Raw genomic sequence first — 72089 nt, 5'->3', positions numbered from 1 at the left:
TCAGAGCTAATACTGTTATTTTCTCCAATACCACCAACAGTATTCATTTGTATGCTTTGAAAACAGAGCAGAACTATTTTGGTAGCAACCTCTTGTCCTATTTTCATTCATGTTTTGAATTGTGAGTCTATTATTTGTTTAATTGTCTTCTTTCATTTTATTAATGGAAGTGTTTAGAATAGTGAATTTTTATTTGACAGTTTTAAATAACTACCAATGATTCTGGTGTATAGTATTTTATTGTAATTATTAATTTTTAATTCTGTAATTTCAGTTTGCCTTTCCCTTTTCATCCCAAAGTTTTTAATAGCCAGTTTGTTAAATTTCTAGTTGCAAGAAACTTTCTATTTGTTGTTAGTTATTTTTTTTTTTGGTAAACTCTAGTTTTCTTGTATTGTGACCAGAGGATTTGACACATAATATTTCTATTTTATACAAGTTACTGATATTTTATTTATTTATTTTTAAATATTTATTTTTTAGTTGTAGTTGGACACAATACCTTTATTTCACCTATTTATATGTGGTGCTGAGGATTGAACCAGGGCCTTGCACATGCTAGATGAGTACTTTACCACTGAGCCACAATCCCAGCCCCTTGATGTTTTATTCCTTAATATTTGATTGATTTTTGTGGGTGTGTCATAAGAACTTGAGGAAACTGTATGTTCTCTATTATTGTAGTGTAGATTTGATATACATCCAGAAGATATACTCAATTGATTATGCTGTTTGGATCTTGTCATTGGTTATTATTATTTATATTATTGAGATAGAAAAAGGATAGACAATCAAGAGTAGGAAAGGGACAATAAAGGTCAGCAAGAGGGCAACCACAAGAACAGTTACTTTTAAGTGCTCAGACATGTTGTAAAATAGTTACTGATTTTCAAGAAAGGCTGTGAGTTCCATTTCTCAGGGAGCAACTGTGTGATCCAGCCAAGCCTGCATCAGGGACAACTGAAATGTCAGACACTCCTCTGCCAGCACACCTCTGGAAAATGGTAAGAAACTAATAAAAAAGAAACAGACATTTCCCTTTCAGAGTCCTTAAAGGACGACCCCAACTAAGCTCAGCGGCACTCTCTCCCTTCCCAAGTGTGAGATTGGGAGTCTGAAGTCTTCCGTCTTTCAACTTCTTTACTTTTCTTTTTCTTTTTTTTTAATTTGTTTTAATTAGTTACACATGACAGTACAATGACCTTGACATATCATACATTTCAATCAAATGGAATATAATTTGTCATTTTTCTGAGTATACAGGTTGCAGAATCACATTGGCCATGCGTTCGCATATATACACCCAGTAATAATAATGTCTGTTTCATTCTACTATCCTTCCTATTTCTCCAACCCCTCCCCTCCCCTCCCATCACTTCTCTCTACTTAATCTAGGGTAACGCTATTCTTTTTTTTTCTCCATCTTCATACATGTATTTTGTATAACAATGAGGGTCTCCTTCCACCATCCATGCAATTCCCTTTCTCCCTCCCTTGCCCTCCCACCTTCTCTATGTAGAGGTAATCTTCTTCCCATGCTCTTCCTCTCTTCCCCATTGAGTCACCCCCCCCCCCTTATATCAGAGAAGACATTCAGGATTTGTTTTTTTGGGATTGGCTAACTTCACTTAGCATAATCTGCTCTAATGCCATCCATTTCCCTGAAAATGCCATGATCTTATTATTTTTTAGTGTTAAGTAATATTCCATTGTGTATATATGCCACATTTTTTTTATCCATTAATCCATTGAAGGGTATCTAGGTTGGCTCCACAGTCTAGCTATTGTGAATTGTGCTGCTATAAACATTGATGTGGCTGAGTCTCTGTAGTATGCTGTTTTTAGGTCCTTTGGGTATAGTCCGAGAAGAGGAATAGCTGGGTCAAATGGTGGTTCCATTCCCAGATTTCCAAGGAATCTCCATACTGCTTTCCAAATTGGCTGCACCAATTTGTAGTCTCACCAACAGTGTATGAGTGTACTTTTTCCCTGCATCCTCACCAGCACTTGTTGTTGTTTGTCTTCATCATGGCTGCCATTCTTACTGGAGTGAGATGGTATCTTAGAGTAATTTTTATTTGCATTTCTCTGATTGCTAGAGATGATGCAAAAGAGGTGAAAGATCTATACAATGAGAACTATAGAGCCCTAAAGAGAGAAATAGAAGAAGATCTTAGAAGATGGAAAGATCTACCTTGCTCATGGATAGGCAGAATTAATATTATTAAAATGACCATATTACTAAGAGCACTATACAGATTCAATGCAATTCAATGCAATTGATTATGTTGTTTGAATCTTGTCATTTGTTATTATTATTTATATTATTGAGATAGAAAAAGGATAGACAATCAAGAGTAGGAAAGGGATAATAAAGGTCAACAAGAAATTCCTCACAGAAACAGAAAAAGCAATTATGAAATTCATCTGGAAAAATAAGAGATCCAGAATAGCTAAAGTAATTCTAAACAGGAGGAGTGAAACAGGTGGTATCGCTATACGAGACCTTAAACTAGACTACAGAGCAATAGTAACAAAAACAGCATGGTACTGGCACCAAAACAGGCTGGTGGACCAATGATATAGGATAGAGGACACAGAGACTAACTCACAAAACTACAACTACCTTATATTAGACAAAGTTGCTAAAAGCATGAACTGGAGAAAGGATAGCATCTTCAACAAATGGTGCTGGGAAAACTGGAAATCCATATGCAACAAAATGAAATTGAATCCCTATCTCTCACCATGCACAAAAGTTAACTCAAAATGGATCAAGGATCTAGGAATCAAACCAGAGACTCTGAGTCTTACAGAAGAAAAAGTTGGCCCTAATCTCCATCATGTGGTGTTAGGCCCCAATTTCCTTAATAAGACTCCTATAGCACAAGAATTAAAACCAAGAATCAACAAATAGGATGAATTCAAACTAAAAACTTTTTTCTCAGCAAGAGAAATAATATGTGAGGTGAATAGGGAGCCTACATCCTGGGAACAAATTTTTACCCCTCACACATCAGATAGAGCTCTAATCTCTAGAGTATACAAAGAACTCAAAAAGCTATACACCAAAAAAAAAAAAAAAAACAAATAACCCAACAACAAATGGGCCAAGGACCTGAACAGACTCTTCTCAGAAGAGAATATACGATCAGTTAACAAATATACGAAAAAATGCTCAACTTCTTTACTTTTCTAATAAAATTCCTACTCGCTTGCTAACCTTGGCCATCCTGGTGTTCATTCATGGACTCGGTGGAACAGGGACCGGATCCGACTTCTGCCAGCAACATTATTATTATTTTCTGCTACTAGATCTATCTTATATAAGAGATATATTAAGGTCTCCTGCTACTGGTGTGTCTAACCATGTCTTGCAGGTGTGCTTCATGAGTCATTGTTGTTCTATCTGAGCATAAATATTCATGGTGTTATCTCTTCACTGTGGACTTCAGCCTTTATCACACAAACATCCGTCTCTGCCATGTCTAAAGCGTGGGGCTTGAGTTCTTCATCTGCCATTAGAATTACTCAACTGCTCTCTTTGGGTGGCCATTTGCTTGATATAAGTCTATCCATCACTTTATTTTTAACTTTTCTGAGTCACTTGGTTTTATGTGTGTCTCCTGAGCCCAGCACAAAGTTGGGTAATATACTGTGAATTAACTGAACAGTTTGTTCTTTTAATAGTAAAGTTGTTCTATTATGATCAATATATTTCATCTCAATTCTATCATTACATTTTATGATTATGTGCATTTTCTTTCTAATGCTTCATTCTCAATGAGATGGGTATTCCTTACATATATGTAGATTTAGATAATAGAGATACAAAGATACGGTTATGTAATTTTTTAAAAAATGATACATATATATGTACATTATAGATATCTATTTACTTTTTTGACAGTTAGGAACATTCGTTTTTGTTTGGATAATCGCTTTTGCATTTGTACCTTTTTAAATGTCATAAGTTCCCCTTTATAAATTTTATCTTTGATTATTTGTTGTGTCCCAGTGATTTGATTTTTTTGTATCTGTTAATACCACCTATTAGCATATAACCATGAGTTTTATCTATTTTCCTCTTTCTTTCTCTTTTCCCCCCAATATTTTTACTGTCATAATATGTAACATTCATATATTATTCTTTAGCCTTTATCCCCAACTTTGTGTTGTAAGATATACATTCATACATTTTAGAATGCTCATTTTAGTACTTTTGCTGAATTTTCCCTAGCTTTCAGTCTGTAGAATGAAACTCATCTGCTGGTAGTTCCTTAGAAATGGCTGATGAGCTCAGTATTGCCTAAGTTTCTGAATATTAAAAACTATATGCTTGGCTGGGTGCAGTGGAACACGCCTGTAATCCCAGTGGCTCCAGAGGCTGAGGCAGGAGGATGGCAAGTTCAAAGTCAGCCTCAGCAACTTAGCAAGGCTGTAAACAACTTACATTAAATCCTGTCTCAAAATTTAAAAAAGAAAAAGGGCTAGGGATGTGGCTCAGGGGTTAAGTGCCCCTGGGTTCAATCGCTGGTACCAAAATACAAACAAAACAACTACAGTAACATAAACTGTGTCTGCTGATGTTTGGAGGACAGCTCCGCTGCACATAAAATTCTGGTTCAGTTTTCTTTCAAAATTTTCAGGAAGATGGCGGCGAGGGGAGTGCATTACCCCCGTGTGCTGCTTCACTGTGTGGGAGTGTGACAAGTCAGGACGGCTGAAGGATATCTTGTTGGGAATTTCCAGCAATAGTGGGGTGCGCCGGAACCTGGAGGAAGGATTTCCATCGCATGAGGATCGGCTACGGGGACTCAAACGCGAGAGGTTTGTCGCACGGAGGGTAAAACTGCTTATTCAGCGAATCGCCCCGCGGCTGGAGTCTGCAAGGCGCGCTGGGATAGAGACGCAGGGTTACAGCGCTGCAGTTTCTGCCAGACGCGCAAGCACCGCACTCAGGGCTGAATTCTGGGTTCGAGACGGGGAAGGAAGCGGTCCATCTCGGTTCTCCACACCGGTCAGACCACAGAGGAGGCCAGCAGCCACCATGTTGGTAAACTGACGTCACCACACCTGTTTTTGACTGACCGCAGCTCATTCAGCCATAGAACAGGTAATTTCAGGCTGCAATTCGCCTGCGGCTTGCAGACAGATTGCTAGGGTTCAGCGCCTGGGGGCTTCTTAAAATCTGATCTTATCGGAGTGAACACGGAGCGCGGGGCGGCCGAGTCCCGGCTCCCGGAGCCGTCCCGGAACCGCCCTGGCTCCGGGCTGCGGAGCCTGCGGAGGCTGCTTCTTGGACCCTGCTAATATCAGAGCAAACACGAAACACCAAGAGGCCGAGTTCCGGCTCCCGGAACTGAGCCCGCGGGGACTGCTTCTTGGAGCTTACACTTGTAGGAGCTTACACCGAGCACAGAGCAGCCGAGTTCCGGCTCCCGGAACCGTCCCGGAACCGCCCTGGCTCCGGGCTGCGGAGCCTGCGGAGGCTGCTTCTTGGACCCTGCTAATATCAGAGCAAACACGAAACACCAAGAGGCCGAGTTCCGGCTCCCGGAACTGAGCCCGCGGGGACTGCTTCTTGGAGCTTACACTTGTAGGAGCTTACACCGAGCACAGAGCGGCCGAGTTCCGGCTCCCGGAACCGTCCCGGAACCGCCCTGGCTCAGGGCTGCGGAGCCCGCGGAGGCTGCTTCTTGGACCCTGCTACTATCAGAGCATACACCAAACACTAGGCGGCCGAATTCCGGCTCCCGGAACTGAGCCCGCGGGGGCTGCTTCTTGGAGCCTACACTTATAGGAGCTTACACCGAGCACGGAGCGGCCGAGTTCCGGCTCCCGGAACTTCCCTGGACCGGGGCTGGGAGCCCGCGGAAACTGTGTCTCGGTCCGGGTCCTGCTGAGGGCAGGTCAGGACTCACCCATTGCTTGGGTTGCCTGGCAAGGGGAACGAAATGCTGCCATTCGCATAGGATACCAACATGGCAGAGATCTGATGTCAGCAGAAAGCGGTGGAGGAGAGATCTTCATCAATACCAGCGGTGACATAAGCAGTTGGTCTCCTGGTAAGGGGGGTGAGGCTCAGTCACCCGAGTCTCCTCAATTTGTCCTCGAGCCAGAGGGAAGGAGCCGGGCCGCCGCCAGCCCCCGGAGCAGGCCCAGCGGCTCGCCAGCGTGGTGACCGCGTGACCCCAATTGGAGAGGGGGCGGAGCGGAGCCGCCACCCACACCCGCCAGGTGGGCAGACCCACGACCCAGTAGTACATGGGCGTGGTAGGAGGGGCAGGGCAGAGCCGCCCTTCGCGCTTGCAAGGTAAACAGACCTGTGACAGCCTGGCGGGTCAGGCCCAGTGGCCTGCCAGTGTGGTACACACGTCACCCCAACTCGAGTAGGGGCAGAGCAGATCCTTATCCCACGCCCGGATCAGGCCCTGCCGGTGTGGTGGTCACGTGACCCCAATTGGAGTGGGGGTGGAGCGGAACCGCCACCCGTGCCCGCAGGGTGAGCAGACCAGTGATCAACCTGCAGATCAGGCCCAGGGGTCCGCAGGCGTGGTAGGAGGGGCAGGGCAGATCCGCCGCCCGCGCCTTCAAGGTAGGCAGACCTACAACAGACCTGCGGATCAGGCCCAGGAGCCTGCCGGCGGGGTACAAATACCACCCTAATTGGAGTAGTGACAGAGCAGAGTCGCCTCCCTTGCCAGGAACAGACCCAGCATCCTGCAGGCGGGGTAGTCACGACACCCCAGTTGGAGTAGGGGCAAAGCAGAGCCTCCACTCGTGCCCGAAAGGTGGGCAGATCTGCGACCGACCAGCAGGACAGGCCCAGTGGCCTGCTGGTACGACAGACACGTCACCCCAATTGGAGTAGGGGCAGAACAGAGCCGCCACCAGCTCCCAGAACAGGCCCAGTGACCTGCCGGCGTGGTAGCCACGACACCCCAATTGGAATAAGGAGAGAGCAGAGCCGCCGCCCGCACCTGCAGGAAAGATACGCAAGCAGTATGAAAAGACAAGGAAAGAAAGGACCACAAGCAATGCAGGTCAACGCAACTTTAGAAGAGGTAACAGCTGCAGCAGATGGAATGTCAGATAAAGAATTCAGGATATACATGCTTCAGATGATCTGGAGTATCAAGGAAGACATTAAACAGCAAAATCAGACAATGAAAGATCACTTCGACAACGAATTACGCAAACAAATCCAGGAAGCAAAGGATCAACTATACAGGGAGATAGAGGTTATAAAAAACAAGCAATCAGAAATCCTAGAAATGCAGGAAGCAATAAACCAACTTAAAAACTCAATGGAGAATACTACCAACAGAGTAGAACACTTAGAAGATAGAACATCAGACAATGAAGACAAAGTATTTCAACTGGAAAAGAACATAGACAGCTCAGCAAGACTGTTAAGAAACCATGAGCAGAACATCCAAGAAATATGGGATAACATTAAGAGACCAAACTTAAGAGTCATTGGGATACAGGAAGGTACAGAGCTCCAAACCAAAGGAATGAGCAGTCTATTCCATGAAATAATACAAGAAAACTTCCCAGACTTGAAGAATGAGACAGAATCCCAAATCCTAGAAGCCTACAGGACGCCGAATGTGCAAAATCATAAGAGATCCACACCTAGACACATTATAATGAAGATGCCCAACATACAGAATAAGGAGAGAATTTTAAAAGCTACAAGAGAAAGGAAGCAGATTACATTTAGGGGCAAGCCAATCAGGATAACAGCTGATCTTTCAACACAGACTCTGAAAGCTAGAAGATCCTGGAATAACATATTTCAAACACTGAAAGATAATGGGTTCCAACCAAGAATTGTGTATCCAGCGAAATTAAGCTTCAGGATGGAGAATGAAATTAAAACCTTCCACGATAAACAAAAGTTTAAAGAATTCGCAGCTAGAAAACCATCTCTTCAAAACATCCTAGCCAAAGTATTACAGGAAGAGGAAATGGAAAATAACAATGAAAACCAACAGTGGGAGGTAGGACAGTAAAGGGGGGGGGGAAACAATCAAAGAGGAAAACAAACAATGTTTAGTAACAGAAATAAACAAATATGGCTGGAAGAACAACCCATATCTCAATAATAACCCTAAATGTTAATGGCTTAAACTCACCAATTAAGAGACACAGGCTAGTAGAATGGATCACAAAACAAGACCCAACAATATGCTGCCTACAGGAGACGCATTTGATAGGAAAAGACATACATAGGCTGAAGGTGAAAGGTTGGGAAAAATCATATCACTCATATGGACTTCGGAAACAAGCAGGCGTGTCCATACTCATATCAAATAAAATAGATTTCAAGCCAAAGTTAATCAAAAGAGATAAAGAGGGACACTACATACTGCTTAAGGGAACCATACACCAACAAGACATAACAATCATAAATATTTATGCCCCAAACAATGGTGCAGCTATGTTCGTCAAACAAACTCTTCTCAAGTTCAAGAGTCTAATAGACCACCACACCATAATCATGGGAGACTTCAACACACCTCTCTCGCCACTGGACAGATCTTCCAAACAAAAGTTGAATAAGGAAACTATAGAACTCAATAACACTATTAATAACCTAGACCTAATTGACATATATAGAGTATACCACCCAACATCAAGCAGTTACACTTTTTTCTCAGCAGCACATGGATCCTTCTCAAAAATAGATCATATATTATGTCACAGGGCAACTCTTAGACAATATAAAGGAGTAGAGATATTACCATGCATCTTATCTGATCATAATGGAATGAAACTGAAAATCAACGATAAAAGAAGGAAGGAAAAAGCATACATCAATTGGAGAATGAACAATAGGTTACTGAATGATCAATGGGTTATAGAAGACATCAAGGAGGAAATTAAAAAATTCTTAGAGATAAATGAAAACACAGACACAACATATCGGAATCTATGGGACACATTAAAAGCAGTTCTAAGAGGAAAATTCATTGCTTGGAGTTCATTCCTTAAAAAAAGAAAAAACCAACAAATAAATGATCTCATACTTCATCTCAAAATCCTTGAAAAAGAAGAGCAAAACAACAGCAAAAGAAGTAGAAGGCAAGAAATAATTAAAATCAGAGCTGAAATTAATGAAATCGAAACAAAAGAAACAATTGAAAAAATTGACAAAACTAAAAGTTGGTTCTTTGAAAAAATAAACAAAATCGACAGACCCTTAGCGATGCTAGTGAAGAGAAGAAGAGAGAGAACTCAAATTACTAGCATACGGGATGAAAAAGGCAATATCACAACAGACACTTCAGAAATACAGAAGATAATCAAAAACTATTTTGAATCCTTATACTCCAATAAATTAGAAGATAGTGAAGGCATAGATAAATTTCTTAAGTCATATGATCTGCCCAGATTGAGTCAGGAGGATATAGAAAACCTAAACAGACCAATATCAATTGAGGAGATAGAAGAAACCATCAAAAGACTACCAACTAAGAAAAGCCCAGGTCCCGATGGGTATACAGCAGAATTTTACAAAACCTTTAAAGAAGAACTAATACCAATACTTTTCAAGCTACTTCAGGAAATAGAAAAGGAGGGAGAACTTCCAAATTCATTCTATGAGGCCAACATCACCCTGATACCTAAACCAGACAAAGACACTTCAAAGAAAGAAAACTACAGACCAATATCTCTAATGAACCTAGATGCAAAAATCCTCAATAAAATTCTGGCGAATCGGATACAAAAACATATAAAAAAAATTGTACACCATGATCAAGTAGGATTCATCCCTGGGATGCAAGGCTGGTTCAATATACGGAAATCAATAAATGTTATTCACCACATCAATAGACTTAAAAATAAGAACCATATGATCATCTCGATAGATGCGGAAAAAGCATTTGACAAAGTACAGCATCCCTTTATGTTCAAAACTCTAGAAAAACTAGGGATAACAGGAACATACCTCAATATTGTAAAAGCAATCTATGCTAAGCCTCAGGCTAGCATTATTCTGAATGGAGAAAAACTGAAGGCATTCCCTCTAAAATCTGGAACAAGACAGGGATGCCCTCTCTCTCCACTTCTCTTCAACATAGTTCTCGAAACACTGGCCAGAGCAATTAGACAGACGAAAGAAATTAAAGGCATAAAAATAGGAAAAGAAGAAATTAAATTATCACTATTTGCAGATGATATGATTCTATATCTAGCAGACCCAAAAGGCTCTACAAAGAAACTATTAGAGCTAATAAATGAATTCAGCAAAGTGGCAGGATTTAAAATCAACACGCATAAATCAAAGGCATTCCTGTATATCAGCGACAAATCCTCTGAAATGGAAATGAGGACAACCACTCCATTCAAAATATCTTCAAAAAAAATAAAATACTTGGGAATCAACCTAACAAAAGAGGTGAAAGACTTATACAATGAAAACTACAGAACCCTAAAGAGAGAAATAGAAGAAGATCTTAGAAGATGGAAAAATATACCCTGTTCATGGATAGGCAGAACTAACATCATCAAAATGGCGATATTACCAAAAGTTCTCTATAGGTTTAATGCAATGCCAATCAAAATCCCAATGGCATTTCTTGTAGAAATAGAGAAAGCAATCATGAAATTCATATGGAAAAATAAAAGACCCAGAATAGCAAAAACAATGCTAAGCAAGAAGTGTGAATCAGGCGGTATAGCGATACCAGACTTCAAACTATACTACAGAGCAATAGTAACAAAAACAGCATGGTACTGGTACCAAAACAGGCGTGTGGACCAATGGTACAGAATAGAGGACACAGAAACCAATCCACAAAACTACAACTATCTTATATTTGATAAAGGGGCTAAAAGCATGCAATGGAGGAAGGATAGCATCTTCAACAAATGGTGCTGGGAAAACTGGAAATCCATATGCAACAAAATGAAACTGAATCCCTTTCTCTCGCCATGCACAAAAGTGAATTCAAAATGGATCAAGGAACTTGATATCAAATCAGAGACGCGCCGTCTGATAGAAGAAAAAGTTGGCTACGATCTACAGTCAGTGGGGTCGGGCTCCAAATTCCTCAATAGGACACCCATAGCACAAAAGTTAATAACTAGAATCAACAAATGGGACTTACTCAAACTAAGAAGTTTTTTCTCAGCAAAAGAAACAATAAGAGAGGTAAATAGGGAGCCTACATCCTGGGAACAAATCTTTACTCCTCACACTTCAGATAGAGCCCTAATATCCAGAGTATACAAAGAACTCAAAAAATTAGACAATAAGAGAACAAACAACCCAATCAACAAATGGGCCAAGGACCTGAACAGACACTTCACAGAGGAGGACATACAGTCAATCAACAAGTACATGAAAAAATGCTCAACATCTCTAGCTGTCAGAGAAATGCAAATCAAAACCACCCTAAGATACCATCTCACTCCAGTAAGATTGGCAGCCATTAGGAAGTCAAACAACAACAAGTGCTGGCGAGGATGTGGGGAAAAGGGTACACTTGTACATTGCTGGTGGGACTGCAGATTGGTGCAGCCAATTTGGAAAGCAGTATGGAGAGTTCTTGGAAAGCTGGGAACGGAGCCACCATTTGACCCAGCTATTCCCCTTCTTGGTCTATTCCCTAAAGACCTAAAAAGAGCATGCTACAGGGACACTGCTACATCGATGTTCATAGCAGCACAGTTCACAATAGCAAGACTGTGGAACCAACCTAGATGCCCTTCAATAGACGAATGGATAAAAAAAATGTGGCATTTATACACAATGGAGTATTACTCTGCATTAAAAAATGACAAAATCATAGAATTTACAGGGAAATGGATGGCATTAGAGCAGATTATGCTAAGTGAAGCTAGCCAATCCCTAAAAAACAAATGCCAAATGTCTTCTTTGATATAAGGAAAGTAACTAAGAACAGAGTAGGGACGAAGAACAGGAGAAGAAGATTAACATTTAACAGGGATGAGAGGTGGGAGGGAAAGGGAGAGAGAAGGTAAATTGCACGGTAATGGAAGGAGACCCTCAGGGTTATACAGTGGAGGGGGTAGAGAGAGAGGAGGGGAGGGGAGGGGAGAGGTGGGGAGGGGGGAGGGTGGATGATGGGAAAGGCAGCGGAGCACAACAGACACTAGTATGGCAATTTGTAAATCAATGGATGTGTAACTGATGTGAATCTGCAATCTGTGTATGGGGTGAAGGTGGGAGTTCATAACCCACTAGAATCAAAGTGTGGAATATGATATGTCAAGAAATTTGTAATGTTTTGAACAACCCACAATAAAAAATTAAAAAAAAAAAAAAAAAAAAAATTTTCAAAAAGTTCTGCTGTATTGTTTCATTGCTTTATAAGCCAGTTTTGAAGGGAATTAGCCTAATTTCATTGTTTGCTAATTCTGTTTGCAAATTCTTTTTGCCTGGACATTTTAAGAAATTTGTTTTTATCTCTGAAATTTAATAATTTTACTGGATAAGTTCATGAATGCGTCATTCTGCTTTAGTCTTCTAGGACACTCAGAGTCATCTTTATGTATTGTTTTTTAAAAATTTTATTACTTATGAAGTTTTTTTTGTGAATTGTATTCTCAACTCTTAGCTTTCTTCTGTTATTTTCTTCTTTATATATTCTAATGATAAGATTATTGCTTATCTGACAGTCTTAGATTTCTATTATTTCTTCTTTTACTTTTCTGTGTTATTTTTATTTTCTTGGTTGTCTTTGCACCTTCCTTCAGTGCTCTCATTAAATTTTCATTTGGGTCTGTCTCCTTTTGGGTATTTGCAAATATCAATTATCAACCATTATAGTAGTCATTTAAAGTATTAATCCATGGAGTGTATTAATCTATTGATTAGGTGCCAGCTCTCATAATCTAGTCATTTTACCTCTGAACATTCCTGCACTGTTTTACACATGAGTCTTTAGTGGGCAACATTACATTAATAGTACATAAAAGTATATAAAAGTTATATACTATTAATGTATGTTACTATTATTGTTGAGGGATGGGATGGAAGGAGAAAGCAAACCCCAAAATGCTCATACTGCAATGGGTTTCCCATTCATTTATTTTAAAACTTTCTATTTGGAAATAATGCTTAAGCTGCAGTGAGAATGCAACAATAAAAATATAAAAATAGTACAAAAGCAATCATAACCATTTACTTCTAAGCACTCCAGGGCCCATATATTAAGAATAGAGACATACTCTTACATAATAAGTAGAATATAGTTATTGCCTTCCATAAATTTTACTCTTACATAATGCTTTTATTTAATGAACCATTTGTGTTCCAATTTTGTTGATTAACCTAATATTGTCTTTTGTGGCACTTTCTCCACCTCAGGTTTGTCTGATATAGTTCATTTATTCTTGCTAGGATACTCCTTAATTGTTATTTCCACCCTGGGGGGTTCAGACTCAGCAGCACACAATGTTTGTTTATCCCTCGTTGATAATTTTAAGTCTGATCACCTCGTTGAGGTGTCTGGTTTCTCTTCTTCTTTATAGTTATCACCCCCCTTACCTTGTAAATAACTACCAGTCTGTGGGTGACACTTTTGTAAACCATGAAAACATTCTGCTTCTCATAAAAAAAAAATTCTCCCTAGATTTACCTTCCATTAATAGTTCTTTATTGATCAAATCTTTGAAAATTGATGACTTTCAACCCTGCACTCTCTCCACAGCTGTCATTTGAAACTCAGTATTCTATTATAAGAAATAAATCTTCTTTCTCTCCACAGCTGGATGAAATGGTAGAGATGTTGTTTTTCAAAATTCTGGAGACTTGAGAACTCCAAGATCAAGGTGTTAGCAAGGTGGGTTTCCTTCTGACCTATGATTTGGCTTACAATCAATAACCATACAGCCATCTTGAAGCTATGTGTTCCTATGATCTCTTTTGAGCTGGGAGTAGGGAAAGAAAGCTCCCTTGTTTCTTTGCCTATAAGGACACAACCCTACTGTATCAAGGCTCCACTTCTATGCCATTATTTAGATTTGATTATCTTCTTATAGGACCTATCTCTAAATACAGTCACATTGGTGGATATGACTTAAAAATACACTGTTGGATAGTGCAAAGGGCACAGTTCATTCCATCGCACAGTGAATTTTAGGAAAAGATTCATAGTGCTTTGAAGGGTCATATTTTATCATTTTGCAAACTGTCTGTTCATGTCTTCTTCCTGTTTTTCTACACAGCTTTGGAGGTTCAACCTTGAATTTTTAGAATTTCTTATAAATCAGAGGGGCACTATATCTTTATCTATGATACAGGTTGCAAAATTTTATCCTAGTGTTAAAAAAATCAAACAAAAAAAATAAAAATAAAAACCACAATTGTGAGACCATAAAGTGGAAATGGCACCTTAGATTCCTACTATATAAGCAAGGTAAAGCCCAACTTAATGTAAATAGGAAAATGAAACTTGACCTTAAACAACCAGAACCAAGTGAACTAACCTCTAATTAGAGACTTTCCTCTTGAACCAATCAAATAGATTTTCTTTGTTTTGCTTTCATGAACACTTTTGGTGGAACCCTGATGCTTGCAGTCTGGTACTACCTAATAAGAATCAATGACTACTCAAATAAACTCTTTAAAAGTAAAGTGTACTTGAGTTTATCTTTCTACATTAGATTTTTGTCTTTGGGTGTACTCATATTTTTTTTCTTTTTTAGTTTTAATGTAGTAAAACTTAATAATCTTTTATCACATTTAAATTTTTTGTCATTATTGGAAAGCTGTATTAGTCAGCTTTTCATTACCATGACAAAATGCATTTAAAGGAGATAAAATGTATTATGGTTTCAGAAATTTAGTTCATGGTCACTTGTTCCCATTGTTGTGCACCTGTGGTGAGGCAGAACTTCATGTGAGAAGCACATGGCAGAACAGAGTTGCTCACCTTGTGAGAATCATGAAGCAAACAGAGAGGAAAGGACTGGGGACAATATCTACCTTTCAGTGCAGTTATGTACCTTTATGTACCTGCAGTTATGTACAGTTTTAACTCAGTTATGTACCTTTTCCCACTAGACTCTACTTCCTAAACTTTCCACCACTTCCCAGTAGTGCTACCAGCTGAGACCAAACCTCCAATATTTGAGCCTTTGGTTGACATCCTAGATCAAACTATAACAAAAGCCTTGTCCTATACCCAGATTACAGAGAAATTTGCCTGTATTTTATTATGTTACTTGTACAATATTTTGTTTCTTTAATTTAGATCTGGGGTCCACTTGGAATTAACATGCATCTATTCAAAGAATGAACCTCTAATTTTATCTTTCTCCAAATGATTACTCATTTGTTTAATACCATTTGTTAAAAAGACTGTTAGTGTTGAAGTGATTTTAGATAATGCTTTTATCATTTAGATTTTTCTGTTTAGTTGGATCTATTTCTTAGTTTACTTTTTCTCTAATGTTTCTTATTTTGGGTTTTGTAAGATTTCTGCCACTGTTACTCAACTCTGCTGTTGTAACATGAAAATAGCCATACATAACCTATGGATTAATGGGCATACCTGTGTACACACATAACACACACACACACACACACACACAAATAGATAATAGACCAGTTTGGATCTGTGGCTTCAATTTGCTGACTCCTGGTCATTAGTTTGTCTGTCTGCTCATGAGCCAGTATCACACCATATTTTTCCTCAGCTTTTTTTACTGCCATAACCAAAAGATCTGATGAGAACAATTTTAGAGGGAGGAAAAGTTTATTTGAGGCCTCACTGTTTCAGAGGTCTCATAGATGACCACTCCATTCCTCAGGGCCCAAGACAAGGAAGGACATCATGGTAGAAAGGTGTCATGGAGGAAAGTAGCTCAGGACATAGCAACATGGAAGGAGAGAAAGGGAAAGATAGGGAGAGAGACACACACACAGAGCTCTCTATGACAAAATATAAACTCCAAAAGCACAACCCCAGGGACCTACCTCCAGGAGCCACACCCTAACTGCCTACGGTTACCACTCAATTAATCCCTAGTAGGGGATTAATTCACTGATTGAGTTAAGGTTCTCATAACCCAATCCTTTCTCCTTTCTACCTTCTTATACTGTCTTACACATGAGTTTTAGGGGACACATCATACCTAAACTGTAAGACACCTTGTTAATTATAAAGGCTTTGTACTGTGTCTTAATATCTAATAGGGTTAGTCTTCACACAGAGACCTATTCTTCAGTTAATTTCTCCATATAAAATCAAAGCATCAATTTATTAGGCTGCAACAAATAAAAATCTCACTACAAATTTTAACTAAGATTGCACTAACTGTGTAAACCCGTTCAACCTTAAGTTTGTGTCTGCTAGGTCCCCTTGACTTTATCTCACTTGCTTTCAATACTTAGGAAAATGCATATTTTCATTCTAAGGGATTCTGTTGAAGAATACTTTTTAATACTGTCCTTCGTTTCATTTTTTTCTTACCTTTTTTACTATCTCATATTTAGTTTTAAACAGTGGCCCTCAATTCCCATTCATAATCAATATATCAATCCAACAATTATGTTATTTTTAATTTCTTTCTTTTCTGTTCCTTCTCCTCTTATTTTTAGTGTTATTGCTACTTAGTCAGAATTGATCATATTTACGTGGTGCTTTAACTCATATTCTCACCTCACTTAACTCTTACAGAACAATTAAAAATATATTACATCCTCACGATCATTTCGTTTTCTGGATTTTACCTATATTCTTTTGTTTGAATGAAGATCGTACATTAGTAGATTGCTCAGGAAGGGCACGTGTTTACAGCATTGCCCGGATGCTGGCATAGTCAGACTGTTCTTCTGTCCTTGATAATAGTGGCTACATTGACTGACTGTATGAGACTTAGTTCATACCTACTTTCCTCACATTTCTTAAAAATGCTTTCATCTCATCTTGCCCTGTATGCTGATATCTGTTAACAATTTACATCTCTTGTCCATTATTTCATCCTTTGGCCTGGAGGATTTGAGAAATTTTTCTGTATACTCCAATCTCTGTGTTAATATGTGTCTTGAAGTTGATGGTTCTGTGTCAGTTTTCCCCAGTACCCAACTGTTCCTTTTCAACCCATAGTTTTACTTCTCCTTTTAATTCTGGAATTTTTCCTTAGATGATCATTTTAAATATTTGACCTTTGCCTGGAGGTTCTTCTTCAGGGCCACCAGTTATCCTCATATCCAACCTCTTTTGCCTGTTTTCCATTTCAAACACTTTCTTTGTGAAAGTTTGTACTTTTTCCTTAACACATTTTCATCATTTTTTCCTGTTATTTTTTGGTCATATTTTTATTTACTTTTTATTTAAAGCTATTCTCCCCTGGGCACTTTGTAATTTATTCTTTCTCCCTCATAGGAATTTACATTTTTAAAATTCTTTTCCTGAGGTCCTTTAACACCACTTTCAATTTTATCTTCTTTTTCCATATCTATTCTTAATTCTTATTTTTCTGATTCAAGGTACTTTTTCACATGCACAAGTATTCATTTTAGGATATTCAATCTAGTTTTTAGTGTATGATTTTTTCCCCTTCATTTTCATGAGGCTTTTTTGAAAAGCCTTTTTATTGACAGTAACTTCTTGTTCTGAATTTTTTTTTGAAACAGTTTTGCATGGATGAGGTCTAATCTTGTTGAGTGTTTAGGATCACCCTGGTTTTTCATTTATGCTCTTCTCTTTGTAGTTTCTTACATGGGTGGGGGAACAGTCAGCAGAATAGTTAGTGTGTCTTGTCGCTTTTTCATTTTATCAGGTTCTATAATATTTATCTCTTATTTTGTTTTTTTTTCCCTTTTACCATATTGTCTCCAAGGGTACCATCCTTTCTCTACATATATGGCTTTTCCTCAGAAGCAATGCTTCTCCAAGGCTTTGAGAGTATAATGTAAGGAAAGACTCAGCTATGGCCTATTGTTAGAGTCAGTATGTAAAAAGTCTCTCGTGGATAAGGTACTGCACATGATGTTGGCAGAAGACATATTACACTGGAAACTTCTCATTGATGATTACAGAAGTTGACAAAAAGAGAGTAACCGAAAATTAATATCAAAACCTAGAACTACATAAAAGAATCACTACCTGACATTAATAGGCTGCATTGTGTTTGCTTTGGATTTAAGATAGTTTTTATTTCATTTTTTCTGAACAGCTCATATTCTAGAAAGGTTTGTTTGACATCTTTATTTTTCTATGTAATATGGATTCAAGGTCCCCTAAGGAATAGAACCCCTAATGGTCCCAGAATCTACAGAAATGCAGATTGAATAATTCAGGGAGCAGTAAAGTCTCCTGAAATGTACTCTTATTTCTGTATTACTGTTTGGAATAATTCACCATTTCTTCACTTAAAAAGGATCTACATTATATAAATTGAAAATGTAAAATGTTGAGCTGAAAAAGCCATTCAGAAATGAATATGCTTTAGCTTTTGAGTATCATGCACCATGTTGAGAATTGCATGCACAGAAGTGAATCAGTCAACATATACATAGCCGTATGGGAAACACAGAGGTACTTGGAGTAGTTAAATGTTTTAATTAAAGCTGTGCATTCATTTTCTAATTTACAATAAAGGATGAAAATATAGAACTCTGGGTCTTCTTTATCCCTGTTCTTCATGGCTGTCAAGAAATCTCCTTAATTTATTTTAGGACCCATTGTCAATATTCCTCTTACACAAGATTAGAATATCCACGGGATGAATCAAAGCCCTTATATGCATTCTATTAAATCAAACTCTCATTTTCAGGTTAGAATTTTGTTCATTATACTGAGAAGATATAAAATCCCACTTATATTGTTATCCCAATATGAGCTGCTGAATTTTATCTCTGCTTCGGGAGGTTTTTCTTTGTGATATTATTTATTCTTTCCTGGTTATACTGCCTTCTTGGAAATAAGGTTTTGGCAATTCTGATACCCTTTCCAGGGCCTGTATGCCTGGTACTGTGTCTTGACTCTTTCCTTGGTTGTGTGGTCTGAGCCCTGAAAAATATCTGAACCTGAAAAATATCTCTTGCTGTTTATCTGGTGCTTGCCACTGAAAACCTTTCAATGTTATACAAAGAAGCATAGAGTATTATTTGATTTGTAGATATCATCTGGCTATAGATTCATCACTTTGTCCTTCATTGTCACTCCCAGGATTCTCAGCAGAGAAGCAGCAAGGAGAAAAAGTATGTGTTTCTGGGTATGTGGTACTGGTTTCTTGTCAGGGCTTCTGCGTACCATGTTTATACAACTTGGGAAATTGAATTACCCTCTTTCAAGCAAATATTTATTTTATGTCAGATATAATAAAATACTATTTATTGCAAGGGTTAATTGAGACCATGTTTATTATGTACTTAGATGGCACCTGACATGTAGAAGAGGTAATACATTTTAGTTATTATTATTTTAGCAAGTATTACCATGATTACAACTATTATCATCTGGCCACTCTTCTCCTGGTTACCTCTTTCCAACCCAAACATATTACAGAATGATTATTATGAAATGCAATTATTTTTCTATTTTCCCTACCTAAAAACGACCAATGATTCTCATGGTCTATTGGACAAAGCCGAAACTCTGTGTCATGGCCTGTAGTTTCTGTTAGCATGCTTGACTCTCCATCTTCATTTTCTATCACTCTGTTGTCCTTATCAATTGCTGCAATCCCTAAATATGTTCTTCCATACCTCTGCACTTCAGTTACATGTTGTTTCTCTGTCTGAAATGCATTCAAATCTTCATCTGTTCAGCAAACTCCAAGTCCTTTGCTAGAATTTAGAAAAATAAGGGTAGAAAATACATCCAATTGTAAAATAACCATGACCAAAGTATTTCAGAAAATCATGTCATATTATGCTCACAACAAGGTGACCTTGGTGGATATTATGTTATTTTTGTGAAGGAGGAACCTGAGACTCGGAAATGAAGGGAACACTGTCAAGTCCTATAGAAAGTATGTGGCAAGAATTAATCTTAAATCCAAAGTCCAGGTTCTTTCCCTTGCAATATGCCAGTTTTTCACTTTCTTCCCCAAGCTCAGTCACCATTACTATGAACCCTCTCCAGGGAGCTCAGGGGCAGGTTCCCATGTTGTATTTGTGGGTCAGTTGTATCCACTGTTGTCATTCCTGGCTCCAAGGAAAAGAGAGTTTGATTTCTCTAACCAAAAGTGTGTGTGAGAGAGAGAAGAGATTACTTTTGTACAAGTGACTAGGAGAATCTTTCTTCCCAGATTCCCTCCAGAGAATGGAAGAAAAGTTTACTAATCAGTGTTCTCTAGAGATGCAGAAACAACAAGACATATATATTTCCAGACTGAGTCTCAACTTAAGCCTTTTGTTCTTACTCAGGTCTTTGTCCTCATTCATACTTGGCCTTTTGTTCCACTCGGGACTTCAACTGATTGGACAAGGGCCACTCACATTAGGAAGGGCAATTTGCTTTACTCAGTCTACTGATTCAAAGCACATCTCATCCAGAAAACACCATCACAGACCCACTTAGAATAATACTTGATCAAATTTCTGGACACCCAATGACTCAGTTGACACAAAATTGCCTAAAAAGATCCATAGGCAATTTCAATTCAAAAACAATAGGGACAGAAGTTTGCACTGTCACAGCCCACCTGCTGCCCACACAGTTGTCACCATGACAATTGTCATGGCTATCTGACCTCCAACTCCCCATGTCCATGAATCTCACACTCAGAGTACTCAAAGTCCAGGGAGTGGCCATCTGATTGTCTAAGCTCAGGAATTTGGTATGGAACCTCCTAGCAGCCACAGTAGGAAGTGACACTCAGACCTGAGATCTTCCCATGATGTGCTCACATCGACCGCACTTCTGGAGGCAGAGGCGCAAATCCCTACAAGGAGATTGATACAGTTGGGAGATGAATGCCCGGGAATCAAAAGTAAAGATACAGTAAGCTCTTGTCAAATTGTTTTATATAGAGATCAAGCATGCTCTCCAGACTTTGAGCCCTTTGAGAGCAAGAAATATATCTTATTCACCATGATATCCCTCACATCAGAATGCCTTAGTGAAAGGAAATACTTTAAGATTATAAAGTGTTTATTGAATACTCTAGTAGTATCTCAATGTGGAAGGCATCCTAAGAGAGTGTCTCTTCTAGCTCAGCTAATTGACATTTCTGGAATCATTCTTTTATGACTATTTCTTCCCTGAATTTGTTCTTTTCTGTACTGCTTTCACTTTGTCCACTGAGTAAAAATACAAGAGAGAGCTGTCATCTCTCACTGTCCCTGGCTGAGCTCCTCCTTCCTACAACAGGGAGTGTGTGCTTTTTAAATAATATCTAGTGTGTCTAATGGATAATTCTTCATGCTGTTTTTTTTCTGGAATGTATAAGGGGAAAGTTGCTTTCTAGTGCATTTGATTTGTCTCTACCATCTCTTCTCTTCCCAATCATAAGACCCAGTCATTCCTCACAGGAAAACAAGCAAAATTCCTGCATTATGCAGTTTTCTAGATGTGCATATCTTCAGAGTCTGCTCAATACACTTCTAAGAAATCCAAGGTGAAGGAGAGGGTTGTGCTAGGCAAAGCATTATCTTGGTGCATTCTTTTCAATGGTTCATTATTCAGCTTAGAGAGAACCACAGCATCCAAAGTTAGCCATCTGTAGTGCCAAGATTCTAGATCCTGGAAGGATAATGGTGCTTACAAATGTACCTTTAGTGTACAAGGAACAAACTGGAATTTTACTTTGGAGGTCATTTTCTTTTATTTTCAGGCTGATATTGCCAAAGAAATAACTGATTTCTCTAATAGCCATCTCCTTTCATAGCTATTTACAGCAGGCACATCAGAAGCCTTGAGAACTCAGGTGCATTTGGATATACCTTATAAATAATAAATAGTAGCTCCAGCATCTCTGTCCATTTCTATTAATAAAATATATGACTGGTTCTTAGCAAGTAACAGATTTTATGATGACTTCCACACAGTGTCTTCTCAAAAAATTCTTTTTCCAGAGTTCAACAACCATTTTTCCTCCTGTAATTTTCATGAACAGGGAATTATAGCCACACTTCCTGTCTTAGTCTGTTTGTGTTTTTATAACAAATTACCACAGACTTGGTAATTTATAAACAATGGAAATTTATTTCTGATGGTTCTGCAACCTGGGAAGTCTAAGATCAAGGCATCTACAGGACTTGTGTCTGGCTACTGCTGCTCTCTGCTTCCAAAATGACCTGTAGTTAATGCATCCTTCACAGGGGACAAACCCAGTGTCAGAATGGACCAAAGGTCAAGACAGGGATCTTTTCAATCTTGAAACCTTATAGGAGGGTGTTAATCACCTCTTGAAGGCCATGCCTCTTTATAGTGTTGCACTAGAGATTAAATTTCAACATGGATTGGGGAGGGGACACCATCATTTAAACTATGACAATTCTGATCTGTTATTGTTATTTTTAGAAGCATTATGCCTTTTTGAGCATAAGCAATATGTTTGAAGATTCCCAAAAGCTGGTAGGTTCTAATGAAGGATTGACATATACTAGGATTCTATCCACTAAATAATTAAAAAAGCAGACCATAGAAATGCATTCATGAAGACTCATTAATTCCTAAATATAGAGTTCATTGGTGATATTCAAATGGAGAACACCCAGGAACATAAAAGACATTCCCTATATTATACTCCTAAAATTCGACCAAATATAGAACTTGGCACAAACTTGAAGGGAAATTTGTGTATAAGCAGACTCAGAGCTCATTTACCCAGTTGGTTATGCTGATGAAGACAGTCTGTCCTGAAATTTCAGGCAGGAATAGAATGCAGAGGGTCAGAGAAAAGATGGTCCTATGTTGTCATGAATTAGACTTCTAGTAAGCATGACTAAATGGACATCAGCATAGCTAAATGAAGGTCAGCATCTCATCAGTATCACTCATCAGGTAACTCATTCCTTTACCCTAGAGAAAAGAAAACCAAGGGTAGCTCAGGATTTTAGAACCATCACCTTTAAAATTTTCCATGTTGAAATAATAGAGAATAATATAACTTATAAATAAACATGAAAAAGGGATAAGCCTTTTCTACCAATGTGTTTCTAGTAGTTGTGTCTAGTGAGAACAAAAGATGAAGATTGAGTCCTCAGAATCATAGGTGTAAGTTGGAGTTTCTTAAAATAAATCAATTGTAAAGTATTTCAGCAAATGCCAAATGCCAATAACCAGAAAACAAAAGGAAAAGAAAAAGAAAAATCAAATATCTAGCCCTTGAAAATCCATGCTTGCTACAGTTGCATTACATCTTCCTATAAAAAGAGGAAACCAACACACATTTTATGTTTCTCTAAACCACATTAGGACCCAATTCTTTCTCAGAGCTTCATTTGGATCATCTATGGGGTATATTTTAATTTATTTATGTTTCTCTTTATAGGCAATTAGGACAAGTCATACTCCCATCCATTACTCTGAATCCTAGGGGAACAGATATCCACCAGAAGGATTACATCTCTTCCTCACTTAAAACCAGAGGTAGTGTAAATATCTTAAGAGAATATTTTACTTTACAGACCTTGGATACCTGTAAATAAATGCATCTTAAAGATTTATTTACATCTTAAAGAATGGTCAAGACTCATTTAGACTTCTAAGTATATCACTTTGTTAATTCAGAGAGTTTATCTCTAATTATTGCAAGGGAAATGGAGTAAAACACTGTTTCTTTAGCTGATCTAAAAGTTTTTATAATTTTTTTTTCTAAATTATGACTTTTGAAAAGATAGAGTCATATCATCTCCCACCAATATTAGGAGGACTGTAAAAGTGGCCTTACCAAGATCCACCTTAAATAAATGAAAAGGAATACTCTACATATTTGCATGAAGAATGACGGTTTTGTCTCAAATTGGGAGCAATGGGTTGGTTACTGGCATTCTGACTTTCCAGTGAAAACTTTAAAGGGCTCAGTTGGAGGATTGGAGAACAGCTGCTCTGAATTACTTGTGCTTGGTCATATGGCTGCCTTCTGTATGTGCCAATATTGGTTGAAGCCCTCATCTGAGACATGGGTGGACTATAGTGCGCCCTGTACTGAATACTTATTCCACCCTAGAAAAAGTTTGATAAGTTGTCATGGTCATTAGATTTGGAAGAATCTGAAGTTGAGGCCAGAAGATTATATAACATGTCAAACAAGGAACAAAAATCTGTCTATGAGGACAAGGGTAATTCCAAAAGTAATTACCTTGGGGCTCAAATGAAATCTGAGTTAGGACTGAGTGAATTGCTGTTTATCCCTGTCCCAAAAATTTCTGTGAAAATTGTCTTGATTCCTGTTTGTAAATCACTTGACTCCCTTAGCAAGCAAGATGCTCTCACTGAAATTCAGAACCAAAATGATCATGGCTGGATTCCTCAAGACCTTTTAAACTTCTTAGCCCAGGACATTTCAAGTACTTGTACAGAAATAAAAAGGCAAATAATTTGATTCAAAAGTATGAAATTTTCCTTCACATGTATAACAAAGAGTTCAGATTGGGAAGTCATAGGCAGTGACTGTATCATCTGATTAAAATTTTTTTTAATTAAAAATAAGAAAAAACTTACAAATTTAAGCCATCAATAATGGTAGTTTTGCTTGTTGATAGGATATCACTGATATGTCTCTCCACTATGAATATCAGGATTTATATGCACTTTCATTTTTGTATTTCCATTGATTTTCTCTTAAGATGCTAAATTCATTGAGACCCAATAAATGGGACCACTGATCAAATATTAGCAGAAAAGACTGACTCCATGTAGGCAATCAGTGCTATGGTTTGATCCAGAGAGACCCCCCAAAGGCCCATGTGTTAGAGACTTGGTTGCCTTTAATCAAGGTTTGGTTAACTTCCTTCCATTGGAAGGAATTTAAGGGGTGTACCCTTAAATGTGACATTGGGACTTCAGTCTTCTCCTCTGTCTCTGTGCTTCCTGTCTGCCACAAGGTAAGAAGCTCCAATACCATATGTTCCCAACCCTGATGCAGTGTCTCACCACAGGCCAAAGCCATCATACCAAGTAATCATAGACTGAAATCTGTGAAACCATGAACCAAAATAAACCTCTGGTCCATTAGGTTATTTTCCCTGGGTATTTTGTCACAGTGTTGGAAAATTGACTGATACAGCTGGTGAGAGAGAAGTTCACTAGTTTAATTCAGGGCTACCATATAGATGTACATTACTTATCACCTACATTTTTTTCCAAAGGATCTGTTGTACTTATGACTCAAAGATTCTGCAAAAATAGCACACTAACAGAACTCTTTGTTTTTGCAACATTTACCTTAGATTTAGAAAATAAGAAAAGAACAAGTGCAGCTCAAGGCTAAAGACAATGTTCCTTTTATGCTCAATCAACATACTGAAAGAATCTGTTCCTTATATCTTTTTCCCTTGCAAAATGAATGCCCTGTGACATTTCAAGATTTCAATTACAATTAAAGTTCTTCTAAGCAAATAAAAAATTCTTGACAACTTCAATAAGAAGAAGACTTTTTTTTCTATTTTAAATTGCTAATCACTGTCTTGACATCAAAGTCTTTGTCCATGTAAGTTGCTGAGACTGCTGTTTGACATGGATTTTGGTTCTAAAACTATGTGATCCCAATAAAAGGAAGAAAATTAATCACTATATAGGGAAGTTTATAAGAAAACTGAGCTGCTTACTTAAAATGGATACTATTGTCCATTTTTGTGCATGATCAAACTATGGGGAAACCAGTGAGATTATTTACAATTTTACCCAAGTTATCTGCAGAGCTTGTTTTGGCAAGCATTAGGAAATTGCAAAACTTTAATATGAACATATGAAAGAGAAAAAATTGCCAACTCTCAGGCATGTTATATGAAACTCTGAGTCATGATGCTGTGCCCTACAGGCACCCCTGGGATCTTCTGTGACTTTGTGGTGTGAACAGGAACAGTGCAAGGCATCCCAAAGAAGACCTAGAATTTTCTCCTTGACTTGGAGAAAGATCCCTCCAGAATGTTGCCTTATTAGGGTGAAACTTCCTTTATTTACCCTGAATCTACCCTTTCACTCTTAACCAGAAAGACTCACAGATTTTACTCTCAAGTGACACACTCCTCCCATTTCCACAAACTTGTGGGCTGAATTGTATCCCTCAAATCCCCTCCCCCCACACACACACAAATACAAACAAACACAAATTCATTTGTAGAAGTCCTGACTCCCCATAGTTCTGAAAGTGGCTCTATTTGGGGAAAAGATTATAAAAGAGGTAATTAAATGAGAATGACATACAAAGGCAAGACCTTATGAAGATATAGGGAAAAGATGGCCATATACAAGCCAAGGAGAGAGGCCTTAGAAGTAAATAGTTCTCTTGTATGTTCTTTTGTATAACCCTGAGGGTCTCCTTCCATTTCCATGCAATTTCCCTTTTCTCTCTCTTTCCCTCCCACCTCTCATCTCTGTTTAATGTTAATCTTCTTCTCATGCTCTTCGTCCCTACTCTGTTCTTAGTTACTCTCCTTATATCAAAGAAGACATTTGGCATTTGTTTTTTAGGGATTGGCTAGCTTCACTTAGCATAATCTGCTCTAGTGCCATCCATTTGAGGGGAAAGGGAAAAATAATACAAGGGGGAGAAATGAAGGTCAGTAGAGGGGGTAGAGAGAGAAGAGGGGTGGGGAGGGGAGGGGAGGGGGGATAGTAGAGGATAGGAAAGGTAGCAGAACATGACAGTCACTAGTATGGCAATATGTAAATCAATGGATGTGTAATTGATGTGATTCTGCAATCTGTATATGGGCTAAAAATGGGAGTTCATAACCCACTTGAAGCAAAGGGTGAAAGATGATATATCAAGAACTATGTAATGTTTTGAACAACCAACAATAAAAAAAAATAAAATAAAATAAAATAAAATAAAAAGCACCTTATTTCTATTGTATTTGACAATGAATTCTATTGTATTTGACTATGCCCAGAATTCACTTATTTTTCTATTTAAATGTCCAAAATAGTATAGTTTATCTTATAATTTCCAGGTAACTATCTTTTCCTTATTGCTCAGAATTAAATCCAGAGAGGCAACTTTTCTCACTATTTCCTGTATCTTCTAATAAATAAAATTGTCAGCATGGAAATCTAAAAAAAAAAAAAAAAAAAAAGAAGTAAATAGTTCTACTGGCATATTGATCTCAGGTTTTTAGCCTCAGATTTGTGAGAAAATAAAATTCTGTTGCTTAAGCTATGATATTTTGTCATGTTAGTCCTCACTTCCTAACCCACCATGCAAGCAACAAACTCAATAGTTTGCTGTTTTATACTTTGTTTAGCTTTGCATTCTTCCTATGCTGTTCAACAAATGCTATGTTATAGACACTAACATTTGTGAAATATTTAATAAAAATTTGAAAAAAAATAAAAGAATAATATATACATCCCAGTTATGGTTTGGTTCTGGAATGTTTGGCAAACACTCATGTGTTCAGAAGTGGAACTTTTGGGAAGTGATTGCATCATGAGAGCTCTGACCTCATTAGTGGATTAATCCATTGATGCCTCAATGGACCACTGGGAGGTAAGACCTGGTTGGAGGAAGCAGGTCACTGGGGGAAGGCCCTAGAAGGGTTCATCTTCTCCCCAGAACCTTTCCCTACCCGTCTCTCTGCTTCCCTGCTATCATGAGCTGAGCAACTTTCCTCTACCATACCCTTCTGCCATGATGGTCTGCCTTCCTCAGGCCCAAAGCAAAGACGCCAACTGACCATGGACTGAATCCTCTGAAAACATGTGCCAAAATAGATCTTTCCTCTTGTAAGTTGTCCTTGTCAGGTAGGTTCTTTTCATAGTATAAAACTTACTCAGTCTCAAAATTTGATTCATGGAAAGGTATTAATATGAAAATGAAAAACAATAAAGAAAGAATTGTGCCATTTAGAAAGTAACAGACTATCATATTAAATGTAGGGAGAGGAATGAAATAAATAAGAGTAAAAATCATAATCCTAAAGGTAAAAGAAGTAACTTTTTAGTAGGTGTGAGGGTAAACTTTTTAAAATTAGATTTTTCTGTTTTCTATTATCTTTATTTTTAAATTAAAGCCTAACAAAACAGCATTTTTCAACATATGTATTGCTGTACTGATTGTGCTTAGAAACACTTCTCTGTATAGGGTGAATGTAAAGTTTTAGTAGAGGGAAGAGAAAATCTGTAAAATCCATAATTATATCATCCCAGGAATAAAATATGTAATGTCATGAAAACACACAAAGAAGTTTTTAACCTGAGAAATCTGAGGGTGACTTCATGGTTCTGTGAAAAATGTATGAATATGTACATGTACATGAGTCTAAGGAAAGGATAGAAATCTTTTCTCAGCCTCCCCCCAAAAAGAGCCCCTTTATAAGAAGACAAAGAGCAATGCACCTAAAGAATAACTGCATTTGTTTAAAAAAGTTTCCATATATTGTCAAGCTTCAGGGTACCTTAGAATTAGAAAAATATGGTATTTACCAAATTCTATTTGTATAAATTTCGTTCAATAGCATGTTTATAGACTGGGCTTTGGAAGAACTCTTTTGCACATGTGAGTTTGTAGAACAAGTTGTCATCTGTCTGAAGTGTGGCTTTACCCAATGTGTCTGGGCATTTGTCAGAGAATAGAATCACATGCCTTCAAAGTCATAGTGCCCTAGGATATCATCACATCCTATTATTATATTTCACAAAGGAGAAAAAAGGATTTCAGAACTCTTGTTCAAGGTGCCATAACTTAAGGACCTAAATCTCTACTTTCTCAATGTCTAGTCCATCATTTTGGCCCATGGTGCTACAAGAGCTGTGCTGACTCTTCTGCCTTCACAGAGTGAAATGTCTTCATTTGGGCTCCATCTCTGAGGTCCCAGGCAAGGTTCTTCGCTAGCCTGAAGTATCTGTCCCTTTTTGTGTAAAGTGAGAACGATTACAGTGTCTATCTCAGAGTTGTTCTGAGAATTTTACCAGTTAGTAAACAAAGTCTTCAGAAGATGCCCTGCCCAGGGGAGAAGGGTTAACTTGTTTTCTTTCCCTCATTTCTGCTTAGGGAAAGTTCTTTTTGAAGTTCATCTTGACAAGGGAAAGAGACATTCACAAAGATTTTGTACTGGACTGCACTCACCCCCTCCCACTATTCTGTCCCCTGACCTACAGAATTCCAAATCTACCATAGGAACAAAGAGTCCAGGGAAAGAGTGTTACTAGGAGAGACAGAAAACATTGGTTTGCACGTTTGTTATTTTTTCTGTAAGGTTTTTGATCTTACTTTTCCTGGAAGCCTTGCAATTTGACAAACAAAGTAGGCCAAGGAAAGTCTTTTTCATGTCTTCTTACATATTAGCAATTCTAAATTTTTTCCATTTATATACCAGAAAGAAAGAAACATATATTTTTTTTTATTTTTTCCACCTTTATCTTCTATGGTCCTAAGCAAATATATCTCAAGCCCTGGACATAGAAAGGACAAACACTGTTAATTGACAATTCAAAAACCATTTCAACCTCTCTAGCTTCCCTCTATGATAAAAGGAGGAAAGTGAAAATACACTCCTCGCTTCCTAGCAGCTATGGTGACCATGTGGCCTACTTTTGAGCAAGGGGATTAGATATCTAAACATGCATTAGGTATCTGGGGAGGTTTTATTGTTGTTGTTGTTTTTTAAAGAATCATGTCCAGAGGATATATTCCTTAAGCTCTTTGCTACCTCCTATCCCCTCCCCTCTCCTTTTATGTCTGAAACATAGACATGATGCCTAGAGTTAAGCCATTATCCTGTGACATCAGGTTACAAGGCCACATGTTAAGGACAGCACAGTAGGAAAGTCAATAAAGCTTGAATCCTAGCTGGCATTATTTGGCTGTCATATCATCCCTGGACACCTTATGCTTAGATTTCTGTTCTTATGCAAGACAAGTAAATCCATTATTTACTTAAGCTATTCACATTTCATGCAGCTTATAACCAAATATAATCCAAACTGATATAATAGGCATCCCAATTCAATTAGCTGGGAATAAAGGAGACTAAAGAAAGCAATTATGCAAGATGTGTGCCCCCTCCAAATCACACTACTTTATGAAGCTTGGGAGATATGAGAAAGACAGCAGATGGAAGTAATATTTTTACAAATTTATTAATATCTCTTATGATTAACATAAAGTATTTGAATGGTTATCAAGAGTATACCTCAACACAAAAGAGTGAAAGATTCTACATGTGTATGAAGAAACTTTGAATCCCAATGCTTCTTACATTACTCTGGAAGCTACTTTTTTTTTTAAACCACCCCAAAGTAAGATAAAGTAACATATACCCAATACCACCCACAAAATGCTTCCTTACTGCTCCACATTGATGTCATAGGAAGAAAAGTTTTCACCATAAATTTTTCTATTAAGTTAAAGCAATGAACATTTATTTAGGGCATTTATTATTATTTAGGGCATAATAAACATTTATTAAGGACAGCACAGTAGGAAAGTCAAAAAGCTTGTTTTTATTGTATATAATTCACAAAATTAAGAGTTGAACACACAAAAGACAAAGGGGTCATTGTGTAGTACCATTGCAATTATTGATGACATATAGAAAAATATCTGTTTCTTATGTATATTTTAATTATCCAAATTATATTATCAACTGTTATATGTTTTTGTTTTGTTCAGTTTGGTTTTTTAGGTCATCCTGGTAAACTATTAAATTATTGACAAAAACAACCCCCAAAGCTAAATTTGGTTAATCTAATTTTAGCACTTTTTCTTTCATTTCTTTTTTCTTATTACACAGACCATGCTGGTGAACACCATCAAATGACTAGAATGATAGTGACATCCTTGTTTCATTCTTTTATTTAATAGGAAACCAGTTGCATTATGATAAAAAAAACGTATCTTAAACGTATCTTAAACGTATTAAAAAAACGTATACGCACACACACACATACCACAGTGAATCTACAAAGTACCAATTTTAAAAAGTAAGCAAATTGAAGGAAGATCAATAGTTCAGAGAACGTTAACAGGGTTGGAGAGGGCAAGAGGAAGTACTGGAGACTGAAATGAAGCAAATTATATTTCAAAAAGAATCTCACTGTTATGTATAGCTATAATGCAGTAAGCTTATTTGCTGATGTAATTTTTCTTTTGTATCTTGTGTTAATTCTTTGTTTTCTCTCAGAAATTCACTTATTCATCCAGATTTCCAAAAGTTTAGCATAGAATCAGTACCTGAAATTTCAATCCCTTTCATATCTTGGGTTTATATAATGTCTCATTATTTTAATGACTTTTATTTTCATTAAATAAAATAACATAATGTTATGTCAGAATTTTCTTAAAAAACAGAAGATTGACAAATTCAATTATGAAGAGGTCACTCATTTAGGGTAAAAATGCTGAGAGTGAGCATAATTTGGAAGCCATTAGGTTATTTGTATTTATATTTCAATAATTTACACCCACACACATTTTTTCTCTTGTATAAGAACCCATATTTATAATTTTGAAGATTCTAGGAATAGATTTTCATAGAAAAACAAACAGAATAAAAAGGAAGAATTAAAACTTGTGCTATGGGTAAATTTTATATTAAGAAATATATGAAATATTAAAAAAGCTTTTAATGAATATTTATCATGTGCTAGAAATTTTCTAGGCATTTTCGTATATAAGTATTTAATTATTATGCTTTAGCCACCATAGTTCCTTGCACATGTGTGTAAGCCTTAGCATGCTTTTAAAAATAAAGTCATAACATTTTTTTTAAAGGAAAGAACAACAACAAAAACTGCATTGAATTTTAAATACTTAATGATTTGCTCTCACAAAGCAAACACTAATTCAGCTGCCAGATAAAATATATCTCTTTTTTTTTCAGGTTATATCTTGATTATTCTAAACTTCACAGTTCAAGAATTTCTGTTGATGAAAAATTTTGTTGAGGAATCATTGCAAAAGTTTAACTATAATTTAAAAGTAAAATTTATTATAAAATCATATCTGGTAAAAGATAGATCACATGACATTAATAGTTCTTGACATACCTATTCAAAAGTCTCTTCAGCCAGCAGAGGAAACACATGGTTTTGAAGTTCCCTGGTAGTGCCCTCCACAGGTAATGAGGAGACCATTTTGTGATGCCAGGCACCTCCTCCCACACCAGTGTTTTTACTTTACTTCGACATAGCTGTGAGGGGCTTTGCAGCACAGAGAGCCTGCACTCCAACTCCACTGGTAGCTACTTGTAACTATGGATAAATCTTCTTATTCCCTCCCTCTACCCTTGTTTCATTATTGTGAATTATAGAGACTACTCTATTATGCCTATAATTTTCTTTCTAGTTCTAACACAAAATGTGTTCTTGAACTAAATTGCATGTAGCATTTCCATGGATTAAAAACAGTGAGAGAACTCTCAGGAAAATTCTCCATGAAGCATTCCCCAGCACTCCCAGTCAAAAATAATCTTTTAATCTTCTGCCTTCCTTTTATAATTATAAATCAGCAGCATTGAAGAGGTAGTGGGCTGTTTCCAGCTTAATTTCAAGAAGTAAACACTTAAAAGATTTATATTGATTAAATTAGTCTCTAATTAAAAACATGTATCCTAATCTCTTCCTTATCAATGTGTCTCCTGTTATAAAAGCTCACACCCCACAGGAAGCAGCAAAACAGAACAGAATAGAACAAAACAAAACCTCATTCAGCAATTTAATCTGCTTCTCCTTGATCCTTAGGATCTTGTGACATCTAGCACTCATCTTAGAGTTCTCAAATAATTTCTGGATGAATGTATATCATAAAAAATTTAGCAAGTTTGCATGCACATTCCCACCCAAAAATGCAGTCCACAGGGGTTTGAAATATCCACAAGTTCAAATGTCCTTGAAACCAAAGGTAGTATCTGGTACATCCCAAGCCAATTCTGTTTAGGGGACCTCAATCACCTCTGAGTTGGGTCTTAGATGGACACTATGTGGTTTTCTTTCCATTCCTAACAAAACACAAAATGTAAGTACTAACATACTATGTGATTTTGCACATATCATTAAATTCATCTCACAGATGTTTCATGAGTACCCATGATTTATCCTTACATGTGACATTTTTTATCCTAATATCACTTAGAAGCTAGTATATATTCAAGTACATATATGACTAGAAGAAACTTCTGACCTTTATTTTTTCTTAATAATTTATCTTCCTATTTACAAGTTTACTCTCAGGCAAGCTGGTAATGTATTACCTAAAGGTATTTTAGGTAATAAGTTGCTATGAAAGATGGGAGTTATTATGGAAAGTCAGTTTTTTAAGCTTTTGATCATTTTATTTTGGGGCTATAACCATAATATACCTTGTAATTGTTGTGTATTGAAAACTACCAAGCTCTGGGATGTAGGCACGTGGTAGATCACTTGCCTAGTGAATGTGAGGCCCTGGGTTCTATACCTAGCACTGCAAGGGTCAGAAAACAACCAAATTCTCATTCTCCCTGGGCAATCAGTTTTAATTTAATTCACTAAGTATCTTCTCCATATATATAGAAGTACATAAGTACCATGAGCCCTGGTCTGAGCCCTCAGCTAAATTCCTTATTTCTCTCTTTTTTTAAATTCAATTTTCTTTGCTATTTTTTCATTTATTTAAGTTCTACTCAGTTATCCATGACAATAGAATGCATTTTGATACATCACACAGAAAGTTCACTTTTAATAGAAGATATTGTTTGTAGAACTAAGATCACATACTACAGTGATACAAGTATATCAATGTTTATAGGAACACAATTCACAACAGCCAAAGTTATGGAACCAGCCGAGGTGCCTGTCAATTGATGAATGAATTAAGAAAATGTGGTATATATACACAATGGAGTTTTACTCAGCCATAAAGAAGCATGAGGTTATGACATTTGGTGGTAAATGGATAGAGCTGGAGAACATCAAGCTATGTGAAATAAACCAGATTCAGAAAGTGTAGGGTCAAATTTTTTTTCATATGCAGAAGCTAGAGCAAAGTAAGGCAATAGAGGCGAGATGCTGGATTTCATAAAGATAGAGGAAAGATGGGCAGAGTAGAAGAAGATTGGAGGGGAGAAAAGAAGGATGGGGAAAGGGGAAAAAATCGAATGAATTCGACAAAATTATGCTATGTGCCTGTATAAATATAGCATGGTGAATTATGCATATCTGTAAAGCACCAATTAAAAAAATAAATAAATGAGTGGAAGGAAGACTAGTAGAGCAGAGGAAGGGAAATAGCAGGGACAGGTAGGAAAGAGTGAAATACAGAGACCTGTGAGTGCAATAGATTCTAGTAAAGTCAATAGTTGGAAATCTATTACTTTACTACTATAATTGAAAGAAAAATCTGCCTCTTAAAATGTCAAATAATGCCATTTAAATTCCCATGTGCAATTTTTACCCTATCTATGTATGGAAGTATCCTGAATAGTAATTAGGTGGTATTAAAGTCATAATCATTATTTCCTGAAGGCCATGGATAATGTATAATACATGTCACCTTTCCAAGAGGTTAGAGCATTTTATTTTTACTTAGATCATTGATGTGTGCAATTAAAAAACATTCAAAAATATTTCATTGACTATTTTTTGAGTGAAGTCAAATTATTGAAGCATTTGGAAAGAAAAAAGAGGAGGATATAAAATGATGGATACTGTACATATTCCTAAAATAACAAAAGAGCAACCTGGACCTAGCAAGTACATAGAAATGTTTAAATACTACATTCCATACCTGTGAAACAAAACCAAGGATTTGCTGAAAAATTATTAACTGACTTTTAAAATTGAAATATAAAAGGCATTGATCTTATTTGCTTTAGACCACAAATTTAAAACTAAAACTATCTTTAATTTTACTTGTAAAATTAACAACATATGAACCTAGTTCATTCATGTATTCATTCAAACAACATGAGCCTTTTCCCATATATGAAACCCTGTGCTAAGTGCTGGGGATACAAAGTAAATGAGAGGGGGGGCATGGTGGCTGCTCTCATGGAACACACATGCAAGCAAAATCCTGTCAGCCCTGGTAAAGGCTGCAGAGAAATATAATGCTCTACTCAGATACCATGGTATGGGGGGATTCTGAGCAGTTATCATTTGTCCTGAAAGAAGAAAAGAGTAGTTGTGAGTACATGGATTCATTCCTGGGCATCTCACACAATGATCTGAGGACCTCAGTGGTCGTTGATATCACAGATAGTAGCTTCTACATGACAAGCGTGGGTCTATGAAGAACCTGCCTTGATCGACAGTAACCTCAAGTACAAAAGAATTCTAGAAAGTTGCTCTCAGAAAAATATAATGCAGATATCAACTGGAGGTATTAGTTGTAGATTAAGCAATCCAAGATGTTAGGAAATGGTATTTGCCAGCATAGATTTGCAGAAGTAAAGGTGCCAGGGTAAAGTGTCATCTCTCTTGACTATTCAGCAAGGCCAGACAGTGTGGCTCCCTCCAATCACAACTGAGATACAGTGAATTTTTGCTGTTTTTATTTATTGTTTGTTTTTTGTCTTATGCTGCTTCTCCTTTTTTATTTTGTTAACTGCACTTTATTTTCCTTTTAGGAATCTTCTTTTCCACGTGGTGTAAAGTGCTTGTGAGGCTGTAAATCACCTTGCTGACTGACCTTCCCAAGACAGACCAGGGCTCTCACTTGAATCTTGAGCAGGACAATCAAGGATGGAAAAGCGTTGTTGGAGCCCAGACATTCTAGCAGCAGCACCATGACATGACTGGTAGTAATTCCTGCTGCACAGTCAGACAGCATCCCTGGTTTTCACCTTCTACTTGATCTTCCGTTCAGCCTTTCTATCAGTTTTTTAACCATGCAAAAATCCTGCTAATAAATTACTTTCTTGCTTAATTATTAAGCATTGGGTTTCTATTGCCTCTCAGAAACCTCTAACTCAGACTTCCCAACAGAGAAAACTGCAATGCATTCTACAACTGCAAGGAACACTGACAGCTGTCAGGATTACAAAAGGATAGAAATGCTGAGGAACTGTCTCAGTTGACAGAAGGCTAAGGAGAAATGAACACTAAATGAGATCTCCATTGGACCCTGCATGAACAGGAAAGGCAACAGGGGAGGCAAGTCCTTCTCTAGTTGATCCTCACATAAGAACCAATCCCTGACCAACACCTTAATGACCAGCTTGTGAGACCTTAAGAAGAGCCAACTAGGTCACCCCAGACTTCTGAGCTGCAGGTACACTGAAATCATATTCTTATAGCTGCTTAGATAGTGGTCATTTGTTACACAGAGAGAAGAAGAAGATAACAGTGTTGTGATGCTACAATGACCAATTACAGAATGAAGAATCTTCTATGCTACAAGAAATTTGTTTCTCAAAAATATCCATGCCTCAAAAATCAAAACAACAACAACAAAAAAGGATGAAAGGATATCATTAAAGGAAAAAAGAAAATTGGGAACACAATCAAATGCATTATGTAGGCTTTTCAAGGATGCTGATTCAAATGAACCGATTGCAAAAGAAATACTTTGAGAAAATTGGGGAGTTTGGAAATAGCCTGAATAGTAAGTTACAATAATGCATTATTATTCTTTATTTAGTAGGATAATGACATAGTGTTTGTGGTTAAAATATTTATTACAAATATATCTTGAAGTAATTCTGGATACAATAATATGCTGGAAATTTTCTTTAAAATAATCCAGGAAAATATAGTAGTAATTGCTGGAATTGGGTGAAGAGTACATGAGAGTTCATTATGCTTTTAATTGTTGTGTCAATAATTTTTACTTTTTGTATGTTTGGAAGTTTTCATTTCAAAAAAAATAAATTAATTAAATACAGGAACATTTCTGGAACCAAATTTGTAGAAGAGTAAATCAATAAAAGCAAGAAGTCAAGAATGAGGAAATTGTAGTTGGGTTTGTAGTTCACACCTGTAATCCAGGTACTTGGAAGGCTGAGGCAAGAAGATCACAAGTTTGAGGCCAGTCTGGGCAACTTAGCTAGACCCTGTTTCAAAATAAAATAAAAAAGGCAGGGATGTAGCTCAGTGGTAGAGTGTCTGCCTACCATATGTAAAGCCCTGAGTTCAACCCCCAGTACTGCAAAAGGAAAAGGAAGAGGAGGAAAAAGAGGAGGAGACAAAGAAGAAAGAAGGAAAACAAGGCGAGAGCAGGAACTGATGTTTATATATTTTTATTTTTTTCTACATTTTGGTGCTGGGAATTGAACTTAGGCATGGTCTACTACTGAGCTATAGCCTCATTTTTTTTTTTTTTTTTTGAGATGGGATCTTGCTAATTTGCTGGGGCTGGCCTCAAACTTGTGATTCTCTTGTCTCAGCCTCCCAAATGGCTGGGATTATAGGTGTACCAGTGTGTTTGACTTGAAAATAGAACTGACACCCTCCATAAAAGGAAAAAAACTGATTGGTATTTTATTATTAATTGTGAAAGCTTAATTTAAACTCTCTCTCTCTCTCTCTCTCTCTCTCTCTCTCCCCTTGTGTGTGTGTGTGTGTGTGTGTGTGTGTGTGTGTGTGTGTGTGGTTTGAATTCACAAGCAACAGTTTTAAAAGGGACTTTTTCATAATAAATGACCAATACCCTTTTAAACTGTCAGGATTACAAAAGGATAGAAATGCCGAGGAACTGTCTCAGTTGACAGAAGCCTACAGAGAAATGAGCTCTAAATGAGATCTCCATTGGACCCTGCATGAACAGGAAAGGTAATTGGCAAAACTTAAATACAGTTGGTAAGTTTTTAATAGTAGTATATTGGTATTAATTCCCTGGCTTAATAATTATACAGTACTTGTGACAGACTTGTTTCCACTTAAGGAAACTGAGTGAAGTTTTTACAGGAATTACTTATACAATTTGGCAATGGTTTTCTAACTTAAAAAAAAATTATATATATATATATATATATATATATATATATATATATAAATTTAACAAATAGAGAAGTTGAAAATCTGAATATATTTTTAAAAAATAGAAACAAGACAATAATATTAACAAGAATTTACCAATGGACAAATTCCAAAAAGCCAAGTTCAGAACACTGAAATTAAAAATACAATACCATTTACAGTAGAATTCTTTCAGAAAAGTAAAATACTTAGATGTAAATATTAAGTTATTAATTTAACAAAACATGTAAAGAGCTTGTATGCTAAAAACTAAAAATTATTGAAAAATATATGTTTGTACATTTACAAGAATATATATGTAAAACTACATTGACTTCTAATCTATAGGTATTTGTATTCATTCATTGACATATGTACATTATATCTCTACATAATATAAAATATATTAATAGATATAATATGTGCATTTAGACTTCTAATCCGTGGGCATTTCAATACACATAAATATATGTATTATTTATATATATGCATACATTATGTATTTTATATACACGCATGTATGTGTGTGTGCCTGTATACATGTATGAATGGATGAATGGATGTGCCATTGATTAGAAGTTTGAATGTAGTAAAGGTGTGAATAGTTTCCCAAATCATATTATAGGATATGCGCAATTCTTATTCAAATCCCAACAAAATTTTTTGTATATGTAGACAAAATTATTCTAAAATTAATATGCAAAGGAAATGAACAAATATAGTTAAAATAATATTTGAAAAAGAAGAATAAAGCAGAAGGAATCAATCTACTAACGCTTAAGACATTGTATATCTAGAGTAATCAAGACTATGTGGTGCAGACAAAGAAATATAAACATAGATCAATACAACAGAACACAGAGCCTATAAATAGATCCATGAAAATATTTCTAACTGATTTTTTAACTTAAAAAAAAATGTTTGGTACTCTGGATTGAAACCAGGGGCACTTTACCACTGAGCTACATCCAAAGCCTTGTTTTGTTTTTGTTTTTAATTTAGAGACAGGTCTAACTAATCTGCTTAGGGCCTCACTAAATGGCTGAGACTGCTGTCAAATTTGCAATTCTCCTGTTTCAGCCACCTGAGTCTCTGGGATTACAGGTGTGTGCCCCCAAGCCCAGCTTCCAGTTGTTTTCTAACAAAGGTTTAGAAACAATTTAATAAGGAAGGAAAACTTTTAAACCAGAAAATACTAGACCAATTGAGCGTCCATAAGTGAAAAAAAAATTAATATTGATCTATGCATCACCCCTTAAACAAAAATTAATTGAAAATGGATCATGTGGTTAAGCATATTATAAAACCATAAAAACTTTATAAAAAATAATAAAATTTTCAGGATCTATTGCCACCAAAGTATTACCCCTGAGAAGAAAAATTCATTGATTGGACTTCATCAATGTTACAAACTTGTGCTCTCTGAAAGACCCTACTAGGAAGCCATGAAGGCTAGCTACAGTGTGGGAGAAAAGATTTGCATACCATTTAAATGATTAAAGCTACTATCTAGCATTTTTAAAATTTCCACAGTTAAAAACCAGAAAAAGATCAAAAGCCATGAAGGTTCATTTCACTGAACAGAATATAAAGATGGCAAATAAGCACAAGAAAAGATGTTCAGCTTCATTAATCATTAGGAAAACTCAAATTTAAACCAGAAGGAGATATCACTAAAGAGCTATTAGAATGGCAGAAATTTTTTAAAAAATGAAGAAGAAAGAAAGAAATTATACTACCAAGGGCTGGCGGTGTGTGCAGAATTGGGATCGTTTGCACATGGCTGATGAGAACTGAAAACGGTGTAGTTTGACAGTTTCTGAGTAATCATATACAACCACCCCACAACTCAACAATTACACTCCTGGGCATTTATCCCATAGAAATGGAAACTCATGTTCCCATAAAAATCTGCACATGAATGTTGATAACAGCTTTATTCTTAACAGCAAAAAGCTGGAATCCGTCCAGATGTCATTCAGCAGGAAATGGCTAACAAAAATTTTGATACCTCCATACTAAGAAACACTACTTAGCAGTGAAAGGGAATGGTATTATCAACAAGTGCAATAATGTGGATGAATCTCTAGAGAATCACACTGAGAAAAACAAGTGATCCTCTAGAAGTTATGCACCCATTTATGTAACATTCTTGGCATGACAGATTATAGAAATGGAAAACTGGTGGTTGCCAAGGGTAAAAGAAGGAGAAGTGGGAGGGAAGAGGCTACAAAATGGCAACAGGTTTGGGTGGGGGTGGGGATCCTTGTGGTGACAGGAATGCTCTATAACTTGGCCTCCTCAAGGCCTCCTCATGGCTGTGATCTTGCACCAAAGTTCTGTAATATCTTACCCTTGGGAGAAACTGGGTAAAGGGCGAGTGGAATTTTGTATTATTTCTTACAATTCCATGTGAATCTACCATTACTTCAAAATAAAAAAAAAATTAAAAAGTGAGTTGCTTAGCACCTTGCCATTGCTGAGGCTGACTTTGAACTCAAGATCCTTCTGCCTCTAAATTTTAAAAAATACAAAATAAGGTGGGGATGTGGCTCAGTGGCTGAGTGCCCCTAAGTTCAATCCCCAGTACCCCACCCACAAAAAAGTGCAATTGTAAAAAATCTGCTGAGCTCACCTACCCTCAAGATATTAACTGGGTTCCCAGATATATACTCAAGAGAAACAAATGTGTGCAAGAATGTTCTTAATGCCTTGATTCATGAGAGCACAGAAGTGGAAATCACCCAAATGTCTGTCAATGAAAGAAGAGATAAATAAAGTATGATATATTCAAAAGAAGAAATGTTATAGAGCAATAAAAAATGACAAACTACTGCTATATACACCGATGTGAATAAATCTAGCTAACATAGTGAGTTAAAGGAGCCAAACACAGAGGAGTACATAGAAGTCTAGTTTTACCAAGTGCAAGGGCAGGCAAACTGTTGGTGCAAGAGAGAACATAGTGGCCACTAGGGAGAGAGTATTGACTGAGAAGGGACACAGAGCCTACATCTAAGCCTGGGTAGTATTGGGACGTATATATAAATGTAAAATTTCCAAAATAAAACTGGGCCTTTCATTTCTGTGCCCTTGGTGTACATGATATCAAGATAAAAGTAATAAAAATATGGAATGTTTAAAAATAAAGCAGACAAAAATTCTGTGCTAGCCATGTAACAAACCTCTGTAGCCTACCTCTTTATAACCATGGTCTAGAATAACTTTTCATTTCAGCTTAGAAATACCATAAAACCCAAAAGCAGTTGGATATCAGGAACAAGATTAGAAACTGGGCCATACAGCTTTCTCCCCAACTGTAGATCTAAGGGTAGCCAGAAACCAGCAGTTGTTGAGGTCAAGAAGAGTTATCCACTCTGCCATGAGCTCACAGTGGGGTAAATAATGGATGCTGGTTGTGGAGGACAAAAGAAAAAAAAAAGTAAAAGAAAAAGCAGAATTATTTCTAAAGATCTAAGAGAAAATCCCTGAATGTGATTTTTTTACTAGAACACAGTAGAAACATAAAATATAAAATTAGTCTCCTGAATGGCATTGATAAACTTTGACTTCTATGAAAGACCAGAAAATCATATAAAAGACAAAGGTAAAAAGCAGCAAACTATACTAAAAAAAGTGAGCTGGATCCTGTAAGAAATTAATACCAGAAATGTAACTATGCAACAGGAAGCTGTAATCAACAGAGCCAATAATGATACTAAGGTCAAGTAATCACTGATACAGAAGACTATATGCACCATTCTCAGGATACATAGAAAAAGGACAAAACAAATGAAAATAAGACACCAATGGAGGCCAAAAGAAACAAAAGCTACCGTGCCCAACAAAAAAATACAAATTCGATGCATAATTATAGATGATTTTAAGAAAGAAACCAAAAATTTTAATGAAGCAATAAACACAGAACTAAATAAAATGCATCAAAAAATAAATGAATTCAAAAACAATTCATTTTTTTTGCAGAAAGTATTAAACATGTATTAGAGAAAATTGAAGAATACAGATGCACACACCTACATATATACTCCCAGAATATGTGAATAAGATGAATTTGTTTTTAAAAGCTCTTAAGAGCAAGCAGGCAGAAATGATGGGCTATCTAAAAAGGGAGCTGTCCCCACTGGAAAACAGGGCTGCCACAGCTGCAAGATTCTGAAGGGGAGAGGCTGCATCTCAAGAATTTTATACACAGCCAAGTCTCCTTTCATATTCCAAGGCCACAAATGGGTTTTATTAGATATGCAAGGGATTACCTTGAAGCCATTCTTTGAGACATATCTTTATGGACAAAGAAATAAATTTAAAAATGAAAAGGAACTGGATGGAATGGCAAAGGAAACAAATCATCCTAAGGGCACAGCCTCTTCAATGCACTGTTGTTTTTTTCTACTCAAATATGATGATGGCACACCCACTCTGGCCCAGAGATAATGCATGGAAATAGACAATTTCATTGCAAATTATTGTTTCTCATTCTCATAATAACTTTATTGTTAAACAAATGTAAATGAAGCCTGTCTGTCAGATCCAGAAGTTAACAAACTGTGATTATAATAAGTATCACCAAAGCAAATCTAATCCTATATATAGGATTGAAATTGAGAAAATGTTAATCTTGTTCTATTTAAGCAACAGAAATAAATATAGTATCATTTTCAAAATATTGTACACTTATCATAAAAATATTAAGAAATACACATAAAAATAATATTCTAATTAGAATGCCAACTCTCAAAGATCCTGACAGTTTTAGCTTGGAAATATTTCAGATTTTTGCTTCTATGGGTATGTTAGTCAGCTTTCTGTTGCTGCGACAAATACCTGAGACCATCAACTTAAGAGGAGGAAAGGTTTATTTTGGCTCACAGTTTCAGAGGTTCTAGTCTCTGGTCACAGTTTATTTGGACCTGTGGCAGCACAGTGCATCTGAGCACAAGGTGGAGGAGGTCTCTTCACCTCATGGTAGCCAGAGCAAAAGTGAGACAGGAAGGGTTGGAGGGATCCTAGTACCATCTTCAAGAGGATGTCCCCAGTGACCTATCTCCCTTCCAGTAGGCCTCACTTCTAAACATTCCAGCACCTCACACTGAGGCCATATGCTGACCTGGTTACTAACATATGAGCTTTTAAGGGAAACTCCAGATCTAAATCATAGCAGTGTGTAAATATTCAGGATTAAGTGTTTAAAAATATACAATTACACACATATTTATACCATATAAAACCGGTATTTGCCCTTTAACAATATCATCTAGACAGCTATATATAAAAATACATATACTTCTGTAATATCATCTTTCCAACAGAGCATTACATTGTATAATTATAATTGCTTACTCAAAACCTGAGTTCATCATTCAGTTCAGACTATTTTAAATAATGTTATAATAAATGACTTTGAAGTTCCAGTTTAGACTATTACAAATAATGTTATAATAAATTACTTTGCAGTTCCTTTGCCCATTTATTGATGGTTTATTTGTTTTTGTTTATTTGTTTGTTTCCAGTGTTAACTATTTTGAGTTCTTTATATATCCTGGAGATTAATGCTTTATCTGAGTTTCAGATGACAAAGGTTTTCTTCCATTCCATAGGCTCTATTCTTGATTGTTTTCTTTGCTGTGAAGAAGTTTTGTCGTATGATACTGTCCTGTTTACTGATTCTTGATTTTACTTATTGCGCTTTAGGAGTCTTATTGAGGAAGTTGGTTCCTAAGTTGACATGATGGAAGGTTGGGCCTATTCTTTCATCTAGGAGGTACAGGGTCTCTGGTCTAATACCTAATTCCTTGATCCACTTTGAGTTAAGTTTTGTGTAGGGTGAGATATAGGGGCTAAATTTCACTCTGCTATATATGAATATCCCATTTTCCTATCATCATTTGTTGAAGAAATACAAAAGGTCATCAAATATATGAAGAAATGTTCAACGTCACTAGCAATTAGAGAAGTGCAAGTTAAAACTACACTCATCCATCTCATTCCAGTCAGAATGGCAATTATCAAGGATACAAGCGATAATAAATGTTGGTGAGGATGTGGGGTAAAAGTTACCCACCTCATACATTGCTTGTGGGACTGCAAATTTGGTGCAACCAACCACTATGAAAGCAGTATGGAGATTCCTCAGAAAATTGGAATGGAACCACCCATTGATCCACTTTTCCTACTCCTGAGTATATACCCAAAGGACTTAAAATCAGTCTGTTGGGTATATACTCAGGAGTGGGATAAGTGGATCATATGCAGATGCTAACATACAACAAGGGGCCAAGGGAAAAATAGAAGTTCAATGAAATAAACAAAAGGGAATAAAGGGAAAGGAGTTGGAATAGGAATGAGAAAGTCAGTAGAATGAATCATATTTAACTTTCCTATGTTCATATGTGAATATACAACCAGTGAAGCTCCACATCATGTACATTTGCAAAAATGGGATCCTAGTTAGAAATTCTAAGTTGTACTCCATGCATATATTATATGTCAAAATACATTCTAGTGTCATGTATATCTAAAAAATAACTTTATAATAATGTGCACATTTATAAAATAAACCCTAATGTGTGTTGATAAGAACTTAATGTAGAGAAGGAAAGACCTCAAATCACTGATGAAGCAATGTTTATTTTATAAACATGTAGAAAGAATTGCTACATGGAGGTTAAAACTCAGAAGATTCTCCCTCTACTCTATATGCCAAACATATTTCAGGTATTTTTGAGGATTAGAAATTATGAATCAAAAGATGATAGATAGGAATAAAAACAGCAGAAAATATAGAAAATGATTTATATAATCTCTGAATAGGAATTTTAAAAAAAATGAAAAAATATCACAAAAAGTATTCATCAATTAGTCATAAAATTTTAGTTTTAAAAGTCTGATATCTTAAATAATTAACACAACTTTAAAAGGAAATCATAAGAGAGTACTACTTGTGACATCTGGACAATCCTCTTCATGTATAAAGGATATTTTTAAAAATCAGTAAAAGAATAAAGGTTTCCAGGATCCCACCAGATAATGGCTGTTTAAATTTTAAGCATTTCTCATATGCTCAAAAGTAATCAAGTCACACAGAGGAGACTTCTACACATTTCTGTTAATGTACAATTGGGAGATAAACATCTGTGAGAAGCACAGGCTTTTCCAGAGCCCAATCAGAGTGGAGAGGAGCAGGGATTATACCAAAGAGAAGAATAAACACAGAATGCACCAAGGAACCTCAGAAGAAGGCAGCAGACTGGGTGGGAGAATGCTGCAAGGGACTTTGACATCTGGAGGCTCTGAGCTCAGGCCAAGGTAGAGCTATGATGAGGAACATGAGAAATTCATCAGAATAGATACAGCAAATAAAAAGTGTAAATAGTGAGTGTTTGAAAGATTACTGCGTTGTTTTTGTCTGTTTGAATTTTTTATAATAAATATTTGGAGGGAAGAATCACTACAAAATGAATACTTTTTCAAAAAGTCTGTTTAGTAATAAACAGAAAAAGAAAAGAAATACAACTTAATCATTTGAAATGAATTTTCAAAGCTCTAGATAAATACTTCAAAAAGCAACTTGAAACATGGTATAAATTTTTGGTATTATTATTGAATTACAAATGCAGTAATGTTCAGGTCTTGGTGAGGTTAGCATTCTTAGAACTAAGGCTTAGAGTGTAAATTGGTCACACCTTGCTGAAAAGCAATTGTAAAAGTGGAAAACTCTTAGTGAAAAGAAATTTAAAAAAATATCTTAAGAGAATGTTTAGATAATCATACCCTTTATTACATAATTTCAGCCCTAGATATAAGTTATAATCATAGATCTGAAAGAAGGTGATTGTACAAAAATGTTCATTTTGATAATATTTATAAAAAAAATTATAAACATTGCAGATGTCTAAGAGTAAGAGAATTATTTTTAAAATTGTGAAATTTTCACATGGTAGTTTTCATATGGTTTCTGGCAACCAAAGGCATATATAGGAAAATAATACTGTTAAACTGTTGAATGAAAAAATAGAAAAAATAGAAGATAGTATACAATGTGAATTTATGATTTATGTATATATAGTCTTCACAATGGCTATTTAGGCATGATGGAATGGTGGGTAAGTTTTATATGCTTTTCTGTATGAATGAGATAATATTCTTTGGGAACAACCAGGCAGTGTCAGAAAATTAAAAGTGTAGTTAATAAATCTCACTTAAGTTACATAATTCTCTTTAATTTATTATAGAAAATTTCAGGTGGGCCTCATTCTGGAATCATTTTTAATGAATCCTTTTGTTCTATTATATGTTTCTCAGTTAAGGTAATACTTCAAGTATTGTTAAAAGATATTTGTACAAGAAGACCGACTGATAGCTGCCCATTAGATCCTTGTGCCTCCTTGGCAACCTGGATCACCAGATTCCTCTGATAAGAAGTCCACCAGGAGCTTCTTCTGTTCCAAGTGAGTACAAAACTGCATATGGTGAACTTCAAGTTATTGTACCACGAATTAATGGCCACATTTGAATAGTTGCCAAAGTCTTCACTCTTCCAGTACCAACCCTAGGGGAAAAAAAGAGTAAAAAAAGGGAGCAGAAAATGGGAAATTCCTAAACATGCCCTGAGATTCCAGATCCTGTAACATGCAAATGGTGAGGAATAAGTGAGAACTATAAATAAATAAATAGATAGATAGATAGATAACAGATTGCTTCTAGTATCTATTTGCTTCAAAAGAATCTTATTTTCTTTTGATTTTTGTTACCTCCGACTTATAAACTAGTCCTTTAAAATAAAAAAGTCCTTGACTCTTACATAAGGAAAAAAAAAGATGTGTCACCTCTTGGTTGCAACTTGTGGCAGGGACACTGCATGTAAGAACCCTGGTCAGGGGTACTGCATAGTGGGGCAGCCACTGGAGTAAGGCAAGGCTGGAGAGGCATATGGTACCAGGAGCATAGACACTAATCTCCCCAGTGCCTCATTAAAAAGCAAAGAGGAACTGCAAATCCATGTAAGCATTGCCTCCTGTCTTCTTCTTCCTCTCCTTTCTCTCCTCTTCTCCTTCCTCTTTAAAAATACATTTTACATGGTATGTTAGTTAGAATTCCATTGTTGTGACCAAAAGTCCTGACAAAAGCAACTTAGAGGAGGAAAAGTTCATTTTAGCTCCTGGTTTCAGAGGTTCAGTCTATGATCTGCCAATACCATAGCTCTGGGTCTGAGAAAAGGCTGACTTAGGGAGCCTCCTGGTGCGAAGGTGTGGGGGAGGAATGCTGCTCAGCTCTTGATAGCCAGGAAGCAGAAAGAGAGCTTGAGTACAAGGAGCAATGGATTATATAATCCCCAAGGGGACACCTCCAGTGACATACTTCATCTACCCTACCTGCCTACAGTTACTACCCATTATTCCATTCAAATTATTAATCCATTGCATGGGTTAATCCACTGATTAAGTTAAAACTCTCTTGATCTAATCATTTTATCTCTGACCATTCCTGCATGGTCCCACACATGAGCTTTTGGGGGATATTTCATATCTAAACCACAACCCATGGGTCATTTGTTTCCCAGAAACATCCTGATGCTGGCAAGGGTTACCAGGAAACTTGGGATTCCTGGGTCACTGTTACTGAGCTGCTAGTGGCAGATGAAAGCATTTTTATCTGACAATCCTATTTTCGTCACCCTTTGTCAATTACTATTCGTGATAGGGATAGTTCTGAGGCAATTCCTGAACATTTCTCACTGAGAGTTAACATTAAACACAAAACATTTTACCTTTTTTTTTTTTTTTTTGGTACTGGAGATAGAACCCACGGTTATTAACCACTGAACCACATCCAAGCCTCTTTTATATTTTATTTAGAGACAGAGCCTTACTGAGTTGCTTAGGGCCTTGCTAAGTTGCTGAGGCTAGCTTTGAACTTGTGATCCTCCTGCCTCAGCCTCCTGAGCCACTGGGATTATAGGCATGCATCACTGCACCCAGAAAAACATTTTAACTTTTAAGCATTCAGGATGAAAATTTTTCCACAGTGGATGACAAAATAGCCTACATTATTCTCCCTTATCCTCTTAAGCCAAGCATCCTGAACAGGGCTCACCACTTTACTGATGTCCTGAACTACAGGGTTTACTTAAGTATATAAAGTTCTCTATCCCATGACTATAAGCTGCCCTGAATTTTGAGTTCTTGATTTTTGAAGAATTTCTCTCCTCCTCGGTGCTCAGTTATTCAGTGAATATGCTTCTCCCTTCAATATGCCTGCCTGTAAAGGCAGTTTTCTTTATCTATTGCCTTTCAGATATCAAAGAACAAGTTCAAGGGAACCTTGGGGATGCTTCAGTTCTGTGCTCCACTTTCCTTCAGTGCTAGCAGGTGGGAAGGTTTATTTTGACACCAAGTAAATTTTATAAGCAACTAATTTCTACAAGAGTGAGACACATTAAATTGATCAGAAATTTGGTGTATGAACTTTTTTTGCCTTTGAATTTTTGTGGTTAGGTACTGTTGATCAGTGCTTAATTAACTGCCAGGCCTAGACTATTTCTTTCTTTCCAGGAATCTATTAGATTTCTCCCTCACCTCCCTAAGTCAGCAGCAACCTGGACCGACAACTTAACTCTGAACTTTTCATTACATGAAACCATGGAATCATAGAATTTCTCAGTGCAGTAAAGAATTAAAAAGAAATATTAATATCACTATTGAGAATCATAATATTGACTAGGCTTACCCGTCCAATACAGGGGTCATAATGCATGTTTTAAGCTTAGTGGGCCAGGTGCAACTACTTGACTCTGTGGTTGGCAGAAAGTCACCATAGGCAATGTGTCAGGAGAGGGTATGGCTAAATTTGGCCAGAGAATTAGTTTGCAGCCCCAATGTCTTGCCCAAAATCCATCCAATTAGAGTGGTTTCTAGTTAAAATGTCTGTACACCCCAGTAGTGTGTTCTTACCTTCCTCTTTGATCAGAAGAATGACAAAAGTAAACTGTCAATCACACTTCCACTTTTTCCTTCCACAGGAAGGAAAAGACAAAGAACCCACTCCCACAAAGAAAGAGGTCCTTGTGTTCATGTATTTGCTCAAGTGCTTATGAGTTCCAAGGTTCTCCTACCACTGCTTTAGATTCTGGAGATGCAGTGACTAGAAAAATGGGTTTACCTCTCAGAGGCTAGAATAATATGGGCCAACGTCAAACCACAAATAGCTGAATATGATTATCATTCCCATGTGTGACTTGAAGGAGAGGAATCAGGAACCACAACACAGTGTTGCAAGATAATATAATCTGTGCTAGTGGCCAGGGAAGGCTTCATAGACAGTGGCATTCACACTAAGGAACAGGTCGTACTGAGAATTTCAAATGAAATTCATGATTTCTATAAACAATAAAGCTTTAAATGTGATTTTATTCTATTCTACTTTTCAGTTATTTGAAATTAGATGAGACTGCCAGGGGGATTCTGATGCAGTGAAGACATTTACCCAAATGTAATTACAACCCCAGTGATGTGCAATAGACTAGTTCTTGATATTAATTAGACCAATCTCAGACTCCATCAAGCTTTCAGAAATCAACTGCTTTCGAATAGGTTGTAATAATGTTTGAAATACTTTCCAAATAATCATAGTCATATTAATGTTTAACATTTAATAAAAGAATTTTTGAAGTCATGAAATCGGCTCAATGACTCCAAACATTCTGCTCTCCTTTAGTCTTTTATCCATGGCAAAGTCTTTTCTAAAGTGTAAAGACAAACACACACAATAAAGGTTTGGCATTTGATTACATTAAAACAAATTTCTCTTATAGTAACAAAAAACTTGTACTGTCAAACAAGACACACATACCAATACTACAGAATAGAAGACACAGAGAAAAACCAACACAGATACAGTCATGTGGTCCTTGATGAAGCTGCCAAAAACATACATTGGAAAAAAAAAAAAAGCCTTTGTAACAAATGCTGCTGGTAAAAATGGTTATCCATATTTATAGATGAATGAAAGTAGACCTTTATCTCTCACCCTGCACAAAAATTAACTCAAAATGAATCAAAGACATAGGAATTAGAGCATAAACTATGCAACTCCAAGAAGAAAGCATAAAATCAATAGAGTCACAGGCAATGATTTTCTCAATAGGACCCCTAAAGCTCAGGAAATAATGTCAAGAATTAATAAATGCAACCAGAAAAAAATGAAAAGTTGTGTTGCAATTGTGTACAATGAATCAAAATGCATTTTGCTGTCATATATACCTAATTAAAATAAATAAATAAATTTTAAAAATAGTTAATAAATGGAACAGCATTTAATTAAAAAGCTTCTGCATAGCAAAGGAAACAAATAAGAATGTGAAGAGAGAGCCTACAGAATGGGAGAAAATCTTTGCCAGTTACTACTCTGATGGAGGATTAATATCTACAATATACAAAGAGGTCCAAAAGATTAAAAAATAACCCAATATTTGGTTATTGAAAACCAAATAACCCAACTGATAAATGGGCAAATGACTTAAACAGACACTTCTCAAAAGAAGAAATACAAATGGCTGACAAATATATGAAAAATAAATTATCAACATTATTAGCAATTAGGGAATTGAAAATCAAAACTACACTGAGATTCCATCTACCATCAGTCAGGAAGGCAGCCACCAGGAATACAAACAGTGATAAATGCTGGAGAGGATGTGGAAAAAAAGGAACACTTTTATACTACTGGCAGAATTAAAATTTAGTACAATCACTGTGGAAATTAGCATGGAGATTCCTCAAAAGACTAGACATTGAACCACCATATGACTCAGTATACCACTCCTCGGTATTTTTCCTAAAGAATTAAAGTCATCATACTACATGCATACCCATGTTTATAGCAGCACAATTCACAATAGTCAAACTATGTAATAAACCTAGGTGTTTATGAATGGATGAATGGATAAAGAAAATGTGGTAGATATACACAATGAAGTTTTATTTATCCATAAAGAAAAAAAATGAAATTATGTCATTTGCAAGACAATGGAAATTGAGAATATATTAAGCAAAATAAGTCAGACTCAGAAAGTCAAGTGTTGTATGATTTTTACCATACATGGTAGCTAAAGAGGATAAAGGAAAAGAAAGTTTGGGAGAATCTCATGAAAATCTAAGGGAGATCAGTAGAATAGCAGAAAGGGATGAGGGGCAGGAAGAGAGGAGGGAAAGGGGAAATATTGGGGAATTATATTGGCCAAATCATATTATTATATTATATGCATGTACAAATATGTAACAACAAATCCCACCATCATGTATACCTATAATGCACCAAAAAGAATGTGGAGAAAATTTTTAAAATAGTTTTTTGTGTTCAGGGAAAAAAAATCATTAAAGACAAGTATAAATTGAAAGAAAGCAATGCAACATATAAGACAGACAAAGATGATAATATCTTCATAATAAAATGAAATGACACACATCAATAGGGCAAATAGAAATGTAACAACAGATTGTTGGAAAAAAGAGAACGCGTAACTGATCTGCAACAAGTTTTGTATTTAACAAATATTTTTGAGTTAATAGATGAAATGCAATTGGCAGAAGAAGAAATAAAAGTGATCGGAAAATATGGAAAAAATTTGGGGCTAGGGTTGTGGCTCAGCGGTAGAATGCTCACCTAGCACGTTCAAGGCCCTGGGTTCGATCCTCAGCACCACATAAAAATAAATAAATAGGTTTCATAAGATGGCGGCGAATAGAGTGCATCACCCCCGTGTACCGCGTCACTGCGCAGGTGAATAACGAGTTAGAACAGCCAAAAGCTATCTTGTTTGGAATTTCCAGCAAAATTGGGGTGCACCAAAACCTAGAGGAAGGATTTCCAGCACCCGAGAATCAATTACTGGGGCTCAATCACAAGTGAACCGTGCACCCGGAGATTCAGGCTGATTGATCGGCGGCCTGCCCCTCAGCCAGAAACTGCAGCGAGTCTAGAAACAGTGTGCCGAGAAACGGCGTGCCAGCAACACAGAAAAGCGGTGCTGCGGATTCTGTGGGGTCCTGCCAACTGTGCCCTCACTGTGCTACAGGCTGAGTTCTGGGTTTGAGACAGGGGAGAGAAACAGTCCAGGTCTGGGCTCCACACCGGACAACCCACTGAGGAAGCCAGCGGCCACCATCTTGGAGAGCTGACATCACCATCGCCAGTTTCCAACAGATCCCAACAAGTTCAGTGATAGAACAGGTGTGTGGCATTTAGCCCTCCTCACATACAGCGGGGAAATTGCATAAAATCTCTCCCTGGCTTTCCGGGGGCGTGAATATCAGAGTGAGCGTGAATAAAGGCATGGGGAAAGGTAAAGGCACCTGACCTCCAACTCCCCCCTCCCACCAGCGGTGAAAAAGAAATCTGTCTCGCCAGCTCTCAGAGGAGGGGCTAGCGGAGGGAATCAAAATAATAAGGGGCCGGTTCCCAATAGCCTCCCTCCACATCCAGGAAACTGCAGGCCCAGAGTGTAGCTTGAACTGCAGAGAGGTATCACACTGGGGAAAGGCCTGTCTGGCAGGAAAAGCAAGGAGACTAGAGACCAGGAATAAACCTAAGCTAACAGGTTTTGAGAGACGGGGGTGGGGAGCGGCCTCACATGGATTGTTTTCTACAGCCGGAGGGCAAAATCTTGGCCTGGAAGGAAGGCACAGCACCACCTATTGGAAGTGAAGAAAATAGAAGCCTAACAGTGCCTTTTTTTAAAAATTTTTAAATTTTTTTTTCTTTTTTTAATTGTAATTTTTATTTTACTGCATTTTATTATTTTTTTAATCATTTCCTTTTCTTTCTATTCTTTTTTCTTTCTTTCTTCTCTCCCTCCCTCTTTCTTTGTTTGCTTCCTTACCTTTTCCCCATCTTTACTCTTAAGCATGACCACCCAGATTATGTATAATTTACTAAATGCAAATAGATGAATACTATGAGTTGGTCTATAATCCACCTAAGCCCTTAACTACCCCCAAGTACTCCTGTTTATTCTCTTGTTAATATCTGCCTGCATTTGAGCAATCCCCCAAAGAAGCTAACATATACTAACCTCCATACCATCAAATCGCCTGACCTTAACATAAAATCCTAAGTTCAAACATCAATTCTCTGTATGCCATCAAAATCTGTAGGCCTTTAATGAAACTAATAAATTTACCTTGAATCACAATTAAATCCAACATCTCTAAACATTGTCTCCCAACACAAAGGAGAGATATTGAAACTATAAAAACCAAAACAAATTTAAAGGAGAAAACAAAAACACAGCAGTCAAACAGAGCTGGAAAGTAATGTGAGCACCATGAAAAAACAAGGGAAAAAAGGATTACAAACAATGCAGGACAACTTAAATTCACAGGAGAACCTAGAGGCTTCAGAAAAATGGACAGAGAAAGAACTAAAGGCATATCTAACTCAGATGGAACGGAATCTTAGAGAAGACTTTAGACAGCAAGTCCAAACAATGAAAGTATACTTTGAAAATGAATTACATAAGCAAATTCAATTGGCAAAGAATTAGCTCTACCAGGAGATAGAGATTTTTTTAAAAAAAAAATCAAACAGCAATCCTAGAAATGTAGGAAACCGTAAACCAAATTAAAAACTCAAACGAGAATATTACAAATAGACTAGATCAAATAGAAGTCAGAACATCAGATAATGAAGACAAAGTTTATCAACTTGAAAAGAATATAGTCAACCCAGAAAGGATGCTAAAAAATCACGAGCAATCTATCTAAGAGATATGGGATGTCATAAAAAAAACAAACTTGAGAGTCATTAGGATAGAAGAAGGTGTAGAGGATCAAACTAAAGGAATGAACAATCTATTGAATGAAATAATCTTAGAAAACTTCCCAGATATGAAAGATGGAATGCATTGCCAAATCCTGGAAGCCTACAGGACCCCAAACATACAAAACCATAACAGACCGACTCCAAGACACATAATTATGAAGATATCCAACATACAGAACAAGGAGAGAATATTAAAAGCTACGAGAGAAAGGAGGCAGATTACATTCAGGGGTAAACCAATTAGGCTAACGGCTATTTTTTCATCACAGACGTTGAAAGCGAAAAGATCCTGGAACAACGTATTTAAAACACTGAAAAATAATGGATTCCAACCAAGAATACTGTATCCAGCAAAATTAAGCTTCAGATTTGACAATAAAATTAAAATATTTCACGATAAACAAAAGTTAAAAGAATTCGCAGCCAGAAAACCAGCACTGCAAGGCATTTTGAGCAAAACACTACAAGAAGAGGAATGGAAAAACAGCACCCAAAACTAACAGTGGGAGGTAACTCACTAAAGGGGAAAAAAATAACCAAAGAGGAAAAACTAGCCATATTAAAATAAATAAATAAATAAATAAATAAATAAATAAGCATGACTGGAAGTACAAACCATATATCAATAGTAACCCTAAACGTTAATGGCTTAAATTCACCACTCAAGAGACATAGGCTAGTAACCTGGATTAAAAAAACAAATCCAACAATATGCTGCCTTCAAGAGACTCATATGATAGGAAAAGACATACACAGGTTGAAGGTGAAAGGTTGGGAAAAATCATAGCACTCATATGGTCCTCGGAAGCAAGCAGGAGTGGCCATACTCATATCGAATAAAATCAACTTCAAACCTAAGTTAATCAAAAGGGATAAAGAAGGACACTATATACTGTTAAAAGGAACCATCCACCAACAAGACATAAAATTATCAATATGTATGCACCAAACAATGGTGCTGCAACGTTCATAAAACAAACTCTCCTCAAGTTCAACAGTCAAATAGGCCACAACACAATAATTATGGGTGACCTCAACACACTGCTCTCTCTACTGGACAGATCCTCCAAACAAAAGCTGAATAAAGAAACTATAGAACTCAAAAACACAATCAATAACCTAGACTTAACAGACATATATAGAATATATCAACCATCGTCAAGTGGATACACGTTCTTCTCAGCAGCACATGGATCCTTCTCAAAGATAGACCATATATTATGCCATAGGGCAACTCTTAGTAAATATAAAGGTGTGGAGATAATACCATGCATCTTATCTGATCATAATGGAATGAAACTGGAACTCAATGATAAAAGAAGGAAGGAAAAATCCTGCATCACTTGGAAAATGAACAATATGTTACTGAATGATCAATGGGTTACAGAAGACATAAAGGAGGAAATCAAAAAATTCTTAGAGATAAATGAAAATACAGACACAACATATCGGAATCTATGGGACACAATGAAAGCAGTTTTAAGAGGGAAATTCATTGCCTGGAATTCATTCCTCAAAAGAAAAAAAAACAACAAATAAGTGAACTCACACTTCATCTCAAAACTCTGGAAAAGGAGGAGCAAAACAACAGCAAATGTAGTAGAAGGCAAGAAATAATTAAATCAGAGCGGAAATCAATGGAATTGAAACAAAAAACACCATTGAAAAAATTGATAAAACTAAAAGTTGCTTCTTCGAAAAAATAAATAAGATCGACAGACCCTTAGCCATGCTAACGAAGAGAAGAAGAGAGAGAACTCAAATTAATAACATACAGGATGAAAAAGGCAATATCACAACAGACACTACAGAAATACAGAAGATAATTAGAAATTATTTTGAAACCCTATATTCCAATAAAATAGAAAATAGTGAAGATATCGATAAATTTCTTAAGTCATATGATTTGCCCAGATTGAGTCAGGAAGATACACACAGTTTAAACAGATCAATAGCAAAGAAGGAAATAGAAGAAGCCATCAAAAGACTACTAACCAAGAAAAGCCCTGGACCAGATGGGTATACAGCGGAGTTTTACAAAACCTTCAAAGAAGAATTAATACCACTACTTTTCAAGTTATTTCAAGAAACAGAAAAAGAAGGAGCTCTTCCAAATTCATTCTATGAGGCCAACATCACCCTGATCCCAAAACCAGACAAAGACACTTCAAAGAAAGAAAACTACAGACCAATATCTCTAATGAACTTAGATGCAAAAATCCTCAATAAATTCCTGGCGAATCGAATACAAAAGCCTATCAAAAAAATTGTGCACCATGATCAAGTAGGATTCATCCCTGGGATGCAAGGCTGGTTCAATATATGGAAATCAATAAATGTTATTCACCACATCAATAGACTTAACGATAAGAACCACATGATCATCTCAATAGATGCAGAAAAAGCATTCGACAAAGTACAGCATCCCTTTATGTTCAAAACACTAGAAAAACTAGGGATAACAGGAACTTACCTCAACATTGTAAAAGCTATGTATGCTAAGCCTCAGGCTACCATCATTCTGAATGGAGAAAAACTGAAGGCATTCCCTCTAAAATCTGGAACAAGACAGGGATGCCCTCTGTCACCACTTCTATTCAATTTAGTTCTCGAAATACTAGCCAGAGCAATTAGACAGACAAAAGAAATTAAAGGCATAAAAATAGGAAAAGAAGAACTTAAATTATCACTATTTGCGGATGATATGATACTATATTTAACAGACCCAATAGGGTCTACAAAGAAACTACTAGAGCTAATAAATGAATTCAGCAAGGTGGCAAGATATAAAATCAACACGCATAAATCAAAGGCATTCCTGTATATCAGCGACAAATCTTCTGAAATGGAAATGAGGACAACCACCCCATTCACAATATCCTCAAAAAAAATAAAATACTTGGGAATCAACCTAACAAAAGAGGTAAAAGATTTATACAATGATAACTACAGAACCCTAAAGAGAGAAATAGAAGAAGACCTTAGAAGATGGAAAAATATACCCTGTTCATGGATAGGAAGAACTAACATAATCAAAATGGCAATATTACCCAAAGTTCTCTATAGGCTTAATGAAATGCCAATCAAAATCCCAACAGCATTTCTTGTAGAAATAGATAAAGCAATCATGAAATTCATATGGAAAAACAAAAGACCCAGAATAGCAAAAGCAATTCTAAGCAGGAAGTGTGAATCAGGCGGTATAGTGATACCAGATTTCAAATTATACTACAGAGCAATAGTAACAAAAACAGCATGGTACTGGTACCAAAACAGGTGGGTGGATCAATGGTACAGAATAGAAGACACAGAGACTAATCCACAAATTTACAACTATCTTATATTTGATAAAGGGGCTAAAAGCATGCAATGGAGGAAGGATAGCATCTTCAACAAATGGTGCTGGGAAAACTGGAAATCCATATGCGACAAAATGAAACTGAATCCCTTTCTCTTGCCATGCACAAAAGTTAACTCAAAATGGATCAAAGAGCTTGATATCAAATCAGAGACTCTGCACCTGATAGAAGAAAAAGTTGGCTCCAATCTACATACTGTGGGGTCAGGCTCCAAATTCCTCAATAGGACGCCATAGCACAAGAGTTAATAACTAGAATCAACAAATGGGACTTACTCAAACTAAAAAGTTTTTTTTTTTCTCAGCAAGAGAAACAATAAGAGAGGATAATAGGGAGCCTACATCCTGGGAACAAATTTTTACTCCTCACACTTCAGATAGAGCCCTAATATCCAGAGTATACAAAGAACTCAAAAAATTAAACAATAAGATAACAAATAACCCAATCAACAAATGGGCCAAAGACCTGAACAGACACTTCTCAGAGGAGGACATACAATCAATCAACAAATATATGAAAAAATGCTCACCATCTCTAGCAGTCAGAGAAATGCAAATCAAAACCACCCTAAGATACCATCTCACTCCAGTAAGATTGGAAGCCATTATGAAGTCAAACAACAACAAGTGCTGGCGAGGATGTGGGGAAAAGGTACACTTGTACATTGCTGGTGGGACTGCAAATTGGTGCAGCCAATTTGGAAAGCTATATGGAGATTCCTTGGAAAACTGGGAATGGAGCCACCATTTGACCCAGCTATTCCCCTTCTTGGTCTATTCGCTAAAGACCTAAAAAGAGCATGCTACAGGGACACTGCTACATCGATGTTCATAGCAGCACAATTCACAATAGCTAGACTGTGGAACCAACCCAGATGCCCTTCAATAGATGAATGGATAAAAAAAAATGTGGCATTTATACACAATGGAGTATTACTCAGCACTAAAAAATGACAAAATCATGGCATTTGCAGGGAAATGGATGGCATGAGAGCAGATTATGCTAAGTGAAGCTAGCCAATCCCTAAAAAACAAATGCCAAATGTCTTCTTTGATATAATTGGAGCAACTAAGAACAGAGCAGGGAGGAAGAGCATGAGGAAAAGATTAACATTAAACAGAGACATGAGGTGGGAGGGAAAGGGAGAGAGAAGGGAAATTTCATGGAAATGGAAGGAGACCCTCATTGCTATACAAAATTATATATAAGAGGTTGTGAGGGGAAAGGGAAAAAAAACAAGGGAGAGAATTAAATTACAGCAGATGGGGTAGAGAGAGAAGATGGGAGGGGAGCGGAGAGGGATAGTAGAGGATAGGAAAGGTAGCAGAATACAACAGTTACTAATATGGCATTATGTAAAAATGTGGATGTGTAACTGATGTGATTCTACAATCTGTATTTGGGGTAAAAATGGGAGTTCATAACCCACTTGAATCTAATGTATGAAATATGATATGTCAAGAGCTTTGTAATGTTTTGAACAACCAATAAAAAAATAAAAAAATAAAAAGGTTTAATTTGAACAAATAAAGTCATCAGTTACTATATAAATAAATAAATAAATAAATGTCTCCAACTACAACTAAAAAATAAATATTTAAAAAATATGGAAAAAAATTCAACTCAACCAGAAAATTAAGTACTACAAAACAACAAAATACCAACTTTAGTTTGGTTGGCAAAAATTAGAAATGAATAATGTGCACCACATCTGTGCCCGTGAAAACATGAATCCTGTTAAGAGAGAACTTGCACTATAAATCATAAGTTCTAAAAATGTCCAACAATTGTACCTGTAGGAATTTCACATCGAATTTAGGAGGGGAAAAATAGGCATATATTTTAAAATATGTGTGTAAGCATTTTCCACATAGCATTATTTATAAGAATGAAAAATTTTTTAAATGTAATTTTTCATCAATAAATAAATGATAAAATAATCTATGGTTAATTCATGCAATTGAATACTATGCTGCCATTTTACATGATAATCTAAAATATTATAAAAGTTTTCAAGACAGTTGGTCAAATGAAAATGTTGATTACAAAATAATATATAGTAAGGTACATATATTTTCACTTTTGTCTGTTTTTTAATTGATACATAATTCTCCATTTTATAGGGCACAATGTAATGATTCAATACATGTATTCATTATGTAATGAGCAAATTCAGGGTAACTAGCATCTCTATCACCTCATAAATTTATTATTTCTTCATTGTGAGGATGTATAAAACCCTCTTTTGATTGTTTTGGAATCTTCAATACTGCCATGCAATTAGGACATTAGCAGTTGGTATCTTATCTACTTGTAAATTGGTACCCATTGACCATCCTCTCTGCCCATTCTCTCCTCTCTTTCCCTCTTCCTAATCCCTAGTAACCTCTACTCAATCCTCTACTTTTATGCACTCAATTTTTTTGGATTCCATGTCTGAGTGTGAACATCAGCATTTCTCTGTGCTTTGGTATGACTGAAGAGTATTCCACTGTGTATATATGCCACATTTATTATTCATTCATCCATTGTTGAACATTCAGGTTAATTCTAAATCTTGGACATTTTGAATAGTGCTGCAGTAAACTTCAATAAACTGAGTTAACATCTCTTGGCTATTTGTCCAGTAGTGGATTTCTGGATCATTTTTATTTATGTAAATAGAAAAAATATGGATAACATCACAAAAATGTTAATAGAATTTGTCTCTTGATTTTGTTTTCATTTTCTGATGGCTTATCTGGAAAGTCCACAGGTTCAACCATGAGTTATTTATTACATTGGTAATAGGGGAAATTAAATAAAGGGTTATGAATATATGTGCCATTTAAACTCAGATTGATGAAGCAAGACATTTATAAGTTACACTGTAGAGAATAATGGTCCCAACTGATTTATTTCTCCAATTACTATTTAAATTTTCCCCATCAAATCTACGCTTATAAGATTGAGAATTATTCCCAGCTTGTGTTCTCATTATTTTCTTCATATTATAACAGACATTGGAATGGGGAATAAACATGAAAACAATGAAAAAAATGTATCCATTTATGGTAGAGAGTTGCCATGAATTTAAGATAGTCATAAATTCTTTGGCATACTTCCCACCAAAAGGCAGAGCTGTTTGACTTCTCCAATCTGTAGTACAGAGGATTTCCTTAGCTTACCAGAGAAGATGACTATATTTGATCAGTGTGAACAACTGAATCCAAAAAACCCCAAACTTCCATATTATTCTCTGAGCCTAGTGTGCCACTTTTTATTCTGTTGAAATAGTAAATGTCTACACAGATCACTATGTGTTAAGCTATAAAATGGAAATAATAATATCTAGGTTCCAAGTTCCTCAGGATTATAGTGAGGTTCAAATGAGATGATGTGGGTGGAAACTCCTTCTAAACTTTAAAATGTTCTGTACTTGCACGATGCTGTCATTATCATTATTATTAAGGAATTAGTAAATTATATATACTGTTGGAACATGTGAGTTTAGCATTGTCTGATCTTAGGTTATTCATTTAACATCTCAGCAATTTTCTCACCCCTAAAATAAGAGTGTTTACTAAATAATATCTAAAGTTCTTTCCAGTTCTTAAATAATATGACTGCGGTTTTTGAGAAGCGGTATTGCATGTTCTTACCACCCTGTGGTGCAGGGTGTTCAAAGATAAATGTGACTCCACTTGTGCTGCGTAGGAATTTACAATGTAGTTTTTAAGATAACTTGTACTTTTCCACATTTTTATTGGTGCATTATAGTCATATATATTGATGGAATTTGTTACACATTTGTATATGCATACAACGTAACAATATAATTTGGCCAATGTTATTCCTCAGTATTTCCCTTTTCCCTTCCCACCTCCCTCCCCTTTCTTCCTTCCCATCCTAAATTTCTTTTCCTTTTTCCTCTCTCGTTTCCACATATGAGAGAACATACAACCATTGATCTTCTGAGTCTGACTTTTTTTTTTTTGCTCAACATAATGTTCTCAAGTTCCATCCATTTTCCTACAAATGGCATATTTCCATTTCTTCTTTGTGGCTGGATAAAACTCCATTGTATATATGCACCATTTTTTCTTTATCCATTAGTACATTGATAGACACCTAGACTGGTTCCATAGTTTGCGTATCGTGAATTGTGCTGCTATAGACATGTGTATGCATGTATGTGGTATGATAACTTTAATTCTTTAGAATAATCTATTTTTAAAGACAAATAATTCAATATTTTAAATGTAGATTCCCTGGGACCCATGGATTCCTTAGAGGAAATTTTCTAGATACTAAAGCTGAGCATCTTCTGTTTGTTCCTTCAGATCCCTCTGCACTGCTCCCTGCCCTGGCAGCCTGGCCTGTATGAACGGTATCAATGATCTCTTTGCCTCATGGTATCTGACTGGCTTCTTCCAGTTGAGAGACCTAACAAGAGACAGAGGAAGACAGAAGAAACAAAATATTACTCACCCAGTTGCCTCTCCATAGGTTCACCTTGGGACGTCAAATATACAGTGTTGTTCAAGTTTGTACATGACTCTCTCCTTCTAGTTCTGGAAAAAGCTCTCTCCCTTTTCCCCTTTTGCCCTAGAGATGAAAATGGCTCAGCTGTAACTAATCCTAGAACACTTTACAGTTCCGTTGGTGGTAGGCAGTGATGAATAGAATGTTTGCGTTTTCTCCACCCACACCCCCAGCATACACCCCAAATTAATGTACCTGAATCCTAACACCAACATGATGAGATCAGGAACCTTTCCCCCAATCTCCAAAACTGTAAGAAATAAATGTTGTCCAAGTCACCCAGTCTATGGTATTGTTAAAACATCTGCCTTGGCTACTCTCCCTTGGATCACCTGAACTGGAGGACATGAGCTGCCATGATCTAGAACGTGCTGTAAAAAAGCCCTCATGGCATGGGATCAAGGTCTACCCCAAAACATGGGAGTAATCCTGGAAGCAATTCTTCCATCCCCAGGTCAGATCTTCCCAGGAGACCACAGCTTTGCTGGTACCTTGACTACAGTCTCATGAAAGTCCTTCAATCAGAGCTACCTAGCTCAGCTCTGCCTGAATTTCTGAACCCTCTTCCATATATATATATATGAGGTAGTAAATGTTTTAAGCTATAAGGCTTTAGGTGAATTTGTTATGCATCCATATATAACTAATATACCTGGTGATTTTCCTCACATAATGGCTGTGTGTTTGTAAATAACCCTGCTGTTTTCTTCTTCAAATTATAATAATTTGATTATGCCAACTTTTCCCTGCTAAGATCATAAATAAAATATTTTCAGACATGTAGGAGAAATGAAATACTCTCCTCAGGTTTGTTTCCCCAAAGCATAAAAAATAGATCACAGCTGAATATAGACATTTCCCTCAATCTTTGAGGACTCAAATTCCCTTGAAAGATTTCAGATTTATTTATTAGGGTGGTAACTGGGGAGATTTGTGTCTTTAAGGATTTAAATGAAAGAACAGTAGAATGAATTCGACCTACTTTTCCTATGTACATATATAAATATACCACAGTGAATTTCACCATCATGTATATCCACAAGACACTAATTAAAAAAAAAAACTAAGTAAATAGCAGAAAGATCAGTAGAAAAGAGATCGGGGAAGGTAGGAGGGGAGGGAAAGTGGAAGTATGGGGGACTGAATTAGAACAAATTATATTCCATGCTTTTATAGTTTTGTCAACATGAATCCTAACATAATGTGTAACTAAAAAGAACCAATAAAAATTAGTGACTTCTTAACTTTAAAATGAGAAATGGAGGTTACAGTTTCTTCTCCAAGAATATCTGGAAGCACTTCAGCACGGCACATGCAGGGTGACAGACTTTAGATTAAAATGGCCATGGGGTGGGTGGGTGTGATACTGTGACACATGTGTTTGTTCTTCATGTTTCCTGGCATGAAACTCCTAAAATCCTTGGAATTCTCAAATCAATAAATGTCTTTTTATGTGCTAATGAGTCGACTGGTGGCTGGGGACCTCTAGGTAGCTTTCCTCTGGGACTGGTCACCAGAGAGACCAAAGCAGGATTAGAGGAGTGGCCTTTGAACCACCCATCCCAACCTCTAGGGAGCAAAAGGGGCTAAAGTGAAGTTGTCCACCAACAACCAATGGTCTAACCAATCATCTCTAAAAACCCAAAGCACAGTATTCAAAGAGCTTCTGGACAGCTGACCACATGGAGCTTGCTGGAGGGTGATGTGCTCTGAAAGGACAGGAAAGACCCTCCCACATACCTCACCTTACCCACCTCTTCTTCTGGATCCTCTGTAATAACCTTTTATGAGAAATCAGTGAACATCGTTGTTTTCCTGAGTTCTTTCCAGCAAATTAATGGAATCTAAAGCAGGTATTGTAGAAACCCCAACTGTTCACCAGTCAGGCAGAGTACAAGTGAAACAACCGGGGGCTATCTATCACTGGCATTGGAAGTCTTGGGGACTGAGCCATCAAGTGGTGGGATCTGAAGCTCTCTCCAGGCACACAGTGTCAGAACCAAATTCCATTGGAGGACACCCAGCTGGTGTAGCATTGGTTGTTTGGTGTGTGTGTGTGTGTGTGTGTGTGTGTGTGTGAGAGAGAGAGAGAGAGAGAGAGAGAGAGAGAGAGAGAGAGACAGAGAGAGAGAGAGAGAGAGAGAAACCCCACGTATCTGCTATCAGAAGTATGTTGTGAGAGTTTGGTGGGACAAACTGAGTTCAAGGGCTTTTGGGGTTTTTGTTTGTTTTATAGTGGGTTCAGGGATCCTTCAAGGTCCTAGGTAAGGGAAAGAGAATCTATTTTGTGGAAACTTCCATTCTTTATGTGACCTCACAAGACTTGGTAGCCAACAAGTCACTAGAGCTGGAGCTATGGGACATCAGAGATAGACCAGGGCATTATATGATAGAAAGAGCAACAACAAATGGGGACCCTTACTTCTTGGTTGTATAAATCAGACTACTTACCCTTCCTTTGGTCCCCAATCCCCGCACAGATGCCTTAGACTGCAAATGGATTTTTTTTTTGACAATCCAGGGAAAGGAGTGGGAAAATCCAGTCAATACTTAAAAGTGACATTTTAAACGTATGATTCATGTATAAAGTTCAATAGCATAAAGAACCTCCCAGGTATCTTTCCCTCACTAGGATAGGGCCCTAAATGTATGAGGAACCCAGCATCCTTACTCCTGGATGACCTCACAGGGTGACAACATCTACTATGACAGCAGATCACAGCAGTCCAAGACTAGGTGGGCAGAAATGGAGTCATCTAGTGAATACCTTGCAAGTCCTTGCCAAACAAATGAATAAATGGAGGAGTCAACTGTCATAAAACCACCACGTGAAATGTATGTGAGTATGTGAGAGTGTGTGTCATAGGCTCAGTAGCTCTTACAGCTACTAAAATATGTTCTCTCCTGCAGGTATTGATATATGCCAATATTAATCATAATTCAGTGGCTTGGGAGAGAATGTGACTGAAGTAAGGCTCTGCAGACAAACTGTTCAGTGGTCTCAGCCCAACACTTCTGTGTATGTGTGTTTGACAAAGACTCCCTGGGCAGTGGGATTGGAATATAGCACAGTCTCCCTCTTGCTGGACAGCGTCCACAGATCATGTGTACTCCTTGCTTCTCCCTTTTCTATACTCCATGGTCTACTCATCATCTTACTAAGTAAAAATATATTTTAGAGATATTCAGGTCCTCCACTTGTTATCCACACTTTTGAAATCCTCCAAAACTCTGAAAATAAAACCTTTGGTAAATTGAGGTCATATCCCACCTGAAACAATGTAAACTATTCTTAATCTAGTCATAATCTTAGTGTGGGAATCATGCTTTCATTTCGCTAATGAGGATATTTGCACAGCACATTAGGCTGCGGGTATTCTACAGTATCCTCCATAGGGTATTGCAACTGTATTATGAAAAAGCTCTGAATTCTAAAGTGAATCTGGCCCTTGGGGTTTCAGATTTGTTACAACTCAATTTTTCGAGCTGGAAAAATCATTTTCTGTGGGACAACTTTGGACTTCTCTACCTTGATCCTTTATGTCTTATTATTTACTCTTAACTGTCTAGGAGATCATTATTCTTCCCTTGCTTGTAAGGTTAGGGGCTGTCTCACCATAATCCCTATAAAGTGACAGAGATGGTGAATAGATCTGAGTAAAGGGGAAGTGGGATCCTAGGAGGGAGGAGTAGGAAGTAGAGGAGCAAACTCTCCATGGAGTATCTGAGCTTCAGGATAAAGAAAGTTCCTTCTTTCTGGCTCCTGGTGACAACAGACAAAGATAATTGCATGAAGCAGGCATAGTGCTTGGGCAACTGAAGCAGCTGGTGAGGAGGGATGGGCACTGTAAGAAAGCTGATCCCAGAAGAGTAAAGAGAAGCGATTTAGCAGAAAGATTTAATATTTTAGAATGCCAAGAAGTCTACTGGGCCAAGAGAGATAGTTGGAAGTGGTGAGCTAGAGGTGGGGGCCCTGGAAAGGCTTTTACATAGGTTCAGGAGAAAGTCTCTAAATGAAAGACTGGAGGGTGAAGAATGGAAGGAAAAAGTCAAAAAGTTCAGAACAGAATCAAAAGGAGGCTGGCTCTGAAGGGATGGGGAGGGGGATAATGTAAGTAGCTGGATGCTTAGTTCCCTAAGCAGATCAGGTTTGAACAGTTTTATTTTTAAAGCTGAAAAGTCTATTTGTCCCAATGTTTAGAAAGCCACTAGACTTTGGTGGTTGGTCTTATGAATCAGTGCATGATCGGCTGCCTTCATTTCCTTGCTATATACTCAATCAAAACAGGTTTCCTTTTAAAACCTTGGTTGCTTTCTCTGAAGAACAGGGGCAATATCACAAACATGGCAGAAATTGTGGTGTTCAGTAAGTGAAAATTTCTGCCATGTGACAAAAGGTGAAAATGAATGTAAATTACATCTGAATTAAGGTTATTGGGCTCAGAGAGGTTAAGTGTCTCCCCAAGGTTACAAAGCAGTGAAAGAAATGGAATTCTGATGTAGGAGTTCCCCCCTCTCCAATATATCCCTGGAAAGATGAGAGCATGCAGATTTCCCTGGTACTAGAAAGCAAGGGACAGAATAATTGGGAATGCCTGTCCACACCATTCTGTTGTCCCTTCTATTAATAGAAGATCAATGCTTGGTCTCATATTCAACACCACAATTAAAAGTCTAATTGACAAGATAAACAGATAAGCTTCTCTGGAGGGTGTTTTTCTGATTTGCATAGGTAAACATTAGGAGGCAATTGTTTGATTCAGAAGCGATTGCCCCTCCAACTTGTGGAAGACTGTGCATAAGATTTGTTTATTCTTAATTTGGCCAGAAAATCCTACTTTATGTTTCTAATTGGTACCAGCTGTTGCATCTGCCTTCTCAGATTCATGATTCCGAAACAGCAAGAACACTTCCTGTTGCTGCCAGAGTGAAAAAAAAAAAAAAGGCTGATACTGAGTCACGGCAAGTGACCTCACATTGAAACTTACAAGTGTGCTCTGATAGGTCAACTGTGTATTTGACAAGCTGGTGTTCACTTTTTATAACCATAGGAAAAAGCATCCAATGTTCTAAATGTTGGATAGACCATATGTGGGCAGGAGGGTGGTTATAATTCTTTGGCTACTTAGTATCTTTTTTTTTTTTTTTGGTACTAGGGATTGAAGTCATGGGCCCTGGAACAATGAGCCACATCTCCAGCCCCTATTTTATATTTTATTTAGAGACAGGGTCTCACTGAGTTGCTTAGTGCCTCACCATTTCTGAGGCTGGCTTTGAACTCACGATCCTCCTGCCTCAACCTCCTGAGCTGCTGGGATTACAGGTGTGTGCCACAGCACCCAGTGCTACATAGTATCTTTACGACATTCTGAAGATTGCTAAACTTTTATGAATATAGGGGGTTTTAACCTTTAAAATGGAAAATATGTTCCTGTAAAGAGGTTTGCAAAGTGCCTGGAACATGGCAGATACTCAATGTGACATTTCTTCCCTCACACAGAGATACTTTCAGTTGCAAGAGCTGCAAAACTTTTTCACTCAGTTACAGTTGTCTTTCCATTGCCTCTCTGGATCTTCTTCCTATCTGACTTCATCAAGGTTCCTTCTCTCTAGAGTAGGGCTTGACCAGGCTTGCTCCCACATAATATTCTTTGTATCTCCCTCCCTCCCCACCCTTCTCTCTCTCTCTCTCTCTCTCTCTCTCTCTCTCTCTCTCTCCCCCCCCCCCGCCCGTTGCTAACAGTGACCTGAGAATAAGCTATGTATTCCCCCCAAATCATGAAATATCAAGGTGTTTACAGAAGGCTATCTCACACACACTAGTAGTAAGACAGGCTAGAGAGAGTTATTATTTCTAAACATTGTCCTTGCTGATCTTTATGATTTATATGGTAGATGGACAAAAACATCCAGGAGTCTTGAATGGAGGTTAACACACTATCCCACTTTGTTAACAACATATGTAACAAAGTACACTGCATTTATTATTTGTATTTTGAGACAGGGTCTCACTGAGTTGCTTCAACTACTTTGAAATTAGTTCCTATAGGGATGAGAAAGTAGTTCCTATAGGGCTGAGAGTGTGACCCAGTGGTAGAGTACTTGATTAGCATGCATAAGACCCTGGATCCCTGTATTTGATTCCCAGCACACACGCACGCGCGCACACGCGCGCGCGCGCACACACACACACACACACACATACAAATACTCTGAAAAGTCACTAGTGCCAATGAGCCTGTGCCAAGGCTGTCATTATCATTAGAGTGCTACTCTGAAAATGCTGTAGTAGTCAATCTCTGAAATTCCCTCTCCTAAGTCCCCCTCCTTGTGTACACATGTGACTTCTTATATCAAAGGAAGGAGCTTATGTTTTCTCCCCTCAAGTCTAGGCTGATTCTGTGGCCACTTTGACCAATACAACATAACAGATCGGACTTTGTGGGTCTTTTGAACCCAGGACTTAAGAGAGCTGGTAGTTTTAGCTCTCTTCTTCTTACCATGCTCATTCCTATATCACTTACATTGACATCCATCTGCCTCCCTAAGAGGAGCCAAGGCCATGTGGAGGTGTAGTGTCATCAGTCCCAGCGATCTCACAGCTGATCTATAGGAGCAATCACCAGTCCTGTGAATGAGCATCTTGTATGGTTCTAGCTCATTTCATCAGTAGATGGCCAGAACCAATATGCCATGCAGCCCAAGGGCCAGTTAGTTGAACCCAGTGAATTCAAGCCCTCTGAAAAATGATAAAATAGGTGTTTATGGTGAATGATTAAGCTTTGGAGTGATCTAATACAGGAATTGAAATAATGATTACCCTTATTCTGGGCAGTCTCACCCTGGAGTTTCATTGGAACTACAATTTTGACTGAATTCTGTAGGATATAATTCTAAAATCTCATAAAGTCTGCCTTTAAATCACAGCCTTTATATCAAGTAATCAGTTTAACTCAAGTTTCACTGATACCACTTAGACAAAACATGTATTGATCTATTTATCTTGTTTTATTTAAAACTAAAATGGGCTCTCCCATTTGGTTCATGTTCACACATTTGGTATACAGACTAAGGAGCAGAGTTACTAGGCTTTGATTTCCTTGATTTATGGGCAATCCTTCCCGGCTTTGTACATCCAGTCCTACCAAAGCACTCAGCATGTGGTTGGTATGCAGAAAAAAAAATTGTCTTATCTGAGGGTTTTCCTTTGCTCTGCCCAGAACAAGCTGTCCCCATAGCTGCAAGTGTGTCCCCCATTCCACTTATCAGCAGTCATTTAAGTCAAGTTCTTCCTTTGCACATTTGTTCAATTTTTGTTTTAATGAATCTGAACCATTCCATAGCACTCCAGCCTGACTCAGCAATTTTCAAATTAAATGCTAAATGGCATCTAAAATGCTGTACATGTTTATCTCTGATTAAAACTTAGGATAAGAAAAGTGCTTTAAAACAAACAATAACAAAGCCTTGTAACTCAGTATTTTCTCAGTTTAAAAAATACCGTGGAAAGCCTGGTGCTATGGCACACAACTATACTCCCAGAAGCTATGGAGGCTGAGGCAGGAGAATTTCAAGTTCAAAGTCAGCCTCAGCAACTTAGTGTTGCCATAAGCAACTGAGACCTGTCTCAAAATTAAAACAAAACAAAGTGGAATGGGGATATAGCTAAGTGGTTAAGCACCCCTGGGTTCAATCCCTGGTACTGACCTCCCCCCAAATACAAATGGAAATGTTTTACTATTAGGAAACAACCCAGGAAAAATTAGTCCAACTCTTTCCATTCTGTCTTCTCCAACTACTTCTAATACAGTTTTGACATGCATGCATAAAAATTATAATAACACCTAACATCTAGTAGCTTTTAATAATTAAGCAATTAGAGCTCCTACTATGTGCCAGGTGCCAATCTAAGTGAGTTTTGTTTTTGTTGTTGTTCAACCCACAATAACCTTATGAGAGCTCCATTTTGCTGTGAAGGAGGAAGTTGGAGCACAGAAAGGTTAAACAACGTGCACAGGATCATAAAATTATGATGCTGTGTAGATAGAATTTAAATAGAAGTATTCAAGTTCTAAGTCTAAATAGCTTTAAGAGTCAATACTGAATATCTTAGCCAAAGAAAACAAGAAACTAACAGCCACTGGAAAGGCACTCTTTGTCACTTTGTACCTCTAATAAGAAGTACAGTCATCCAAATGAGAATAGCCATGCCTTTTATGCAGGCGAAAAAAGTCCTGAAAATTGCTCTTATTGTTATCACATACTATGTGAGTATTTAGCATGTGTATAAACATTTATTTAAATTATATGCTTACAAATTATATGCATACATGTATACATGTGTATGTGTGTACATCTACCTATACTTACAGGAGTATCTATAAATATATAGGTAGATATGGATGTGCAGGATGTACCTCAGACATCTATGTGTTCATTATATACTATTCTATGAGGGGAAGAAGACTAAACTAAATTTAATTGAGTCATTAAATAACTTTGTTTCAAACACTTCTTGTTCACTTCATCATTTACCCTAGGCCTTACCTCTTGTTGCAGCTATCTCTATAGAAACAAGTTCTGCACAGGTTTCCATAAGTTTCTTGCAGGTGTAACCCAACATCTTCTAACATTGGGCATCTCTGGGACAACAAGCACTTACAAATTAAACTTGAGAAGTGGACATACTATATTGTGACCCTGAACATGAAGGATGGCAGCTAACAGAGAGGTGTTTCCTCCCTTCTTACCCAGCCTGATGATTCAGAGATCCATTTTGAGAAGCTTCTCAAAGGCTCATGGCTTTCAAAGGATCAGTTACCCATTGGGTGAGGAACTTATGGTGCAGGCTGCTGTGAGATTCCCCCCACTCCCATTGAACCCCCTGACTTTACCTCTTCTCTCTGCAATCACGTGCTCCAGCAAATCACTCACAAACTTTCACCTCAGATTATGCTTTGGAAGACCCTAGGCTAAGAACAGCTGTATTTAACTTATATTTTCTTTGTTCAATTATCTATTTTATTGGTATAGTAAAAATCAGAACTTCAACATGGAATAGAATAGATTTTTGCTTATCAAGGGTCATTGTTTCAAAAAAATTCCATGGTAAGAAAGTTTTCAGGCTGGGAGGCATCTGCAGGCCAGCAACGGTCTGGTGATCAAAGTCAGTGAAACAGTGATTTATGTCAATGTGTCTGGAAAACAAATTGAAATCATTCTCCAAGCCATATCCTAGTTTCAAGAAAAATTATGTGGTATCACATGTAAGTCCTAGAAGGGACATTATGACTTTTAAAGGGCATGTATTTTATTAAATATATAGCATAGCTATTGAAATATTAATGGAGATGCTATTGACTCATACCATGGGGAAAAATAAGGAAGATAATGGCTGACTGTGGAGTGACATACTGTGATTCCACTGTCAAGTGGAGCTTCTTTTGCTGAATCAAATTAAAAGTCAAGATTCTTCTCTACCTACCAAGCAAATGTTATTTTTTTTCAGTGGCTATTAATAACTTAGTAGAGAAGGAAAAGAGAGGTCAAATGTCATCGTGAGGCATCTTGGTCATTAATTGCCTGGCATCCTCTAGTGTAGTGATGATATTGGGCACTATTGATATTATCAACTGGGTGATTATTTCTTGTCAGTAGCCATCTAGTGTACTATGGGATGTTTAGCAGCATTCCTGACCTTGACCCATGGGATGCCTCTAGTTTTATCCCCATTCAAGTTAAGACAATCAAAGGCATTGGAAAAAATTTCCAAAAATGTCCCCTGGGTAGCAAAACCCCGCTCCCAGCTGAGAATCTCTGCCTTAGGGCAGTGCAGATGCTGACTGACTGGTGGGGTGGGATGACAGGCAAGGAACAGAGAGGGTCAGAGACTCAGGGCTCTGACTCTGGGCAAGTCACTTAAACCCTATAGGATTCTGTTTCAAGTAGAATGAGGTAAATATGCAGAGAAACAAGTAAAAAGGGAAGAAGATGCCAGGATGGAAATATATAAAGAAGACACAAGAACAGCAAAGGGACTCAAGAGGCTCTGTGTTGACCATGGTGCAATGTGGACTTTCCTTCAAGATGTGAAATTCGTATCTCATTCATCTCTAATAGGTCTTTTGCAAGAGCACTTTCTAAATCAAACAGTTCCACCCAAGTTCCCTGCTGAATGCAGAGCCCACTGAACCTGGTATTTTCTCTACATCTGCTCACTGGACTGACAGCAGTGAACCTGAGAAGAGCAGCACACAGGCCAGTCAGGTTACCTTCTTTAGGAGGGTGAACTTCAAAGATATGAACCCAGGGAGAACCAGCAGCACTGGGAGCTAAATCTAAATATTCATGGGAAAACTGAGAATCTAGATGACATGTAAGAGAAAGATATAAGAAA

General features: G+C 37.1%; 1 long non-coding RNA gene across 1 annotated transcript; it reads left to right on the top strand.

Moving 5' to 3' along the window:
• The first annotated feature begins 23432 nt into the window (after positions 1 to 23432).
• LOC124103988 (uncharacterized) lies at positions 23433 to 63106 on the top strand. Its single transcript, XR_006855342.2, has 5 exons — positions 23433 to 23531; positions 35648 to 36624; positions 37685 to 37790; positions 46296 to 46441; positions 61492 to 63106. It is a non-coding gene; the product is annotated as an uncharacterized LOC124103988 (long non-coding RNA).
• Positions 63107 to 72089: the final 8983 nt, after the last annotated feature.

This window comes from Marmota monax, unplaced genomic scaffold, assembly GCF_021218885.2.
Source record: "Marmota monax isolate L192 unplaced genomic scaffold, Marmota_monax_Labrador192_F-V1.1 WCK01_AAM20220418_F8-fsc00107, whole genome shotgun sequence".
Classification (NCBI taxonomy): domain Eukaryota; kingdom Metazoa; phylum Chordata; class Mammalia; order Rodentia; family Sciuridae; genus Marmota; species Marmota monax.
Note: the sequence above shows the minus strand (reverse complement) of the source record. Positions and strands in the feature narration are given on the sequence as shown.